We start from the raw sequence: 72,089 nt of genomic DNA on the forward strand, positions 1-72,089 counted from the left end.
AAAATCTAAGAAAATTGATAAAACATTTACAAATTCAAATAAAAAAATAATATTTTATAATTGTATTATAAAATCATGTCAAAACTTCAATAGATTTTCCAGAAATTTTTCGTCATTCGCGATTAGACCATGTCCATCAAAGAGATCATTTACTCCTCCTCTAAGAGATCCTAGTTCTAAAAGATAATATTCAAGAATTCAAGAATCATTCAGACTCGAAACCGAAGACTTTACCACATTTCTTTCCTTTCCAAACCAAACCTAAAACCCGAAAGAAATAGTTTCCGGGTCCTTCACCCTCACCGGCTACCTCCCCGAAAGCGAAAGTAGATGACACGGCTGGATACGGGCGGCAGATGGACAATAACCAATCATGTGCAATTAACCTGTGACACCATGACACCTAAATACTACGAGTACCTACATAGCGGTTATGTTCCCATTATGTGGCCGTATCGACATGTGTTCCGTGCCATGCCACGCCGGCGTGCGCTACGCCACGCTGGACGCCGCGCTATACCCCTTGCACACGGGCCGCGCATTGTCCGATATACCCGTTCACGGGATAGGAAGCATAGACGTGGCTGCATATGTACACCGGACATATTGATACACAGCACGATACACACCGATTACATAATAGGCCTATGTCGCGTGGATCGGCCCTCGAACTGGCCTTCCTACCCGACGTCGCTCGATCCGATCGAGATAACCCGGTTTAACACGGATGATTCCGGCCTTCAAATCGAACTTCCGCTCGATTGATCGCAAGTGGAGGGATTCCACGACGGAGAAAGGCTTCTCGGATCTGTTGATTCGAAAGTTCGTTTCTTCGACGTTTCTGCGATTGAGTATTTGAACGGCTCAAACCGGTTCGGGTTGGATCAGATTTAGAAATTGGGTTTTTAGAGATGGGCGTAGGATGGGATAAAATATTCTTTTTTGGATCGATTTAAGGATTTTCTCTGATTTGTGATGAATTTTGTTTTGTGTAAGTAATATTGTGAAAGAAGTGTTAAATTATAATGATAACGAAGGAAAATATAATTTATTCACACGATTCTCGATTAAAACGAAAGTTTGTAATGAAAAAGTAATTGAAAAAATTTAGGAACGATTTAAAATTAATTTAAACAAGGGGCGATTTTTCATAACAAAAATTTTTCAGCATCGATATTATTCAATATATATTGATACAGCTATCCTTTGCGAAAATATAAATCAACTTGATTTGAAAATTAAAACAACGACGTTGATTAAAATTACAAAGGGTAATTGTAATATATGTTAATGACAGGAAAAATGTAAATTATTGGTATGCAATATCCGGAAACGCAGATGGAGGGTTAATAGTAGGGGAAAGATACGATGAGAACGACTATTCGCGACTGGCCCACTATGCTCCAACGAGAATACAATCAAGGATATATTTTCTATTTTCCAAATGCGTGTATATGTATGTGTGTGTGTGTGTGCATGCGTGTTCCAATCACGTTCGCCGGTATTGTTACACAATTTATATTTATGTCTATTCTAACTATGTATTTTTTATTTGCTCACCGATTCTACGCGCAATTTAATAGTCCCAGAGTTCACAAATTGACGATCTATCAATTTAGAATTTCAACAAAAACTAATATTCGTTATGAGGCACGTGGCCAACCGTTGCGAATCGTTTCTAAACATGTTTGTTGGTCAACCATAAACATACACACGGTGTTAATTTATTCCATACTTTGTGTATCTGTTTTCATAATTGACAAATTTTTGTATAATTTATTAAACGGATTTCTTGTAGGAATGGGAACAAAATTCATCGAATTTATCATAGGATTTAAATTGTGAATTTCACTTTGGAAATATTATAATTATATTGGAATGAACGATTAATTACAATTGGATATAATTTTAAGAATTATTAAATAAATATTTTTGTTATTTTCATTTCATGATATTTCAAGAAAGTAATTTATTAAACAATTATTGATGAAATTATTGATGTGGTTAATTATGTTTATTCAAAAATTATTAGTTATCAGATATCAGAGTTATCAGATATCTTTTAAATACCATATTTGAATAATAATAATAATAAGATTATTGAAGAAAGATTTGCATTAATATCTCTTGCAATTTTAGAGACAGTTTGTAAAATTTTAGTATTCTAATATATTTATTCATTTTTATTAACTACATAAATATTGTTAAATATATAAAGCTATACAAATAATTATTATAATAATGATATATAAATGAAAAAATATATTTAAAATAATAATGAATTGAGAAAAAATAGACAATCAATAGACATTATTTATTACTGTTTATTAAACCTATAGAAAATATATTAAAAAATTTTATTATTGTAAAAATCATCTAATAAATTATTTTTACCATGAATTTTTACAATTAACCATCAACAACTAAAAATAATTTTTTAAATGCCACACAGTACCATATCTGCGTATAAAATATTCTAAAATATATTTTTCAGCAGCTTCTTAGTGAATATTTAAAAATCATCTCTCAAAATTATACGAGAATACCTGCATAAGGTCATAGGTGATACCTTTAGGGTCGAGACCTCGTACCCCATAGTCTCGTGAAGCAACCTGTTGTCCCTGTCTTCTCGTTGTTCCCTTCACAAACCTTTACGAACCAGTTTTTTGACCCTCGGTCGTTTTTTGATACAATTCTCGACGACATGACGATATTGCACGATACGTGTGCAATAACCAGTTCTTCGCTGGGGGTCCTCGTGGATCATCTTCGAGGAAAAATCACTCGAATCGTTGGAATGCCCAGCTTTATTCATTAGGACGATATTCTCACGAAAGGGTGATGTTACGAGATAGCTCGAGACTTTATTGTTCGAGTGATCGGGTTTAGAGTGTAGATCTTTGAACTTTTAGAATTCTGTGACAATAAGAATATTCCTCCATTTGTTAATAGGGCAATAAACTTTTTGCATACGAAATTATGAGATATACAATTGGTTTGAGAAGAACAGGAATTAAATTAATCGTTGCTTTATGCAGGAGTTATTAAATAAGAGATATTTTATGGGAATACAAAAAATCGTGGAGAAAGGAGTTTCGTGAGAATTTTCATGGTGTTATGTTGCAAACGTTTATCTCAAAAACATATTTATTTGCTTAATAGTTGAATATGAACGACAATTGATGATAAAGTTCTTTTTTACGTAATTTCTAAATCATCATTAAACTGGAACATTTTATATGGATTTTGTGAAAAGTTAATCTTAAATTTCAATGATAAAAGAGAAAAGATTTTTTCGGAAAATGAAGTCGAATAATTAGAGTTTTGAATAATTAAAATTAACAATATTAGTAAATTTATAAGCATTTTAGATTTCTCTTTTACAATTTTATAATTGAAATGGAATTGGATGATCAAATGATCGAGTTTGTAAAATTTCATTCGTTTTATTATCAAACTTGTTATCATTATACAAAAGAATAGGTATTAAAACTATATAACTTGTAAAATTTCACTAATAATATTAATTCAATTGCGCAAGAGAGCTCTTTAAACTTGTGAATTAATTATTTCCGGCATAAACTGGTACCGTGGTTTTATTATAAATTAATGACACGTAATGGTTGCCCATTTTGGGCGTGGTGTAGGGTAGTACAATGTCGGTGGAAATTTGTTAATTTCTATTTGCGCAAGTATTTTCCGCGAAATTCATTCCAGCCATTTTCCAACACGACCTGGAAGGACTGATATGAGGGGGAACTTTGTGCAAGTTGAAAGCATGGCATACTGAACCGCAAATAGTTCGAGGCGCAAGCACGAAAAGTTCTCACAGACGTATCATGAGACGTTCTGAAACGGAGCTTGATAACGTCGTTGTTTGTTTGAACGTGAAACAGAGGCGTGTTTCCTCAAGAACTTTTAGTTAACCGACATGGTTCGCAAGAAGCAGGAAAAAATAAAAAATATTTTATTAAAATAAATATATACTCACTTGGGAATAATTATTCAAATTTATTATCGAAGAAAGCATTTATTGAAGTCTATTCCATTAAATTTAATTCCATGATAGCTTAAGAATTAAAGAAATGATTTTACTTCGTATTTTTGAATAAATAAAATAAAGAAAGAAGATATTCGAATATTGGAATATTTTTAGAAAGTATCTTCATTAAAGAAATAATTAATTCTTTAAATGTTTACAAATTAAATATTTAATATTAAATAGATTATATTAAAGGGAAATTATATTTTATATACTTACATTTTCTGTCTTGATGATTGGAGAAAATTTTTTTGTAATGATTAGAGAATGATTAAAATATTTTAATATAGGAGAGAAAATTTTTAAGAGTAACAATAACAAATAATTATTGATCTTTATCTTACATACAATCATTCATAGAAATAATTTGTTTGGAAGAATTTTTAAATTAAAAAATTTTCCAAGCATATAAGTATTATTGTATATTTTTTGTATTATGAATAGATATTAAAATGTAGAACGAAGTTCTTGTTAATTTATTTTGTTTTTGCACGATTAAAATAGACAAAAATTATATATATTTTTAAAAAGAAGGAATATTAAATTGCAAATGAAAAAAAAATTTCACGGGATTACGTGGTTTCGAGATAAGTTTGTAGAAATAATATTAAAATGTATGTCATTATGAACGTCGTCGGAGATATTTATTTCAAGTTTAAAAAAATTTTAAGAGAGAAGAAAACATTAGCTTAAATTGCAATTAAGAAGAAACGGGCGCATAAATCGGCGTATAAGGCGCGTTATATTACGACTTATGTCTACTTCCATTTAATTCTTTTGCAGCTGCACTTTCTCTCGCGCGAAAGTCTTAATTACATCCCCTGCGATATTTCTTCCATATATTTAAGCCATTAAAAACTTACTTACATTCTCCTAAAGTACAACAAAACTTACTTCATCTAGGTACTTAAGTTTTTTCCTCGTTTTATTTATTTATTTATTTTTATTATTTTTTACATTTTTAACGAACTTTAGTTTCTTAACAAGCAGCACAAATTATGACGGAACAAAAGAATAGTAAAAGAATAGTATTTATATTAAACGGTAGTTATTCTTAATTGGAAAATTATTCTTTTTACGTTTATTATTACTATTTTGTCAAGTAAATTATATAAATTACTCTTTTTAATATTTATGAGGATATATATAGAGTATAATATCGCACAATTGGGACAGATTTTGAATTAGATAAAAAATAAAAGAATAGAAATATAAAAGGAAACGTAAAGTTGAATAGTATAATAATTTCTTTTTTCGATTTCACAAGTGCAAGGATGCATTAAAAAATTTAAAAAATGAAGATTTGTATATTACTTTTTTATTTAAATTATATGCTCATAATACTTGTATAAAAAAATAGCAAGGTTTAAAAAATCAATGTTTCATATTTTACGTTTCTGATAATTAAATATTTATTATATATATAGAATAAAAAAAAGGGGGAAAAGATTTATTGAATTATTCTTATTAATTATTAGGATTTTCAAAAAATAAATGATAAACATTCAATAGAATTACATTAAGGAAAATCATAAATTAATCAATAAACTTTGTAAATACAATTAATAGATTACATTCCCTTTTCCATTTATTTCTCTATCTTTGATCAATTTCGTATTTTAATTCATTAAAGAATTCTCTACGTAGAATCTCAATAACCCAATTGAATTTATATAATTAGCCTATCAATCATTTTAACGAAAAATCATAAATTATATACCTATAATAATTTCGTGAATCCTTTATCGATCTTATCTTTTTTAATTCACTTCTCTTTTCCAACAATCTCAAATTATCAACAAATTTAACAACAATCTGTTCTCTTATCAACTCTTTCAAAAAAAACAATTAACTATCTTTGTTAATAAATATTAATATTTATCTACAGATATTCAGACATCGATATTCTTCATTCGTTACATCTTTCATCCTTCCTTAATTTTATTTTATTTTTTTAATCCATTTCCTTTCCTCCACCGACCCCAAAGCGTCAACAGTTCCACCAAGTGGAGAACTCGCGAACTTCTGCAGGCCCCCTGCAGACGTCTGCAAGACTTGCAAGCGTAACACGGGGCACCGTGGAGGGGGTTGAGCTGCAGCTCCACTGGGGGTCCAACAATGGTCTGTCGCTCCACCATAAAAGATCGTACCCGTTCAACCGCGCCATGCCTCCCTTTCCAGCCCGATCTCGTTCCGGTTCTTCGCTAGCTCTATGCAAATCGTTCGGTGACGATGCTCCAGATCGAGGAACGCGCCGTGTCTCCCGATCAGTTGAAAATCGGCCGTCGAGAGTCTCGGTCCTCATAAACGGTGACGAGCTCGCGGAGATCTCATTGCTGCTCGAGAGGACGAAGCAGCCATGTCGTGGAAGAGGCAGTGTCGTCGGGCCGGTGAAGAAAAATGGCGGGAAAAATCAGAGCGTGCGTGGGCGCAGGATCGATGAAGAGCGCAAAATGGCGACGCGAGGAAGGAGACAGGGAGAATCGACGGAGAAGGGAGAGAGGCCGTCGAGGAAGGGGATGAAGGAGCAATCGAAGGGAGCGGGAGGATGGCTAGGAGAAAGGTGAGTATCGGAGGTACAAAAAAAGGAGGGAAAAAAAGAGGGAAAAAAAGAGAGAAAAGGGAAAGAAGGGAAGGAGGGAAAAAATTGAAGCTGCCGTTGGAATCGAATCGCTTTCTGGGTCAAGGATGCCGAGAGTGAAAATCAAAGAGCGCCTCGCTAGACGGTCGTGTTATAGTTCTCGTTTTTTCCCCTCTTTTTTCCTTTGTCCCACGAATGAAATTCCATTGTATTGAATTCTGTCCAGGTGTACATATATCCTTGGCCGACTATCGTTGATATCGTTATTGCGATATCAATTTATCGATAGAACCTCTTTGATTGTATAGAATGGAAATAAGTTTAAAAGTGATTCGATTCGTTATGCAAAATTGTTCTTTTTGTAAGAAACAAAAAAATGATAGATATATCGATGTTTGTCTGTGTATATACATATAAATATTTAGTGACTCGGACTGTTAATTTCTTTTCTTTTCTATTTGAAACTTGCAATTGGATTTTCGTGAACTATATTTTTTCGAAAGTTTTGGAATAGTTGAAGTTTAGAAAGTTTTTTTTAGTTGAATTCTCAAATTCCGAAGAAATACTTCAGATTCAGAAGATTATTTTCCAACTTCTAACTTTTGAAATTTTTTTAAAATATTTGGCCTAAAGTTTTAAAGGAAGAGTAATACCATTTTATGTTCAAATTTTGTCGATTAACTATTCCAAATATTCCGTCAATTTATTCCAAATTTAAATACAATCATCTAATCAATTTATATATATATAATGCAGAATTCTTAATAATTCACATCTTATGCAACAAAAAGTTTTTATTCCTCGTTTATGTAGAAATTTTTAAAACATAAATCTCGATATTTAACTTCAGCCAATTATCGTATATACAAAATTCAATTCCAAACCTCGATAAATAGAAAATTTATAGAAATTCTAACAATTATGATAACAATCAAGCTTTTTCCAAATATCCAAAATTTATCAAAAAATCAATCTTTCCGTATTCAGCCAACAGTAAAAATTCGAGGATGTTATCAATTGAAAAGGAAGGGACGAGGCAGACTCGGTTGGAAATCTTTTTACCGACTTATTCCTCTTCGGCTTGCTCCTTTATCTCTTGTAGAAAACGAGCAACCCTTGGCGCGCGCGCGTTTCCTTGGCTCGGCCGGATATCGGACCACCTTGTGTCCCGACGTGAGATTCATTAACTTACACGAATGGCCGGAGCCCGTTCAGCCAGCTCCAACTCCACGGAAAAGTGTAATCGACAAAGTTTATCGAATGGCAGGAGGGTCGTGGACGAAAAGGGTCGTGGACGTGGTTGGACGAGTAGCGGTGGCAGCGATTTTCCCTCGTTCCTCTGGAGAGTAGCCGCGCCGTTCGTGGTTGGTTACCGCTGCTCGTTTCCACGACAGCTCGTAAAATAGGAACGGTACGCCCACGAGACTAGGCGAGAACCATAGACTCCGAAGGCCTCGGTTAATTAGACACTGAATCGATTCTTCCTGCCGCGACGGGATATTTATTAAAAGGCGACGATGCCTCCGCCGTTGATGGTTAACGTTGATTATGACGGGCTTTGTCCCCGAGATCGAATTATCGTCGTATTATCTCGTTCGAAGTTATACGAACTGTATCATATCCCGTTGAATCAAAAAATGTTGAGGATTTAATATAGTTAAATGATCCGAGCGTGAAATATTGAATTATAAAAAATAGTTTTAGAAGAAACTACGTAAATTGAGATAAATTAAATTCTGGCGTGGAAATAATAATTCTTGAATAATTATATTATATTATATTACATTATAGAGGTTTCTTTTTCGATCGAAGAAATAGCGAATTAATTTTTTTTTAAATTAAAATGTTATAGATATTTCAGGCTGAATGAATATAATCGATAAATATGTATTCACGAAATATGATGACAGGAGAATTAATATTAATAAATCATCGATCTTAATTCTTCAAAATTCAAAATCAAATTTTTTAATAATCTTAATAATAAGACAATCATAAATTAACTGTTACATCTAATTTAACTTTTTATTAACGGATCATTTATTTGTAAACAGATTATTGTACATTTATTATAATTTTCGTATCCATAAAATTTTTCATAAAATTTAAATTTTTATATGCCAAAAAGTAGCTGCACTTTTCTTTAAATAATCAAAATTTATATTTATTTAAATAGTTAAAAGTAATATTTTTATTTATCCTACGATCAAATATATACCATTGATTAAAACTATCGATATAACGATCTTCAACTTCATGTTTTAATTAAACAGCTATTATATTTCCCAAATATATTAACACATACGTTTCTATTATATATATACATATCTACAAAAAAAAGTAAAAGAAGAGTCTCCATTCTTCTTTCGTTCCCTCTGGCACGAGTTCCGTTCACAGAATCGAAAGAAAAGAAGGAAAATTAAAAACGTGGACGCGCAAGAGAACAGAGGTGGCCGAGTCGAAGGTGGTCGCCGCTTAAATCATCGTGAATTCAATTACGATCGCGAGCGACGTTTCCCAAGGCTGTGCTTTTTAATAACTTTGATCATAGCGCATTGTGCCGTGCCGTGGGTGTCGCTCAATTACGTCCACCTATCTTATTTACACCTCTTTCTTCCGTTTGTCCCGTTTATCTCCCCTCTTCAAGAATGCTCGGCGAGATAATGACGACGTATTTCGCGAGAAAAAAAGAACAAAAAAAGGAAAAAACGCATACGGAAACGAGGAAACACCCGCGAGACTTTGCCTTAATTAGATATTGAATTAATACTCCTAGGAGATGGCAAGAGTTAGCTCGAATATCACGCCTTTCCGCCAATCCTCTTTCACCCTCTCAGCTACGGCCCTCACGCCCTTCTAGATCGGCCTCTTCTTCACGAGGATTTTAATTACCGGCGTATCCTTACTCTTAATTAATTATCGGCCCGTGCAACGCCTCTAAATAATTTTAATTAAAGTCGTTGAACGAGGCCCGAGCCGATTACGAAATTTAATTACCCGCTCGGTGTTAAGTGGTTCGATGCCTTCGCAGCCCCCGAGATAAGAACGCCAAACCAACCACCACCGGGGGTGTTTCAATCTCGATACTCCGTTTTCTGTTTGTTCTTGTATTTATTTCAATCTTTTTTTCGATGGCTTAAAAGATTTTCCTGTCGTGATTTTAAAATTTTAAAATCTTTCTGCACGATTCGTTGAAAACGGAAAAGTTAAGGAAAAACTTTTAAATTCTGAAGAATTTGTTAAATGTTTCATAAATTTTTTTTAGTAGCAAAATTTTAATTTTTATTTGTTGGTTAATTGTTTGGTATGATCTTATTTCTGATAGAATTACGTCATTTTTGGTAAATTTTTTTTTTAGTTAAAAGATTAAAGTTTCTTCTAGAGAACAAATCATTTGTTAATATTCTTAATTGTCTTCGAGTTATATCTAACCGAGTTATATATTGAAAACAGAGGAAAGTCTGTTAATAAAAAGTAACAATGTTGAACAAGAAATTACTGAAAGTTCATCCCACTTATGTATTATAATTCTGAGACGTAGATATTCGTCAATGATGGATCAGAAAATATATTTCGTTTATCAATTTCAAATAATAAAATCAATCAGAAAATTTTTCCCAATTCTAAATCGATCAATTTTTTCTGTTCATAAAACTAGTCAAGAAATATATCGCATGAAAAGATGTCCGACTCAACAGATCATTACACTTTTTATTGGACGGTTTAGAAAGATAATGGATGGAACGAAACCAATAATCCGTTATTTAGGAATCCTTGGTATTAAATTTTCTACTTTGCATTAAATTCACCTATCATCTCCAATTTGTTAAAAATCAGGTTATCCGATAAAACCGGTGAGCTGTTCGATAATTTCCACCCTTGCACACGTTCGAGCAGTGGAGCATCCATATTATCCAGTAACCTTCATACACGCCGCACTAACTTGCTTCATTTCTCACTGCAAATTACGGCCGCGCTCTTTCCAGTTAGTACGCATATTTTGTTAATTCAACTAAAAACCCCTGATCTCATTAACCCGTCCCACGTTACGTTCCGCGGCGCAGTTACCTTCAGAACAGTTCCAGCTTATTTTTTTTCCTCTCTCTCTCTCTCTCTCTTCCTCATCCCACCACCTTCCCACGACCTCAACTCTTTTTAATACCGAGTACCAATTAGGACAACGGCGGAGTAAGTTCTGGTGCCCCTCTTGAGCCGCCATAAAGCTGGATAGTTGGCGGCGGTGGGAGGGGAGGGCCCCTTTCTCCCGACTCCAGATGGAGGCTTCTCCCGAGGGTGGCGGCGGTGTTGAGCCAAAATGGTGGCTCTGTAGCGGGGTGACCTCCGTGCACGGCACTTCGTAATGGCGAAGTTTACTTTGGCCATTTGTATCGAGGAGAACGAGCGAGACGGATGAAGGCTGTCTAGAGGACGGAACGACACGAGGTTGGGAAAGGGAGAGAAATACTGAACGAGAGAAAGAGATGGAGTGCGGGGGAGGAAGACAATAAAACGAGGGAGAGAGAGAGAGAGAAAAGGAAGGAAAGGGGGATGAACGGAGCAGGTCGAATCCTCCTCGGCCTCCGAAAAGGAGCGAAGGAGGAGGGGGAAGGGAGGGGTTGAAGCCTGGCTGGCCATAATAATTCACGATATAAAGCTAAAGTACCTTGGCCGGAGGAAAGTTTCGGGGTGGCGTCCGACGTCGATAAATTAGCTTACACTTTTTACATAATGCGACGACGAAGGCCTAGGAGGAGGCCTTCGCACACAGTCAACGCCTTTCTCTCTCTCCTCTCTTCTCCTCCTCCTCCTCTCCTCCTCCTCTTTTCCTGTACAGGAGAAGCTGGAGGAGCCGGTGGTTGGATCAACGAACGGTAAGGGGGAGAATAGGGGTGGCTGACGGTCCTCATCCTCGCTCTCCTCGCATAGGTGTACCTAACTACCTCAAACTCGTCTGCCTCCTCGGGTCAAATTAATTCCGGTATTAAAATTTGGCTTGCAAATATTCCCGACCCGCGGCCATACGCCGTGTGCCAGGACACACGCACCGTCCGGTCGAGCGTGTGCACTCTTCGCCGTTCGACAGCGTGCGCATTCATCTACCGGTTCCGGTTTTCTCTGGCCACGCACACGACCGTTAACCCCCGCTCCATAGTCGCCACGCGTACCTATCCATGTACGCACGTAATTTACATCTGTTATTATGGAAGAGAGGCCTCGGTCTCTCGTTCCACTCGCTCGCTTGCTCGACCGCGTTTCGATGTTTCAACTGTCCTGCAGAAAGTGGTGGAAAACGCCCCCGGGCCTGGGAATTTCAGTCGACAATGAGCGGTACCTACGCGCCCCTCCCCCCTCTCCTTCTGTTCTACCCTCTTTGTCTCTTTTTCTAGTCCCTTTTTTCTTTTTTTTCTTCTTTTTCGCGAATAATTTCCTCTCTACGCAGTAAGTTTTCCACACGTAATGTTGAGCACGATGGGTTAATCGAGTTCGAATTCGTATCAATTTTCCGGGATTCTTTATCTTTTCGAACGTTTCGGGCAAGGGGAGGGATGGATTTGTGTTTCTGTTTCCGCGTGTTTCTCTCCGGCGTTGTTGCGTTAATAAACAAATACTTTTGTCTTTAGGCCGGACACTCATGCCCGGGGTTTGTTTCTGGGAGGGGGAAAAAGAAAAAAGAAAAAGAAGAAAAAGCCGGTATTTTTTTTTGTGGAAATATTCGTTCGTTTTCCCCCCCGTTTCCCCGCGCTTTTCGCGTATTTTGCGATAAGACAATGTCGTTCGTGGAATCGTGGAAATATTAAAAATTTCGGGTATTATAAAATCATAAAGCATTAATTCAGTGATGAGAAAAATTGTACATTATTATTTGAATTATTTTATTTTTAATGTGAAACAATGTATGAGGTTTTTTTTTAACAGATTTTAACTTTAAGATATAATAATTAAAATTCGTCAAATATCGTTAAAATCTAGTTAGAAATGCATAAAAGAGACGAGAATAATGTGAAAAACTCTGTTTGTTCGATTTTAACATAAAAATTGGATTAAAACTTTAACTTGGACAAATATACCCACATTTCTCCTTACTTTTTAAATTAATCATTCGCTAAATCATTCGTTAACAAATAAAACTTTTCGAAAAAATATATATATATATATATATATACTCGCCCGTTCAACGCGTCAAATTAAATCCAAATCTTCTAAATGTCCAAATCAAAAAAAAAAAAAAAAAATCTTCGATCGATCGATCATAATCATCTCTGCTCACATCTATCCCAAAAAAAATCTGCCGCACCAGCGATCGAAAGAATTCCAATCTGTGTCTATAAATATATCCGTCGATCATATAATTCCTGCGATACCTCCGATTCGAAAATGCGTGCCCCGATAATATACTCGAAACTCGTACACGCGTAAAACCGCGGCGTGCTCGCGATCGAATCGGCCGATCGATCGATGCGCGTTCCGATACGAGGCGTGCGTGCTAATATAATCGCGACATTGAGAACACCCGTCGCCGTGGATATACGGTGGGCGAATTCTCATGGAAATTTTCATATTCATGTATTCATTGTTTATTGGCGTGTCGGGCCACGTCGGCGGTCGTTCCGCGGATGGAGGAGAGGCAATGTAAGAACAACAGGGAACAGTTCCACAAGGGAACTACGCGTAGCGTAACGATGGCAGCATCAACACGCCCCATCTGCGATCGCTTGATCGACCGGAAATATCGATGCGCGATTGCAGTTCGCCCGTTCCCCTTTATCGTTGTGTATCTTGCTCGAGAATCTGGAAATTAGGGTCGCGTGTCTTATTTTCCACGTGTCCACGACGATCTATCGATCTGTTGAAGGAAGGGAGCATTGTTGTGTCGAGGGGGAAGGGGGAACATGGTTTTGTTGGGTCGTTTGATGGGACGATGGTTTTGAAGGGATGGCTTTTGCCTCCATTTTTTTTTTCCTTTTTTTTTGTGCTGTTTGGATGTAGATGTTACATGGATTTCGAGGATTTACCGTATATGGACTTTGTACAGTCGGACATTTGGATTTGTTCATGAAATGTCCGGTTTGTTAAAGCGTTGCATGATTTAGATCACTGCTGTTTCTTCGCGTTTTTTCCCCTCATTCTTCACATCGTCGTAATACGAAAAGGGAAAACTTTCGATTAATCTACTGTTTCTTTTAATTTTCCTGGTAATTTATCCGTTGAAATTGTTTCGATTATTTGATTGGAAATATTTTCGAATCGTTTCGTTAATGATAATCGTCATGATTTATATTTTTGTAATAAGATAAAGATTATTATCAAATATTCTAAAAGAAGAATTGTATCAATTATAATTTGTCATATAATAATATAACATGTAATATGTATGTATATTATATAATGATATAATATAACTACATACAATACAAATAATATCGAGTATATTATTGTATTATGTAATAATATAATGAATATGTATAATACGTGTAAATATTGTACATATTATTATATTACATATTTCATACATGCAATATTACATATGATTAATTCCAATAAAAATTTAATTCCAAAAAAAAAAAAAAATTGCTAATAGAGTCTAAACCCCAATATATATGTATTTCAAAATTTTTCAATCGAAAGTCGAGTATCGTATTTTAATACCTTTTTAAAGCAAGTGAAACAGCAGCGGCGCATGAGGAAATATTTCAAAGTGTCCCCCGAACACCGATAAAACAATTTATTCCCTCCCTCCCCCATCCTTCCCCTCCGCTAGATCGATAACGATAGAAAGCTGATTATTTGACACGCGGGTTCGATTAGACGGTCCTCTCTTTCGTTCGATCGTTTTCCAACGCACGCGTGAGAGAAAAAAAAAAGAAAAAAAAAGAGAAGGAGAAAAAAAAACTATCGATCCCGGGGATTGAAATTATTCGAAAAAAATATGTATTCGCGGGACGAATCCACGCCGCTTTGTCGTACATTTTAATACAGGAATTTTCATGCCGCTTAATGTAAGCCCCCGGCTTTAAGCCGAGCGCGATCTGCGCGTTCTTTCATCGGCCGGATATTTATTATTTTTGCACCGCCACAGCAAAAACCATTCCGTTTTTAAACCGCGTCACCGGTTGGAAATGCGGGTCCACCTTGAAATTCTTCCGGGGAATGGATCGTCACACCCACGTCACGCAAGATCAAACGAGAATTTCCGCTCTTCGAATAGCTTCGAATCGAATAGCTCCCGTTTCGTTTAAACAACCGCACACAGTGGTAATTTTGCGTACAAACATTTCGTGCCAAAACTATTTATTTCGCAATCTCTCTCGGCTCTCGGTTCTTATCGTTCCTACTTAATGCTTGTTTGGCCGCGGACGACAGTTTTCCGATGGTCCCCTTATCCACGCGACCAAGTCGTCGTCCTCGTCGTCGTCGTCGTCGTCGTCGTCGTCGTCGTCGTCGTCGTCGTCCTTCTGTCGCTTGGCACGTGACAGTACTTTGTTTCGAGGGATTACGAGGTATTCTCAGGATCCATTATGCCTCCAAGTCCTTTGACTCTTTTCTGCTGATAAACGCGTCAGTCTCCGTCCTCTGGCTCCGATCTCTCGCTCCTTTCACCGGAAATTTCTTTCAGAGACCACTTAGCGCATGAAACGATTACTCCTACCCCGCCCCCGCAGTTTTTATGATTGAATTCCCGCGACGTTATCGTGCCCTTTTGCATCGCCAACTTTATGCCCAGGCCACTTTATTGTCCCCGAGCAACGGGGATTTTCGTTGATATCCTCGGCTGCGGGGATTAATGTAACAAGCCCAAAACTTGCAGTGAAACGTTGCAGGATTAATGAAAATATTGTTTGGTAATATATATATTTGTAAAAAGGAAAGGATTAAATTTGAAGAATTTTCGCTATTGCAGGAATAAGAAAGATTTTATAACAATTGTTTCGACTCGAAAGTATTATGTTACGAAGCATAGAAATTATTTGGATATTTTGGACTTGATTCGTTAGAGCGAGATTTTCCACGAATATTTCTATTATTTCAAAATATCTCTTTTATTTTTGGATAACAAGTATTTCTCTTTATATCTGCAGTCGTTCTCCAATCCTTATCTTTTCTCAAAAATTATTTTTTCTCCTCTCCGTTATCAAAAGATTCGTTATCAAAAGAAGGACAAAATCCTAGAATTGTTGTTTACACGGATAAAAATAATTTCTTATTTTCGAATAAAATCTTGAACGAAATCGAGATAATAATTCGCGATGAATAATGTATACCGCTCGGAACGGTTATGAAGATGCGCAAAAATGTATCATCGCCTGTCCCCGAATTAAACACCGGGGAAACAACCGAAAAAAAGCGCCACTAAATCTCGTCAGTTTGCAAAAAAAAAAAAAGAACAAGACTCGATGAGCGAAATGCTTAGCGGGAGGAGGAGGAGGAGCGCGATGCAACAGATCTTTTTTCGCGGTTCTCAGTCATAAGACATATCTCACGGCGGCGACAAATGTAAAGGGTCGTTTGTAAACGTCGACTTACGTACTCACACGCGTGCGCCCTCGTGGATATCCCCTCCCTCCCTTCCCCCTCCCTCGCGCGCGTAGATTTCCTCTTGGCCATTTTTAACGAACTTTTTCCGAAACTTCAATCTATATAACTCATTCCGGCGCAGACGGCACATTCATTTTTCCACGGTAGTTGAGCGTTTACATCGCCCGCGTCTCTTCACCGCCCACTGGCCACCCTGCATAAGTAATTTTCTACCCTGCATAGGTAATTTTCATGACGACCCCGTAGTTGTCGGCGTTGTTCAAGCTAATGTCTAGCATCTGAATAAACGTGTTTATCCCGGAGGGAATTGCAGGAAATACACATGGTTACAGTGCACCACGGCGGGCGGAAACGCTTGGCCGCTTGGTTTTAGCAATCGATAAAAGGCGTTATTCTCCAAACCCCTCTCGCCCTACCACCTTCTTCCATATTATGTTTCCGGATGAAATTAACGGTGGAACATAATTTGAATTTCTGAGACGCGTAACAATGCCGCCACGTGATTGAATTTTATGTTTCCGCGATGGTATAAAACGAGAGAAACGAGATTTTCGTTCGACTTGGAGGAAACTTGGGGGGAGGTTTAAAACGTGAAACGTCTGGTGGAATGGATGGTGTATTAAGCGGTATTGACCGGGCGGGGGGAGGGAAGGGGCGAGGTGAAGCGTTAAAGGGGATACTTGTTGCTGATATAAATCGAATCGGTTTACGATTCATTCCGAGTTGATTGATTTTTCTTGATTATTCGCTTCGTCGTGTTTCTTCCATTCGAAGTTGTATGTCCAATTTGTCCAATCGCGAGGGAAGGAGATAAACATATTTTTGGAGGGAGAATTAAAAGAATTAGAATAATACGAATGAAACACGATTATGAAACCATGTTTATTGGTGGAAATTAAGGAGGAAATTCTGTTTGTAATAATCTGGTTATTAAAATGTTTCTCGAATTTTGATTATAGTTTTTAATAAAAGTGAAATCTGCGATAAGAAAAATCTAGGAGAAAAGAATACATTCATCTTTTTGAAAATAAAAACAAGTATTCCATTCTACGTTTATACCATTGTTAAGATTCTTGTGTACTTCATCGTATCTCGTTTTATTAAATATTTAATTGCGTATACTACTAATTATCTTCATGTTTTATGAAATAAATTATGAAATTACTCATATTTGTTTCTTACTTATATAAAGAATTTATTTATTTGAAATATGACACGATAAATTGTATATTGTACAAATGATTTAAAAAAGAAAGTAGTACAAGTTCAATTTTTCAACTTCAATTAGATACAAACACTTACAAGATCTATGCTACAAAATTATTTTCATTTTAATCGTCATCTAGAAAATCTGTTCATTAATTAATTTTGATATATTTATTTCTTCTTCTTTTATTTCTACAATCTACTCTCCAGCACCAATAAATTAACGATAAACATTGATTATTCAATCGCAACTGGGTATTAAATTTTCCATAAAATGCACAAAAGATTCCCAAACCAATACTCATACACACATTGCGTGTAAAAACAACTTCATCGTACGTATCTTACATATCAATTACGACATCTCGGTGCTCACCGAGTTGTCCACAGATCGTCAAAGACTGTCCTAAACGTAAAAATCCCACCGAAAAAAAAAAAAAAAGAACTCTTCGTTTGTTCCACGCTTTTAAAGCGCGCTTAAAGCATAACGCGGGGAAATTACAAAATGTCGAGCTGAGCTACAACTTCTCGAAAGCGTGTCGGGGAATTAGCCGTCTATCCGTGCCCCGCGCGACGAGAGATATCGGATACCCTTTCCAGAAACGCGGTATCCAACACAAAGGAACGATTCGAAACGTTTCACCGTTCCGCGCGCTTTTTTCCCCCCGCGTTGTATCGGCCGCGGCCGCGCGCTTCAACGATCAGAGCCGCCCTGTTTTAAAAGCGGCGGGACAGAAAGAGCGCGTGATAAACGCGTGGCGTTGAGAGGACATGGGTGAATAGAAGAGAAAAGACCCCGCTTGTCGCCGCCCGGGTGTCGCCGTATTTCCAATCGGTCGAGCCACCGATTGTTGAAACAAAATCGAGAACGGGGAGGAAGCACACGCTGCGCGATGCCATGGAGTCGATCGAAAGGTGGGAAAGAAAGAAGGAAGGAAGGAAGGAAGGAAGGAAGGAAGGAAGGTGGCAGGCGTGCACCCTCTTACGAGGGAGGGAAACGAATTTACCGCCGGGGATAACAGCCTCGTTCCCAATTGATCCAAGCCGCTCTTCTGGGTCGTGATCAAAACTCCGCCATGCCACCGAATTTGATCTGCTGAAAGCTTCTTGTAATTGGACGTAATGCCCCTCGTCCCGGTTCTCCGCCCGGGAGAGAGGACGAAGGGAGGGGAGGGAAGGGATTTCCAGTCGAATCGTAGGAAAAGCGCTCGAAGGAAAAGGGCCGAAGAACGGGGTTGAGACGGGTGGTCGCCGGGGGAATCGGGAGAAAATAAGAGCGGAGGGCTGTTGCGACGAGCCGTCCGAGACGGCTGTTACGAATTCGATTGTCCTCCGGCTGGACCATCTCTGCCCCTCGTGTCTCCTGCCATCTTCCACCCCGTTTTCCGTTTTTTCGCCGTGTCCCTATCCTCGCCTTCGAAATATCTCCCCTCCTACCCCCTGTCTTTCAACCCCTCGCGGGCACCAGGAGGAACTCGCTCTACTCGCTGGCCGCGCGAAACCTCTCCAAATAAAGTCGAGCAGAGAGCGGTTTGGGAGGATGGGTGGCATCAATTTTTCGCTCGTTGCACCTGCGGCTTTCGGGGACGACCCAGGTCGCGCGTGGGGAAAACCTGTTCGACGACCGATCACAGACCGGCCCGCTCGCTTTAAGGGCGATGCACCGTTATGCCGGCCGAATAAAGGAGATAGGTGACACGCGACCCCGACAACACGATCCGTGACACAATGCCGGATCGATACGTGGTTGTGAACGGACCGTTTGAACTTCGACCGGTTTAACACGTTTATTGTCCGTATCATCGTCGAGTTGACGGGTGCTTGCTTAATGCGATCGGTGTGAAATGACGATGTGCAAAAATTATGAAAAACTTTTACGCGGAATTATCTAGAATTATTTTATAACGCGGATATAATGCTTTTTTTCGAAATGTTGTAAATTAATCTTGGAAATTATATATGATTTGGGCTGAATGATGAAGCAATGATCGCGTTAAGTTCTCGTAATTCTAGTGAAATGTGTTTAAATATTGGAAATATCGATTATGCTTGATTTTGAAGCGTTGAAAAATAAATAAAAGGAAAAACGAGAAAAGTTAATTAAGTATCGATTGAGGATAAAAGGAATCATAGATAAATGATATTTAAATATATGTGTATTTATATTCATTTTCAATAATAATATTAAAAGAAATTTACAATGGAGCGGTATCGAAATTTTTTTATAGATAATTTAAAATTAATTAAAGAATAAAAATTGGAGAAATAAAGAATTTATCTTTATCTTGGTTGTTATTGCAAAAAATAAGGAAATGTTAATTGAAATTTTTATTTCTAAATTATATCCACGTGTAATTTGGATGAAAAAAAGAATTGATTTTCCTTTCAGTTGTTATCGATAAATATTTATCGATACATGAGCGTATGGAAAGAATATCGAAATCGAAAGTGACCTATCCTTGATGGAATTGGTAGACTTTATCGAATTATCTTATTTTTTGGACGATTTTTATCGGCAAAAATAGTATCGGAAAAAATTTGTGCCACGTGTAAAATATTTGATGTCGAAACTAAAAGCTTGCCATGTTTGAACGAGTTGATAGATTTGATTGAATCGATTGACCTTGCATTCAATATTCTAAGAGAAAAAACTATCTCAAAAGAAATTATGATCCGTAATCAAAATTACAACAATAAAATTTAATTTTCCGACCGACAAAACGATCTAAATCTCAAAATGAACTCGATATTTAACAATGTATACATCTTTCACTCGAAGTGGATATATTTGAATCGATGAAATTGAAAATAATTCAAAAATCCATAAAATCAATTACTCGAATGATAAAACTATTTGACGTATAATACCATAACAAAACTACTAATTACCCATATCCGCAAAATTCGTACTTCATAAATCTCTCCGAGAACGTTCACGATGCTCATGAATAACTGCTAACCAAATCCAATAAAAAAAAAAAAAAAATCAAATCAATCGTTCCATAAACCAATATTCTAATAAAACTGGCCCATCCTCCGACCGCAAAGGTGTAAAAAAGAGCAGAAAAGACAAAAAAAATCCCTCCCCTCAAAAAAAAAGTGTACATCGATTCGATTCCAATTCGAATTCGATTTCAAGATTAAAATCAATCGAACCCTCCGGTCCGGCGACCCTGCACGAGTGGAGGGGCGATCGGACGGGGACACATGATCGAAGGCACTGTGTGTCGGTCGACAACGGAGCGAGCGTCGTGAAAAATGGCACGGGACAAGCGCGAGCGGGACAACGCGAAAAGCAAAAACGCGCCACGTGTTGCGTGTACGAAATAAATAGCCGGGGCAACGGGGTAATAATGTAAACAGTATAACAATCATCGGCATTACGTAATTATATCGGGGCAGGCGGTATATCGCCGATAAAGCGGCCAATACCCGTAATTTGTCGGGGGTGTCAAAGTTTTCGGGGGAAAATATCGAAAAATCAGCAACGCGCGCCGCACGAGATATATCGGCCGCTCCGCTTCTCGCGTGGCTCGTTGGATTATTATCAGATGGAGTATTGCCAACAGGTGATTCCGAAAATAACAATAATTTAATTTCCCGGGGATATGTGGGTCACGGGGACTTTCGATTTCACGTGCGACGCGTTAATTAAGTATCGCGATTACGCGCTCTCGTTCCTCTCGTTCTAAACGTCTAAACGTTTCAGAAATCGGGTTACACTCGGTCGAATTATCGTGGAGGGGTCCCCGAGTTATGTTTCTGCAGTAGCGAGGGAGGGGACCGGGAGAGGTGAAGACGCGGGCACGCTCGTTACCAGAGACGGATAATATACGGTGTTTGATATACCTTTCGGTTGTTATTTCGGTAATCCGATAATCACCGTGAGGATCGATCGTTTTGGATACGGGTAATGATTGAACCGAGCTCTGTCCGTAATTTCTACCGCGGGGGAATATTTTTAAGTCGATTATGAAACAACGGGACGGTAAATTCGTGGTGCGGTTTAAAGGTAATTTCCAATAACCGAAAATGTTATCGATATATATATATATATATGAAACCAAACACATTCCTTCTTTCGAAATGAGCCAAACAAAAAAGAAAAAAGAGAAAAAAGAAAGAAAAGAGAGAGAGAGAAAGAAAATAAAGGAGAACAATTCTCGTTTAACCCTCCATCTAACCGAGATGCATCCTCCAGAAGACAATCAACCCCTGTGGAAAAGCCCGAGAGGCTCGTACGGTAGCCGGAGATCTCTCCCAAACACGAATGTATTTTTAAAGTAAAACGTTAGTGCCTAATGTTCGTCCACATTTTGCGCTTAATACAGGATCGTAGGGGGAATCAAGGGAATAAGAGCGGCTGAGAGACCTATGAATGTGTGTGTATGTGTGCCGTGCACGTCCCCCTCTCCCCTCCCCCTCCCCGTCGAGGGGGTTGACGTAGTTCCGTGAAGGGTAGAGAGAAACTCGAGGGAGAAAGAGTAAGGGCGTGAACGAAGGGGTGGCAGGGGTTGGAAGGATTGCGGGATCGGTGGCAGGAACCCCCTTCGCGCTATCTCGTGGTAGGGCTGTTTTTCGCGGCTCGCAAAATGGCCGCCACCCCCACCACCGCCTGCCTGCTCCGGTTAGGGGTGTAGAGGGCTCGAATTTTCTCCGTCCTGCTCTCTTTCTATCCGCCGCGCGTACGTTCGTTCGTTCGTTCGTTCGTTCGTTCGTTCGTTCGTTCGTTCGTTCGCCGTTCGTTCGTCGTTCGTTAGTGCACCCCCTCCCCACCGGCGGCGGAGCTTCTCTTTCAACCCTCTCCTATCGGTCCCCCGGCTACAATATTCCCCTCTACTTTCCACTACCACCACCATTCTTGCGAATCTCCCCACCCAGGCTCGGGCTTACTCGGCGCCACTGGCGGGAACTGGAAACAGGCCTCTCCTCGACCCTCTCTCTCTCTCTCTCACCCCCTTCGAGCCTCCTCGTCGCACGTCCGACTTCGCTCTTTCCGTCCTTCCGCCACCCTCTTTCTCCGTCTCCTTTTTTCGCAAACTCCGCTTTTCCACCACTTCGACCCCTTTCCACCACCATCCACTCTCCCTCTCTCTCTCTCCGTTCTATCTCTATCCACAGCTTCCTTTCTCGCTCCTCCACACCCCCTCCGTGCTTGCTCTCCGTCCCTTTTTCCTTTTCTCTCGACCCTCCCCTCCCCTCTTCCTTCCTCACGTGCACACATTGGTACACGATGTTCCAGGGACGGTCGCGCACGAATATTGTTACGTAGAACGCGAATGAAATTTATAACTAATTACGGGAAAAGTTTAGATGACCGTCGGGCCGTTCGGCGGCCGGGAAAGGGGGTGAACCCGATGGTCGGATGGAATATACAGAAGCTAGAGAGACGGTGCAAAGACGGAAGGAGTGATGGAGGAGGGGAGGAAGGGTGTAGGTGATACGGTGAGAAGAGAGAGTAGGAAATGGGCGGCGGGGGAGGGGGAGTATGGAACGGTTTCGGTCGGACAGTTGGGAGTTGTGTCGGTATAGAAACCAAATTACATTAATTAGGGTATTAAGCGTCCTCGGTCGCACGAGAAAAAAGGACGCGGCTTGGAGGAGGAGGGTCGTGGGGTGGCCGCTGTGAACGTGGCTTAAGACGGATTCCACGGTTTTCATGTGACAGAGAATTTAAAAGCAACCATCCCCCTTCTAATTAGCCTTTACCCCGCTACCTGGAATTTCGTGGCCGATGAAGAGAGTTGTAATGAACGAGCCTCTTGTATTGTAGATCGCTTATTGATCCCCGGCAAATCCCCGGTTGAAACTGTATTCCGGTATTTTGGATTTTCCAGCAGTATTATATCGCTTGTGCTTACGTTATTGGACGTAAGACGTGATAAAACGTTCCTTTTTTTTTCCTTTTTGTAATCATCGCTAAGGTAAAGTGCGATATTTGATCACGTTGAATCAAAGGCTTCAGCAGTGACGCGATCATTAATTTACAACTGTAGAAAAATTCTAATTCGAAACTTTAGTCTTGGGTGAGTTATCTCTTTGGGTCATTGTAGAGTAATAAAACATTTCCTTTTTTTTTTCTTTTTTGAAGCCTTTCTCGTTTCTATCGATAATACAATTTTTGCAAAGGAAAAGAAACAACGGATCAAGAAAGAATTATAGCAAATTATTTCCAATTATTCGAATTATACAAATTGTACAACGTCGTTCCATGTTTCCTTGTATACACTGAAGACTTTGATTCTTCGCCTTTTACTGCACGTTACCTTAGCAACCGATCTCCTGGATGATTCGATTTTTCCTCGACACGGCTCGACGTGTGTCGAGCACGAATTCATGATTGAATCACGAAAATCATGGTGCGCAGGGCGTTCACCCTGCTGCCGCTGTAGCTGGCTGATAAAAATTATTTGGAACGTTTTCTGAACGGTACTTTCGGTCGTGTACAGATCCCAGATTTTCCAATTTATGTAACGCGCATATTACTTTTCCCGGTTCAGCTTAATTGCAGATTTCATTGTTCCACCGGTTCATAGAACGATTCTCCCTTTCATGTACATCGTCCCGAAATTGCTGGAACATGTTCGACTGGCGGCGTTACCTTAACGAGATTCGCAAGCGCAAATTAGCGCAGCAAAGTGCGGTCCGCTATAGATTATTGTCTGCAACCATTCAAATTATACGCTGCCCTTTTTGTCACGTTGATTAGTTGCGTTCTTAATGATTGCTCCGCGTATCGTAAATCAATGTGTACATTTATACCCATATGTACATACGTACATATACATACACATAACTGGAAATATAACATTTTTTAATTCTGGATATTTGTACGGTTATTTCTGTAGAAATATTTTATTTACGTGTACATTTAAAGAAAAATATTAAAAATATTAATACCGGATATCTATATTGTAGGATTTTTTTAATCGTTAATCGTTAAAATTTTGATATTTCCAATTTCGATAAAAATTGTCTTCGATTAATATTCATAATTAATATTCCATTTTAAAAATAATAATAGTTAATCTATAATAAAAATCATGTAACAAAGAAACGTTCGATAAAACAGTTTAATTATGTATTGTATTTACAATCGAATAAGAGTATTAATAGTGCATTAACCCATAAATATAATCATTCGAAAAACGAATTGAAAAAAACATCTATACGAGTCACAAATTTCACCTATTATAACACCTTTCGATCAAAAAAAAAAATTCTCTCAAATCTCTCAATTCGCCAACTTTGATCACCCAACACCCAATTCAAAAAACATTTTTAAAAGCTCGTGAAAAAAAGAAAAAGAAAAAAACAGAATCGAAAGAAATTACCTAACACGACGCGTCAGAAAAATCATCTTCCCCGAAGCAGATCAAGGGAGACGGATCGATCCAATCGTTTCCAATCGAATCGTGAAATTCTAACACGATTTCCCGGCGGACAGTCAGGGGGAAACAGGGCAGAGAGCAACGTTTCACGTACGAAACCGCAAGCGGATGATCGGCGCGGTCGTCCAGGCACGGTATTTCGAAATTTTTCAATTTACGTGGCGAGCGCGCGCCCTCTCGCTCTCGCGCGCGATTTCCTGTCCGCGTTTAATTGCGGATCTCCCGCCGGATGTCCACCGGATCCGCGAATCATGGCCGCCACCTTCCAAGTTTCGCCCTACCGCGAGTATGACGCGATAACGAGATTCGTGGGAGCAATTTAGCGCGACTAAGTGCGCGGAGAACTCGGTGACAAGTTTTTATTTTTTGAAAACGATCGAACGGAAATGGATAATTAATTTTTCCTCGTAACTTCTGTCCGGAATTGAATGATTCCAGCGGTTAATGAATGCGGATATTTAAAAATTTTGAAATGACAATTGGTTCCAAAATGGGGTGGAAGTCTATTTTGTTCCTTGTTGCAAGGTGTCGAACGTGTGGAAAATTATTTGGGGAAACTGAAGATTTCGTGAAAATTTTGATTATCGAGATGATTTTGATAAGAATATTTTGATATTGGAAATTCTATAGTTTTTTTTTCTTATAAAATTTAAGAAGGAAATGATTAATCGTGCAGAATTTTGTATTTTGCAAGATAATGATCCGAAACACAAAAAAGAAATTTAATGAATTACATTAACAATTCACAATCTCACAGTTTCTTCGTTCGAATATCAATATTTAAAGAATGTGATTTACATAATTGAAAATTGAAAAAAAGTTTTCCCAAAATCTGAATTTAAACACCATTCGCAACACGATCAATATTAAATAACCATAAATATGAATGATTCAAATGCAAAGTTAATTCAGAAAAAAGAATAGAATTTTTTTCACATTTTCTCAGATTCATTCCATTCTTCATAAATGTCTTAACATTTCTGAGCAAGGATGTTTCCACCGTAAGGAAACCATTCCAGTTTTTCTCTCATCTTCTCTATTTTCCTCATACGTATACATACACGCGCACATTTCTTAGTCACCTTATCTCGCGCCCCCGTATCTCGCTTTTCACGTTTCCTTATCACACCTCGCCCTCTCTTCCCGGAACTCTAAATTACTTTGGACGAACCATAATGTTCAGAAGCACGTTTAAATTCTCACCCCATACGAAACGTTCTCTTAAAAAAAAAAAGAAAAAAAAAAGAAAAATGGTGGTTTTCTCTACCACGCTTCCGCCCAACAAAGCTGGAAAGATATCGGGATTAAAGTATCGCATTTGGCCCGAATAAAAAATTTTTCACAAGCCACGCGTTTTTCCAGGCGAAAAAAAAAAGAAAAATCTTTTCCGGCGTATCTCAATTCCTGGAAATTCGATAGCAACGAATATAACGGTTTTTAACTTGTTGTTGAAAACCGGGGGAACGGAAACGATTTATCCCAAGTTTCGAAAGAGAGGAGTCCCAAGTGTCTCTCTCCGGGCGGAAAAGGGCGGTGCGGCAAAAATGGTAGAAACTGTCATGACTCCGCGTATCCACGTAGGGCCGTTACGCAATCCGTTAGATGCACCCTCGCGTGCATTCGCCGGTTGCAGCGCGGCCCGATCGAACTTTCACCGTGGAAAGTTCGACGTGTTCCCGCCAAACCGATCAGTCAGTGTACCGTAACGTGTTTTCTCCTGACGCATCGCGCGTGCCAATAAATGGGAACAGAGCAATACTTCCAGCTAGCGTTTTAAATCTCTCTAAATTTCAGGGAGAGTGGGGTGGAAAGATAGCCACTTGCGCGTGTACGCGTCTACGTTTACTGCGGGTGTACGGTTATTTAAAAATAACAGAGGCGGATGAACGATTTCGTTTCGCCATCGATAATTAAAATGATTAATTATTTTTGCCAATCTTGCCGTTTTAATTTTTCTAATTTAATGTGTAATTATGAAACGATTGAAAAGATGCGAGCGAGATTCAATTGTCCGTTCGAGGATTGACTTAGTTTCGTTTAATTTAGAACAATACGGTGGCAAAATTGAACGTAAATTTTATCTTACAAACGATCAATAAAAAATAACGTAAATTAAAATTCTTAAAACGTAAGGAAATCAAAATCAAAATTTTCGATGTGTATCGATGCATAATTCTGAAAAACACTCCTCTGTGAGTTCTTTTAATTATTCCTCGCCTTTTTTTTTATTCACCCTCAATATCTCTCATAATTTAATATATTCAATAATACGGCGATAATAAATTCTTATTATTCTAATGGGATCTCGTGTTTTACGCGAAATTACAACACTCGAATCTGATCAGATACAGGGTTTATTTGTTCTATAACTTTTTCCACGACCAGTCGGTTCGGGGATTAAAGATGCGCGTCTGTCAGGTAACCTATAACTCCCGTGGCAAATTGATCGATCCGTAGCCATGCTATAACGTAGTTCTCCGTGACGCATCGCACGTGCCAATAAATTTGCGCGAAGCGCAGATACCTCCTGGAACACCCTATAAATTTCTCTGATCCTCCGTCGATGAGAGGGGGTGAGCCAGGGATTGTGCTGCTTCGATGGATTCACTTTTTCCCCGCCGTCTCCATTAATACATTAAAATATATCGTCAGTGTCTTTCGACCGTGGTACTCGATTAATCCCAAACGATATAATCTGTGCTTGAAAAGCTCGCAAGCTTCTTCCCCTGGTAGCTGCGTTTCAATCATTGTTGCACAAACCGCCTGGATCTTTGATCCCGTCCACGCGTCTAATTATTTTATATCTAATTATTTTATAAAATTCTGTGAAATACGGAACAGAACGGACCTCTCTCAACCGAGCAAGTTTAAAAGAAAAAGAAAAATCCAAAAAGAAAAATGCCTTTGATAACACCCTTTGGTCTTACATCGTTCCTCGACCCGATTGATCAGAGCTTTAATAACATCAAAGCCGCGCCAAGTGGCGCCTGTATCGGTCACCCCGTTAAGCGCACTTTTATCCTCCAACGTTCGATGGTTTCCCGCCAAACCGATCACCCCAGACCAAGTTATCCCCCGAGTGACGCATCGTGTGTATCAACCGTGACCAGAACGATGCCTCCTCTGGAACATCCTGTAAATTCCGCCCACGAAGACCAAAGCTTCCAGCTTCACATAGACTCGTGTCGTCCTCTCGATAAGTTCTGCCTCTTTCCTTCCTCTTCCTCTCCATCCCCACCAATTTTCAACGCTGACCTCTCCACCCGTCCATCCTTTTTTTCCTCTCCCACTTGAAAAATGATCCCCACGCTACACCGGTCGTGCGTCTTCCTTCCTTTAGGTTCTTACGCTCGACTCTCTCTTTCTCTCCCTCTCTCTCTCTCTCTCTCTTTTTCTCTCTCGTTATCACGGAAGACCGATCGGTCTCTCGGTCTCTCTCTCACCCCCGTTGAATTTTTATTTTCCCACAAGCGGCGTTTTAAAAATTACCCTCCGCTCTCCTTTCCCTCTCCCCCTCCGATGGGATCATGGATGGTGGTGGAAGAAAAGTAGAAGGGATGTTCGTGGCTGCGGGGGTGGAGTTGCTCTTGCTTCCCCCACCACGAGGCGAAATGCTTTGAAAAAAATGAGCGTGAAGATCGGGTAGGGAGAGGAGGAGGAGAAGGAGGGAGGGGGGCTTCGAGATCGAGAGAAGAGAGGAACGGGACGAAGAGGAGGCGAGAGGGGAGAGAAAAAAAGAGGCGAAATGGTAGGAGAATCGTTTATCCCCCTCTCGAAAGGTTCGACTCGTAGTTTTATTCCTTTTCCACTTCCCCTTCCGCGATACTTTTTTGCCTCTTTTTCACTCTTGTTCCCTCCGCCACCAGAAGAACGTGATGTATCGCTCGGCGTGTTTCCCCGTCATCGTGTTTGGATTCGTTTTTCCCGCCAAATTCCCTGCCCACAAGCTGCTGCCACCTTTCCGTTTGGAATTCAGCCTCGCACGTGTCCTCCTCTCCCCTCTATTCTCCTTTTTTCCCTTTTCTTTTTCTTTTTTTTCTTTTCCCCTCGACCATCATTCACCCCTCTCTCTTCAACGGTCCACGGTTCACGGTCGTACGGCTTTCTTAGCTTGATTAATTATCGCGTCGAGCTGAGTGTCGGAGGATCTGGAACTCCACCTTTCTCTCCTTTTCCCTTCTGTCTTCTTTTTTTTTTTTCCTCCTTCCTTTCGGTAGATCCACCCTATTTGCTCTCGTCCTTTCCCTCGGTCGAAACGCGCCCGATAGGAGGACATTACGGGGAATTATGAAAAGGCATCCGGCCGTGAACGATTTCCTGAATAAAATGACGCCTTCGGGAGAACGATTTAAAGATAAATTGAGCGCGACCGGAAAGCTTTCGATTATCGCGGGTTATTCACTTGGCGCAAGGGTAACCGCTGTGCAAATTATCACACGGGCGAAATTTTTGACTTTCAGATGATAAGGCCGCATTCATTGAACCTTCACCTCGTTTTAACGACGCGTCGGTGATGATATATAATAAAATAAGTGACTCGATGAATTTTCATGCGATTCGATCGTTTAATGGATCTTTTTGTTGCTTTCGAACTTGGAAATGGTTTCTATCTTTTTTTGTATTACGATGGATACGTATTCTTTATGTGATTATCAATTATCATTATGGAAAGGATATAAATCGATTTAAAAATTGTCAAACGTAATATTTAAAAGACTTTCTTTATAAGAATGAACTTTTCTAAATTTTTCCAAAATTTCAATTTTAACCAGCGTTTCTATAAAATTTTCTTTCAACTTGGGACAAAATTCCAAAAGTTCGCGCCTTCCTTCGACGAGAGGGACCGAAGCGGATAGAATTAATCGGAAAATATTTCTCGAACAATCCCAGAATCGTCGCGAGAAGGGAGAAAAGGGGCGGATGTTGTAGGAAGTCGAACTTTCCCAGGCGAATAATTTAGAGGATGAGATAATTAAAATGGGTCCACGGAAAGCCTGTCACCCGTGACGAGCAGATAGGTTGCGCGCGAGTCTCTAGAACGAAATTATTCTATGAATGCTGATCGCTACGTAACGCGTATTATGCAGCAGCGCGGCTGAAAGTGACAATTTTTGCGTTTCGAGGGCGGCTCGCCGCTCGTTCGTCGCGCTGGAACGAGAAATTTCCATTAGGCGACAAGGAGCCGTTCACCGGCCGCCTCCTCCCTCCCCCCTTTTTTTGTATTTTTTCCTCTATTTTGCCCCGCACTGCGCTTCGAAAGACGCCAGACACCTCCATCTCGATTACGTGTTTTTCGAAAATCCAACTCTTCGTATCAATTATCTCCAGAAAAAAATTAGAACAGATATATAGCATAGCATACGGATTAAAAATTACAATTCCTTTTACAAGATAATGTTAAAAAATAGAATTGAAAGAAATTCAAGTTGGATTATATATTTCATTTTCATTTTTGTGAAACGTTGACGTGTTTCTTGTCGATAAATTATACCTGACAAATAATATATCGAGTAGTACATGAAATAACAAACCGCATCAGTAAATGCGTGATATAATAATAAATGGTGAATTACAAAATATTTAATCTAACGTATTGAAACTTGAAACGAGAATAAAATTTGTATCGTTTTAATAAAATCGATTTCGAATAAAATTTATCATCTAATTGCATTCAAAGTTTCCATACTCGTTCACAGATGATTATTCGCGAATTATCGCCTAAGTGATAAGATTTTTAGTAATAAGGCTCCCGTTCAATTCGTATCATTCCTCGAATAATAAAATCGAGCTGTAAAAGTTTCTTAAAAAACATGGCCGGATCTTGGCCCCGGAGAACAACAATGGAGCAGTCGGAGTGGCCGTTTGTCAGCACGAATTCCGAATCGCGAAACAATACCGGTATCGTGTAAACGCGCAGTACCGTATGGAGCGTTCCACGGTGCCCGTTCCTGGTTTCACAGAAAATATTTTTCCCCCGTGGAAAGGTTCGAGGCGAGGGTGAACGATGAGGCTCGGCTCGAGGATGGTTTTCGGGGTGGCGAGGAAAGAGGAAACGACAGTCGAAAAGGTGCCCCACCCCAGGCTAATGGTCCAATCCGGACCGGCCGTACTTTTTGCCCACCTTTCCACCTCCACCGACGGAACAACCGTCCTCTACCTCCACCACCGCCGCTGCCGCCACTACGACACAGACATGGTCGGCCACCCTCGTCGGCAACCAGCGCACTTCGACGTGTATTTTTCCCCTCTGAGGTCGCGCGAGGGTGGCTTTCCCTGCTTTTCCTCCCCTCCCTTCGGCGAGCCGTTCGTGTCTCCTCGTCCTCCTCGTAGGGGAGGAAAAGGGGCTCGTAGAAGGGGCTTCCGTGAAACGGGTGTGCGCAGTACGCAAATTTTCCGCGGACGATGGCGCCGAGCTTGGGATCAATTTCAAAATAATCCGCCTTGGATTTTCAAGGCTCTCGAATCGATCCACGATTCCGCCCTTCCTCCGCCCCTCCACGGTCAATATTTTACCGCTATGTCGTATTTTATTGCGGCCGATTTTTGACCCCCTTTCGATATTCCGATTGCTGATCTATCTGAATTTTTTAAACGCGGTCGATCGGAAAGTTTCGTCCTGAAGGCCTTGCCCTCCTCGCGTGTTTCGCCACCTTCCGCCCGGCCACCCCTACCACTAACGATGCTCGGCTTCTCGGTCGCGGCGTGGACGCTGATCGATATACAGATGAGAAGGATTCGATGTATGGACGGACGAGTATGAATGATAGTGTCACGCGGTCGAGGGTGTCATATGGTCTTGGGTTTAAACTGTGTCAGGGTACGCCAGTAGACGAAGAGTGATTTGTTTCTAATCGATAACGAAGAGAATTTCCCAAATATTGAAAATATTTTCTATGTTACGCCGCTGATATGATTAGGGATTAGAGAATGATAATTATATCATAGCAGAATTTTTGACGCGTGGAAAATTTTAATTTTTCGGGGCAGAATTTTTCGTCGTTTTCACGACCTCGTCCCCGAACGTTTTTAAACCAAATAGGATTCTAAAAAAAAAACGTCGTCGCGGACCGTGTTGGTAGAAAGAACACGTTACGATTCCTGTTATATAGAAGGACGAAATTCGAATATTTTTCGAGCGCAAACGTTATCGGTCCACCCTTTTGTTAATGAAACAATAACACGTAAGTAATCGATCGCCGGATAAATAACTCGGGGCAAGGAACGTTTTTTACCGGCTATCATTTTCTCGCGAAAATTTCGATTCATATCTGATTCCGTGTATCTGTATTTCTTTCCTGTAGTTCCTTCCGCCAACATTTGTCGACGAATGATCATCCCCTGTGTATCGCTGAGGGGGTATAAAATTTTTTCCACCATCTCAATCGTGAAAATTACATCGCAATTCCATTCGAAGATATACAAAAATTTCAAGCGACAAACGTTGACATAAAATTTTGTAATTTATTTTCGAGAACGATGGAAAAAATTTTGAAATTTTCCACAACGTTTTATTTAACTATATACTTGAATAGTAACGGATAAACAAAAATGAATTATTGGAAGAAGAAAATTGTACAATTGTTTAAAAATTAACGATATCCACGAATGATACGCGAGCAATACAATATCTATAATTAATTTTCTTTATTTTCTAGTAAACTAATACGTTGCGTATATTTATGAAAATTTCACGCGTAAATCGTCATGGCTGGATGTTGTAACCCGTTGATACGCGCCAGCTTCAAAGCTTGTCGCATGCGCGGGGGCGTCTATTTTACGTCGAAAATTTGCCTCCGCGCCCTTCCGCGGATTCTAATCGCGAAATACATCTGGCATTAATTATGACGCCTGTCATTTCATAATGAACTAAAGTAAATATGTGCACAATACTCGCGACTGAACGATTCCAGACCAGGATTGTTTCCACCCATACTTTGTATTTAACCAGCATCGAAATTGACATTCACGGAATCGTAAATAATATCGCTGAAAACAATAAATTGCATTATCGGTAAAAGAAAAAAGAAAAAGAAAGTAATACAACTCGGTTAATAATCATTGATCCAACGATATATTTCTTCGAAAAAGAAAGGAAAGATAAGATAAAAAGAAAAAACGAAAGAAAGAAATTAAAGAGAAAGCGAATAAATTGCCGTTTCATAATATTTAGAAATAATATTTCTTCAAAACCGGTTTGCAATCCTGCGTTGAGAATAATTTCAGCAAGCGGAGTTACAATCACGTTGAATAGAAGGTGAATTCGTGAGAGGTTGAACGCGGCCGACAATGTCGGGCTGCTTGAAATCGTTAACGACGTAATTCGAAATTCGCGTGCAAAATCCCTGGCTGCAGACGACCGTAAATCGAGGGTCCTTTTATCAAAGACGAGGACACGGGAACGAGCATTCGTAGGACGTATACTTTGCCTCCATTTACATCAGTTTCTTGATGCCCCGAGCGAGTTGCTGCCGCAGCAGCGCGGCACCACCACCGCCGCCGCCGCCGCCGCCGGCAGACCACCCTTTTTCCACCCTTCCTCTGTCCCGACCCTCCCTTTCCTACTTTCCTCTCTCCTCTCGCCTACCTAGCTCTTCCTCTATCGCGGTGCTCTCTGCGTGCTCTCGCGAAAATCCTCGCGATAAATTATGCCGTGCGGGAGGGAAATAAATGACCCACCCCCTTCGGCCCTTCTCTTGCTCGTCCACCACCGCTCTCTCCCTCCTCTCCAGCCCCGTTCCGTCCCCGAACTTCAATCCCCAGCGTGTGCACAGACCCACCGACACCCTCGTTGCCTCGTCCACCCTTCTCGTCCTCTCCACCTCTTTTACCCTCTTCCTCTTTCCACTTCCTCCGTGCCACCCTCCCCCACTTCCTCCACCCTCTTTCTCGTCCTACCCGTTTCTACCCGTTCCTCCTCCTCTTTTTTACCCACTGCCAGAACTTTCCGCCACCTCCTCCTGCTGCGGTCCAACGACCAGGCGGCGAGGAAAGCCGGCTTTAAAATTATAATGGCACGCGCAATTTTGATAACCGTCGCCCGAACCACCACCCACCCGGCCACCACCGTGTACTCACCACCGCACACCCTCGCACACTAGCCAACAACTCTGTTGAGAATAGTAGGCTAGCTTCTCTGCATATAGGAGCTCCGAACCTGTTACGAGGCACAACGACATACGCGGACAGCGATTTCCAACCCCCTTCACCCCCCCTCTTTTTCTTCTTCTTTCCTCTCTTCTCGGGGAAGGGAGGAGAGGGGGAGGTGGGAAAGGTCTTTTGATATTTCAGCGCACGTAGATCGGCGGAGTTACTTTGCGTTACTACCTTTCTGGACAAGTAGCCAGGATAAGGATCGAGTATTTTTTCGGGTGAATTTTGTAGAAGCATCGATTCTTTTTTCTTCCTTTTCTTTCGTTTATTTTCCTTTGCACTTTTTCTCTTCTTTTTTTCCTTTCTTTTCTATCCGATTTGTTGTTTACGTTTCTGGCCGATGTTCATGAAACGTTGAACGTATATTGATTTATAGAATTGGACAGGTTTCTTTTTTTTTTCTTCTATCGAATTTTTCACTCGTAAGGATTTACACGAGATATCGTCGGATTAAAATTATGATACGATATGAAAGGAAATGTGACATGCACAGTGTGTAGATTGAAATTGTTTAGTTTACGATAAAATTGATCATTAACGAGAGTTAAGCATCCTTTGTAGGATAAATTTGTAAAGTACACGAAGAAAACTCTTTTTGCCACTTTTCACGAATTAAAGATAAATGGTTGTCAAGTGAGTCTGATTAATTATGTTCGTGAAATATTACAGAAATTGAAAAGTTAATTCACGTTTCTATAATAATTATTTTATCCAATTTGAATGCTTAGTACGTAGAAAGCACCAATTTGATTTCGGTATAAGTTATTGGAACGTTTCTATCAATCATGTTCGAACTTTTTCAATCCTGATAAAAATATACGTAATTCTGAAATACTAAATTATACAAATGGATAAATTTCGGATCCATTTTGTTCACAAATGGATTTTATTACAAAAAAAATATATAATGTTCTATTTCCTCTTTCTTTTGTTAATTAAGATAAAATTAAATATTTATAAGCTCTTATAAACAATTAAACTCATTCTATATTATTCTAAGTATTTCTCAAAATATGTTTACATCTCGAAATTAGATATAGAATGATATAATTAACATAATACGCAAATTTTTTAACTCAGCTTAAAGATCGAAATTATAATAAATTACATTTTTTTCAAAATCAAAAAAAAAGCACTCATTACATGCTAAATTAATAAACTTATCGATATTTTGCATAGTATGAATAAAAACTCAAGGGGTTCAAACCCCATTTTAGTAATCTGTTCCCCCCTCCCCACCAAAGAAAAAAATTCTCAAACGTTACGCGCGTTTCGTGTCGAGTAAAACCTTCATTTGCGGCCATTAAAAGAAACGTTGGGTCAAATATTTCACGAGCTCGTTTCCCGTCTCGGGTCTTCATCTTAATAGGACACGGCGCGGCGCACTATTTAAAGCGATATCGCGTCTGCGACGTATTAACGCGCCACCTCGTTCCACGCCCTCCACGCCACCATTCCACCCCCTCCCTCATCGCGGCCAGCAAGACCAAACAATGACGCGACGACGTCCACGACGAGAATGGCCCCGCTTTTGTACCCGGAAATTGTTTAAGCTTTTGTTATTTTGCGGCTTCTAAATCTCAGACGTCAGCCGGCTCCCTCTCCATGCACGGCTCCTCCATGCTCAACTCCATGCTCGAGAGCCGCATGCACGCCTCTGCATCCACCGGGTGGCCGGAACACTCGTGTTCCGTTTTGTAACCCGAACTTTCACGGAAGTGAAGGTCTCCTTCGCATCTGGTCGTTGCACCGATTCGATTTTCGACAATTTTTCGATCGTCTCTTTCTTTATTTCGACTCTTTCTTCTCATTTGCGAGCCTGATTTAATATCGCGATGCATTTGACGGGGGAGGAAAGCAGGTGCACGCAGAAAGTTTGACGCATAATAAAATCCAGGAATTCTTTCTCCTCTCTCTCTCTCTCTTTTTCTCTTTCTCTCTCTCCCACTTTCCATGTCTTCCTGTCCTCCTTCATTTTTTTCCTCTCTCTTTTTTCTTTACCACGCTCGTTTTTAATTAAACTTCGAAATGAATTTCTTTGTCCCGAATTTGCATATTTTAGGCACCTATATGAATTTCCAATTAACAGGCTCTTTATGGGTTAATAATAAAGACGTATTCCCGTGTCGAACCGCGTCGATCGTTGTTTCCCGTGATCACCGACAGATTACGTTGCACTCGGTGTTTACGGATTACGTTTTTTCCTTCGTTTCGTTTTCCCTCCATCTTCTTTTCTCTCTCTTTCTCTCTCTTTTTCCTCTCTTTTCCCCCTTTTACTTTTGGATCCATAACGATCCATTGATTAAACCGTTCCATGGCAACGTATCAATAATTACCATTTGCTTCTTACGCGCAACACGTTCCACGAACAACGCTCTCCGTCTCCATTTCCGCGGAATTTATTAGCTCCGGAGTACAAAGGACAGATCCGTTTTCGAAATGCACGGATAATGAAATTAACCATGCACAGCGTGCATCTCTTACCGTGAGAGATCAAATTCCCCGATTTTTCTACGAGCTCGAGAACCTTTCTCTCTTTCTCTCTCTGTCTCTCTCTCTCTCTTTCTCTCTCGGCACTCGTCTCTCTTCCCTCGCCCCTCTCTCGCCATCCGCGTCCTCCTCCGCGTCCACTCTCTGTTTCCGTCGAGTGCGTCGCGCGAGTGCAAATAAATTCGCGAAGAGGCGAAGACACGCGCTAGAGAGGCAACGCGCGATCAATATTTTCCTTTGAAAATTCGCCGGGAAACCACCGACAACCTATTCCCTACCATTTTTCCATACTTAATGAACGCGTGCAAGTACTCGTTACTGTGCTAATGCAATTAAAACGCTTACGGTGAATTATAAATATTTGCATGAATAAGTAAGTATCCAACCAAACGAGATTATCGTCGGTTATCGCCACTCTTACGTGTAACCACCCTCCAATAACCGCCCCCCTCCTCCCCTCGCCACCTGGTCGTTAACATTTATCGCCGGAGACGTTAAAAAACTCGCCCCCTCTGCCCCCGATATCGATCACCGTCTACGAAACCGCGCCTACGCAAAAGCTTTTCCGCGCTCTTTTTCCGCGAGTCACTCGAAAGGGGGGAAGAAGGGAGAAGGGGAGAATTTTAATCAAGATAATTTGTCTCGATTTTACTCAATTTTTAACCGTATTTTCTTAATATACTAAGCTTAATTCAATTTGAAGAAAAATAAAATTAATTGATCAGATTGTTTGGTTAATCGTTGTGCGATTCTAAATTATTTGGTTTCCGGAATGTTTCAAAATTATTTGAGTTACCGAACTATATTTGTTTGAATATGTATTATTAATTATTGTTGAAGTTATGGTAAAACATTTTATTAAAGAAAAAAGAAAATGTAAATATAATCTCAATCTTCCATCTCAAAAAATCAATGATATGATTAAATTTTGATGAATTATGAAATTATGATCATTGAGAGTAACAAACGTAGGAGTTCATATTACAAGGATCATCCTAATTCCTATAATTTTTATGATCAACAAAAGCGAGATGTTTATAAAAATTAAAAGCGAATTCTTAAATTCTTCGTTTTCAAATTCCATGAAAAACGAAACGATATTAACACTCTATTAATTTTAAAGTGTTCGATGTATAGCAGTAATCAGCCATTAAAAGAAATCATCGAAACATCCCCCCTCCTCCTTCGAAATTCCATCATCTTTATCCTCCTCCTAATTTCTCGCTCCGTAAGAAAGGCTCATCCTATCGATTACTCGTTTGAAAATAACTCAAAAGAATCTTCCTCCATCGTCCACCCCTCGTCTCGTCGCCACGGAACGCGTCTCGTCGACAAATGGTCGCGCGAGGGCGTACCGGCAACTAATATCAAGCGTTATTTCTTTTTTCATTAGTAACTAGCGAACTGTTTAACGTTCCACGGTAGATATTTATAAAGCGTCGTGCCCCCGCCCCGCCACTTCGTCCAAGGGGCACAAACGAGGAGGCCGGAGAGGGTGAGCCGTAGAGGATGAGGCAGCGGCGGAGGAGGAGGAGGAGGAAGGACGAGGAGGAACGAGGGAGAAGGGTGGCTGGTGGCGGTGTGCGCGGACTTTTGGGGTGGTCGGTGCCCACCTATCGACCCTCTCGGATCCTGCCACCCTTTCTTTTCCTCCCTCGCTCTTTGCCGCCCTCTCTCTCTTCCTCCCCCGCGTTTCTCTCCGCTCCTCGTCCTCGCGCCTGGCCGGCAACCGACCTTCGTGCGCGCACACGAGAAAAAACCACGCAGTCGAAAGGGGGTGGAAGCGAGAGCGACGTAAAAGAGAGACGTGACGCAGAAGCGGTGTGCGCGCGCGCGCGTGTGCGTGTGTGAGAAGGGCGAGAGAGGCGAAGAGAGACGGCCGAGAGAGCGCAAAAGCTTACTCTGCCGACACACACGAGGAACGGACGAGCGCGAGTAGAACGCTCGTGCACGTTCACGCGGCGGGACACACACACGCACACACTCACGGGCACATCCTAATTTTAGCAGGCATTCGGCGCAGCTGTGCCACCCACACGTATCGTGCGGGCTCGAAACTCCGAAATTTCGTGCAAATAGCACGGGAAGGAAGCCGTCCCTGATTAAACCGGTTATTTCCTAGGGAAAAAAGAAGCGGCCGGCCGGCGCGAAATTTACAGGAAATCGGGTTATTAGTCTCCGGATCGCGGGAGATTCTCGTCGATCGACGCCTGCCAGTGTCGTTACTCGTCCACGTTCTTTATTTTCATCCTGTCCGCCTGTTATTCGCGGTGTTATTTTAATCAGGGGCGAAAAATTGCCCTATCTCCCCTCTCTCCCTCAAAATATCCTCGATTCCGTTTTTATAATATTAATAATTACGCGACTTATTTCCCCTGATATAATCTTTCGTTCGACGAGTCTGAAATTCGAAGAGAAATAAAGAAACGAGGGGAAAAATAATAAGGGAGTTTTATTTTGGAAAATAACACCGTTTCTCCCGGGGTTTACCTTTGAAACTACGCCTTTGAAACTACTCCTCTTTTCGAGGAACGTGCTTACAGGGACCCCGATCAGCCGGGGGTATAGATCCCGCGTTACGCTCGATTCAATTAGTCGGTCGTGACAGATTTGCATACAAAATTAGAAACCGGTAACCGGTTGATACCTTGATCGCTCTCGTTGATAACGCGATTCTAACGGGCGACGGGTTGTTGGTATTGTCATTAATTCGATTGGCCGCGCTCTCGTCCGGGCTGATTATTTATGTTTCGTCAGGATTCTTCCGTGACAGTGCGGGGGCGGGGAGGGGTGCGTGTATATGTGCGCGTGTGCACGTACGGGGCTGGCTGTTTTTGTTACTCATTCATGACCGCCGCTTTGATGTGGAACGGATCAATCAGAATGATATAATTCTGCGTATACATCAATTAGCAATAATGGTAATTATCGCTAATGTTTGTAGATAGCTGATAGTGGTCGTGCACGGGGAATAGATGTATTTTTGGAAATTATGCGTACGCGTTACATCAGGCAACGATGGAAATGCTCGTTTAATGCCTATTCTGTTCGCGTGTCACTCTCTGCCGTCTCTCCATTAAGGGGTGGGGCGATATCTCTCTACGCGTTTTCAAAATTACTCGTAACTTCGAGATGGATGAGGTGGGAAAACGAATCTTGTAAATAGTACGGAGTTATCGTGGGTTTCGTGGAAAATTGATACGCAAGGTTCGAGGTAGAATGGTATTTTTGTTTACTTTCGTTACTATTATCGTATAATATTTCCTTGTGATTCTTTTATTGAATTTGATCGAAGAGAATTTTTAAAAGAGGTCCGAGACAGAAAAATATTTTATTCAATGTGGCGAAGGAGAGAGAAAGAGAGAGAGAAATCGATAAACGATATAGATATTTATTATCCGGATTTGAATCATTTTGAAAGTCGCTTTTCATTTCTAAAAATAGAGGAAGGAATTGGTTCAAATTTTGAAAATTGAGGCTTGTTCAAATGATATTAACGATAACACAATCTTGATAGAAAATATTTACTTATAAAATAATTTTTGCGACTATTTTTATAATATCAAAGAAATTTTTATATTTTTATAAATTCAGAGAAATAATTTATTTCGCATAATTACAATATAAAGTAACTTTAATAATTTCTTTATTTATTTATTTCTTTTCCCGATCTTCTCTTCCCCAGAAATTATCCTAAACACAAAAAGTTGTTACATACACGTCTATGTACACGTATATATATTACAATTCATCGAATCGATAACCATTACAATCTTCCACCGAAACCCTAGGTCAAATCAATCTCGCAACATCCCTACAAATTCACATCATACGACTCGTGACAATAAAATTTCCCCGATCGTTAATCGATTACTCTTTCCATCAACAACCGCGGCGAGAGCCATAAACGAAGATCGAAACCCTGTGGCCATTCTCACGGGCTAATTTTTCCCGCGCCCGCGTTCCTGGGGAAAAAAAGGGGGAGGGGAACGTAGTCATGGCACGGACCATCGCAGCGCACGACTGGGCGCGCATTAAAAAGGAGGGAAGAAAAAAAGAAACAGAAGAAGAAGAAGAAGAAAAATACCGGTGGAAATGACTGTCCCTTTTCCCGTTGAATTCGAAATCTCGAAAATTCAACTAATTATAACTCCAGACTACGGAGAATTACACAGCTTGCTGCGTCCATAATACGCGATCAGCGTTCCGGCGAATCGTAACGATTCCAAAAATGTGTTCTCGTATCACGGCCGTCTCCACGGCCGGTAAAAATTTCCTAGGGGAAAAAATTCTACCTAGTCTCGTTTGTCTGACTATCACCCTCTTTGCGTCTCTCTTTTTTCCTTTGCTTTCTTCTTTTTTTTCTTTCTTTCTTTTTTCGTTTGTTTTGTATACTTTTTTTTTCTTTTTCTGCTGCGTGTTGCTTTTTTTCCCTTTTTTTTTTTTGAAGTTATACACGCCCACTATCTCTGTGGCGTGTTCCCCTTTTTTTTGGGACGTTGCCTCGTTTCGCGTGCGTGGGCGCATACGTTTCAATTGTTTGCCTTTTAAATAGTATAACGGCCACGCGGCACGCTTCATTTGCGGAAACGCCACTGCCACGGAAATTGGGATGCGGCTATTAATCAACCTCCGCCGCGAACGCATCGCACGCTTATGGACGAGCATTAAGATCAGGTTCGTTCCTTCTTGCAGCAGCAGCAGAAATTGTGGAAATTTGAAATAATTATTTTCATCTTAAAATGAAATTCTTCTTTCGCGTTACGAATTCTTTTAACGCGCTTCCTGTTTCGATGATGGAAGGATGATGGACTTAATAAAATGGGATTACGTTTCCTTCGGGCAGATTGAATAATATTTTAAATATCGTTCTGACTATTGAAAATTCATTATATTATACACGTACGGATTGTAATTTCCAAATGACGGATTGTATTGTAATTTTATTAACATTTTTACTTATTTCCACCGGTGAAGTTTTCGAGATATAATTTGAAAGAAGATATCGATGGAATAATGTTAAGATTGGGTAGATTTCTTTTGACATAGAAATTATTTTAAAATCGTTTTGAATTTTCTACAAACTGTGAAACTGATAATTTGATAAATTAAGAGAAATTATTTATTCAATCGATCTTTTTTCATGTTTCTTTGTTCAGTAACAACGTGACTGAAATATTATGGATTTATTTATAATTAATAAATATTTAAAAAAGAAGTACATAATGTACAAACTTATATTAACATATAACTTGGAACGTATAGCTTCGGTTTCTTCATTAACGAATTTGGTATTCTAAACACGACGCTGCTTAAAATGGAAATGGATATTTAATAGAATTAATCGAACCCGTTCTCCTATTATATAGATAATATCCGTTAACCAATCTTTTTTAATTTCCATTCCTCTGTGTAACCAGCTTCGTTACGTATTTGACTAAACGACACGATTAATATACCCATTCCCTGTTAAATATTTACCCAAAATAAAGTCCATTGAGACAGAATGGACCTCATTTCCCATTATAAATATTCCCGAAGAATTTCCGCGACTTGCTAATTCACTCCATTATTTCAACCCGTCATTAAACCGTATAAAATCATTATTTTGTAATAATTAAACCCCTCAACGATATCACGTAACAATTACCCAAAAACCGATAATTCGAAGAACCTTCCCTAAATCATGTGATACATCCTCCAGCCAGAAAAAAAAGGAAAGGAAAAAAGAAAAAGAAAGAAGATGAACAAAAAAAGGAAACATTTTCTTCCAAATATGATTAATTAATTCCGTAATAGATCGTTCCACAACAAACAAACACACTTAAATATCCGTTTAAAACGAATACAGAAAAGATGTTCGTAGAGATGTTTCATGGCCGCGTCTGGACTCGACTCGAGGATTCCTCAGGAGATGGAGATTCTTGCGCGCGTTCGCGCGTCACGTGCAAGTTTTCTCACGTGGCAGTCGGTCAGGGCCGCGGAGAGTACGCGGTTGACAAAAAGGGGGATAGTGTCGATGGAAGAGCGATATCTGCCGGCCGATCGGTGCCCGTTACTGGACGTATGTAGGCGGGTGTAGAAACCGGAGGAGGGGAGGGGAGAGGGTGTCGATGGCCGGGTGGAGGGACACGGGAACCGATGATACAGAGGGGTGAGAGCAGAGTTTACCTATAACCCATAAATCGACCCCACTTTTCTATTAAGAGACGCACGATTGACTTGCGTTGTTCAGTTTCCTTCCCCCGATACCGTCGCCTCGCCTCTTCCTCTCCTTCTTTTTTGCCTCACCTACCCCTATCCCGCCGTTCCGCACCGATCGCTACACCGAACCTACACACCCCCACCCCGCCTCCTTCTCCGAATCGCTCGCCTTTTTCCCTCCATCCCCACCAACGCCGCGTATCCTGCGCAAAACCCTCGTTCAATCCCTACCAACCTGTTCGTCGTCGACCGTTCTTCTTCTCTTTTCGTTTCTTTTTTTCTTCCCTTTTTTCCCCCTTTCTCTCTCTCTCTCTCTCTCTCCTTTTCCCCCTGCCCGCCTTTCTCTCCTCCTTCTTCCTTTTTCTTCCCGAGAATCTCCCCCGAAAAACACGGCCAACCCTCCTCCCTCCCATCCCTCGTATCGATACGAGGGAGCGGGGGTGAAAATACTTGGCCATCTGTTTTCCACGAGTCGAACGTACGAAACGCCGTTCCCGCCGTTCCCATTGACTTCGATGCGACCGATCGTGCCACCCTCCGATCGATCTCACGCCTCACGGAGGTGAACGCTTTCGTTGAGTCGCGTCGAGGTCGCGAGCCACCGTGTACACCCTTCGCCTTCGTAACCTTTCTACGCACAGCCTCGTTGCGCCTCGACGATAATTTTCCACGCTCCTCCCACCCGGTATGGATTTAAACAATTTCGAGGATTTCGACGGAAGCTTCATTAAACAACGCGCCATATCTTTCTCTCTCTCTCTCTCTCTCTCTCTTTTTCTCGTCGTCGCAATTACGGTATTACGCGTGAAGTGCTCGAATCCATCGTCCGTGCACGATACACCAGGTGCTCGACAAGGTTGAGCAACCCGGGCTCGTTGTACCAGAGTTAATGCCGGCAAATTTCCTTGATTTAAACTTTGGAAGCGATATTGTTCTCCGACGATTTACCAGGCCCCGGTAAATGGACGATAGGAAAGATAGGATATTACAGAGCGAGGGGAGGGATAAAGGCAAAGGGGGAGGATGCCACGTTATCATAAAACTGTTCGCGTTTCGTAACCGGGGCTTCTGACCCCTTCCCTGACTCCCTCCCCTCGCCACGCTCCAAGTACCAGTTTTCTATTAAATCCGCAAACTATTGCAATTAACGACTTCGAAACTAAAACGACGCCAATACAAACTTCCCTTCCGTGTAACGCGTCCGCCCGCGTAAACGTGTCTCCCGCCCCCGCGCCCCGTTTCACCGATATTCCACCCGGTGTTCACCCGATCAAAACGTCCGGACGGTGAAATGAGCAAACGAAATGGAAGAGTAACTTCCGGCACGAAGGAGAGAGCATTGGGAAACGAGCCGAGCTGAAAAAATGAGGGGTGGAGGGAAAAAAAAGAAAGAGAGAGAAAAGAAAAACGAGGAGGTGGAAGGAAGATCCGGTTGGAAATGGTTCCGTCCGCTTTCGTGTCATTAAACCGGTTATCGGGAGACTGACACGTTTCGTTGCATTTGGAAAATTCGCGATTATATAATTTCTTGACGTTTCGACGAGGCGCGCGCGCACGAGCGAGAACGCATCACCATTGAGCGTACCGATCCGAAATCCAGGGATAATTACACGCGGCTGTGGCATAATTATCGAAGCTCACAAACCAGCCCTTTAAATTTCGTTAAATTTTACACGCGCCCGTGCACTACAGTTTGCAGCTACGTGAATAGAGAGAGAGAGAGAGAGAGAGAGGAGGGGACTAGCGTTAGAGAGAAGTTCGTGGCTGTTCATACGTGCGTAATATGGCGAGTTATGAACGTTTGTACAGATCGGACCGCTCTTGATAAATCTCGTTAATTTTCCTCGTTGCTGATATAAACATAATCAAAGCGCAATCTTCTTGCTGAGAAAGACTCAGTACGCATGCTCGATTGATCGAGTCGTTTAATTATTATTTCTTAAGGTAGAATCATTTGTCATTTGTCATTTGGGATCGAATTAAAATTAACAATTTACATTAAATGGATCGTAGGATACGTGCATGAGAGCGCGACACCGTTGTTTCATAAGCATTAAATCATTGTATCGCACGGTAGATTTATATTCTGATTACCTTCTATAATTAGAATAAGATATTTCGCGAAATAGCCGGGATTTGCATTTATCAGCAGAAATATTTCAGCCTCATTTTCTCTTTCTTTTCCTGGAAAAATGTTAATTACACGGAAGATTTGCGAGTCGAACAAACGTTTTTCCATTGGAATAATTTTATCTTTGCTTCCTTGTTGTTATTCCCCGCGTATTTTACCATCCAAATTTCTTTCGTTCGATTTATTTTCTTTTTTCCTTTTTTTTTTTTTTTAATCAATATTCCAATTCGCGATTTTCACGATTTTCACGGTCTCAAGAATTTCGAAATTTGAAATAATATTTGTTCTAGAATCCTAGAATGGGTGGAACATTTTTAAATGTCCAAGTTCGAAAAGAAAAGAAAAAGAATATGTAAAAATCGTTTCGATCTTGTACGTATTTTCAACGAGCCACGAATTCCCCTGTTTTAATTATTATTTCGCTAATAAAGCGGGAATAGGGCGGATACGTACTAATATTAGCCTCAGCATTCAGAATAAAATTCAGTTGGCAGGCTGCGTGACAAAATTCATAGACAAATTTCAACTGACGCGTCGATGGCTGTTCGCGATATTCCACCGAATTTGATGTTAATCATTCGTTCATTTACAAACGCACCATGATGAGAAACGAACTGCTTGGGCTCATTACAACTGTTAAAACTGTATTCCATGTTTTCCATGATGGCGACTCGTGTTCATTTCAACGGAAATGAAAAGTTCATTGTCTTCTTAATTTGACCTTTCCCAATAGCATCGCGTCCCGAAATCGACGAATCAACCGGTATATCGGAGGGGAAAGGGGTGGCGATAAACCAACCGTGGCAACAATTGATAGGCGTTCGATCAGCATCGAGCGGGAATTATCGACCCAAACAAGCTTCAAGAAGCTTGCACGTGCTGGGTACACATTTCTCCTAGTCGACCAATATTGACTCCTTTGAGTACACATTGATTGAAGGCTCATCTTTTTCCCCCTTTTCATTGAATCGAGTTTAATTAGGGGAAATTAATTAGATTAAAATTCCAATCGAACAATGTTTGATGATGTGTACGCATTTATAAAAAAAAAAATATTCAAAATATATTCAAAAAATTCTCTCCCTAGTGCTTTTCCTTCGAATTCTAATCCGTTTCGTGAAACGAATCGATCAGTGCTGTAGTAGCGATCGCAATGTTTTCAGGGCCGTGCGTATAAATATGAAATAACGTTGTGCACATTATCAGTAATCACAGCGCGTCGAGTGCGGATTATATCTCAAATTCTAATCCGCAGATACCGACTCTTAAATCCTGTAAATCTATCGTTTATAACATCCATGAGCTTTGCTAATCGTTCAGCATAATCGGCTGTTAAATCGAGTCCTCGCTTCATCCCCTTCCCCCCTACCTCATGGGCAAGCGTTATTTTATAACATGATCAGGTTTATCGATTTCGCCGATAACCAGGTACGCGACGATCGTACGACTCTAAATTCGAATCTGTCTGGAACAAGACGAGCAATTCTAACCAATTCCAAATTCACCGTCCATTAAAATTTACTTTTTCGATCTTTTTCGACCGGTGCTCGCTCGATCCGTGTTGCGCTCTCGATTCAGGCGACCGAGATCGATTCGATTCTTCGGGGGTAAACGATTCAACGAGTGCTGCCGCGATCGTTCCGCCGTTTCTTCCCTCGCGCCGATTCCGACCAGCTTCCTCATAAATCGATCGGAAACATCAATAGCATTGAGCGCGACTCATTAACCATAGGGAAGGGGGGATGAGGGGAGAGGGCAATCGATTCCTGGGGAGTTCGTATAAACACTCGATCAAAGACGTACGTACACATTACACGGGCCAAGTACAATGCACACAGACAGTCGGCGTCGTAGCCACGGGCCTGTTCGAGGGACCTCTTAAAACACACCCCTGCAGATCTGACGGCGGCGAGAGAAGGAAAGCTGGTCGGCTGGAGCTGTTGCTGGCCTAGTCGTCGTCGTCGTGGTCGTTGTCTTCGTCGCTCCCTTCCGTACATTGAACGAAGAGCGAAAGGGAGGGAAGGGGTGGAGAGATAGAGAGAGAGAAAGAGAGAGAGAGCGAGAGGGCAGAGAATCCGTGAGACGGATAGCGAGGGGTGGTAGTAGTTGCCGAGGGGGAAAAAAAACCGGAGTAAAAATTAGAAAAATTTGGGGTGGGGGTGGTGAGGGATGGAAAAAGGACGAACGAGGGGAGAGCCAGGTTTGAAGCGGGATGGAAAAAGATCGCGGGGTAGCAGGGAAAAGGGTGCCGCCCCCGCGAGAAATTTCGGTCCCGCGGCCATTGCAGCGGGAGGGCGTGGCCGCGCAGACGCTGGCAAAGAAAAATCGTCGGTCACGAGCAGGAAAAGCAGCGCGCGCCGTGGCGGAAACGCGCGACGCGTTGCGCGAGAGAAAAAAAATTGGGGCGGCGAGGGGGTGAGCGGGTCCCGGTGGTTAAGAGGGCAGAGGAAGAGGGAGGCAAATGCGCACGAGCGGTCGAAGAGGGCGCCCTTTCGCTACGCGCACCACTCTCCGCCGGAAGTACACCTCTTTCTTCCTCTTTTCTCTCCACCGAGTTCTCTCTCTCCACCTCTCGCTCCTCTCCGCCACCCTTCCTCACCATCGTTCTTCGCATCAGACCGTACATCCACGCTCGAGAACATCTATCGTATATACAGCCACGGCGCTTTTTCGCCTCCTCTTTCTTCGCTGGCTCGACTGGATCAACCCTTCTCTCTCTCTCTCTCTCTCTCTCTTTCCCTCTTCGCCTCTTTACTCTCTTCTTTCCGCTTGCTGCGCCCCTCTCGAGTCGACTCTGTCCGTTCAACGTTAGTCGACGAGGAGGAGGAGGAGGAAAAGGTAGGAAAGGAAGAAGAGGGTGAACAGTGGGATTAGCGGCCCGAGGGGGTTAGGGAAGGAGGGGAAAGCGCGGGTACAAGTAGAGAGCGAGCATCAAAATTATTTTCCACCGGGCACCACCACCGGCGCGGTACCAGCCCGAAATTTCAGCCCTTTAATTTCAGATGGTATGATAATTCGTGGCGATATTTCACACGAGTCTGGAACCTGGCTCAACGTGGATTTTATTGCGGCCGGCCAGCGCAGCCGGGAACCGAGGGGGAGGGGGCGGGGCGAAAATTTCCACGGAATTACGGAAAGGGGTCCGCGAGAAGGGACGGTATACGAAGTTGTTAATTAATCTAGGCGCCTAGATGCTCTTTCTGCTCTCACCACCTCGATTTGGCTCGCGAGATGCACCGGATGCATCATCAATTCACGCTCGAGGCAAAGTCGAGGGAGTCGCGCAAAGTTGGGTTATTGGGAGGAGGGAGGTGGATGAACGGCAGAAGGCGACCTTTTTCCGATTCCGGCGCGATTGGGATACGCATCGATGACGTTCACGTGTGAAAATGTTTTTTCAGGGAGAAAATATCTCCTATACTCACATCGCTGACGCTGTTCTTTATATTTATAGGTGGCCTTGGATCGATCTTGAAGAGACGAGGATGGATGATGGGACTCGAATTATCTGGAAGAAGAAAGATATGATGATAATTGATCATTCTTGTGATTGATTGATCGTATGGCATTGATGAAGAATTGATTGAAAGATTATTTGTTGTTAAGAATTAAACACGTATAATATATTATATTCTGGATGAAAAATATATTGAATTGGATTATGTATAGAACGGAGATATATATTTTATATTGTTAATCTAGCAAGTATATATATATTTTTAATTACGTTATTTATTTCTACATAAATTATATAAATTTGTTTTCCTGAATAGATTTGTGTGCACAGATGTAGATATTCGAATGTATATGTTGCGATTAAAACCAGAATTCTGTCAACACTAGTTGAATCCAATCTCTTTTGTCAATACTAATTTTGGGCAGTTAATTACAAAATTAATTGTATGTTGTTTGTTAAAACTAGTTAAATACATTTGGTCATTTCTAGAATTAACCAGTTAATAGTAGAATTAACGAAAAGCCTGTGATAAAATTAGTTTTGGTTAGTTAGGTCGAATATCAGTGGATTTTGAAATTTAATCATAAGATATTACATAGGAATTAAAAATGTTAATAATCGTAAACGAAGTAAATAATAAGTAAACAAGCATACGTATTTTGCTGCTTGAAATTTAATCTCAATAAAGACTAGAGAGAAGAGCTAAAAGATAACAAGAGATGACAAAATGTCAGAAGAAACGAATTTTAATGAGATAATAATGAACTTCGATGCATTATATCCCAACTGATAAAAGAGGAAGGTGTAAAATTTGAAAAATGAATATTGATGAAAGTAGAGAATTAAAATCTTTTCAATTTAAAATTACGCTAACATAGCTTACCATATACAATTTTTAATATCTAAAAATCCACATATAATAATCTATTCAAACGTTTAAACGTCCTACAATTCTTTGTTTTAACCCCTCCATTAATCACATGCGTACATCTAATCTGCTATATTAAATTTTTTGCTATGTTCAATTAACAAATAATTAATATCAACAAATAGTGAACAAATAGTAAGCAAACATTAACGTTTAATTAATACTGATATTAAAAATCATTGATTTCAAAACTTATTTATCACTAATATAAACAATCATCATCTCGTCAAAAGGTAGAGACTCTAATGATACCCTCGTCCACGCTTGTCATCCCCAAACAATTTTCCCCGAAATTCCAACGACATATTCCTGCCATTTCGTGACTTCTAATCCCAACCTGTTCGTATGGACAGCCTGGAAATGGGCTAACCCCCTCGCATTTCCAGAAGGTTCGTAAAGGGTTGATTCTTGGTCGTGGCAAGGGTGTTTCCACGGAACGAGAGGAGAAGTCTGTCGAGAAGTTGGCTCTAAACGGTGCAAAGCGGCGCAATTTCGTTCCACGGTGAGAAGGGTGTCGAGGTGATGCGTAGGGGTGGCGTGAACGGTTGAACGAGCCGGATAGGGAGGAACAAGAGGAGGAACTCGCTCGAGGGGTGAAGAGCAGATCGTCTGGGGAGAGGTGGCAATTTTTTAAAATTAAGGCTGTTAAACCTAATCTCCAGGTGTGCAGGCGCACGCGCGTGGAAGTCGTAAAAATTCGAAGCCTCTCTATATATGTATATATATATATATATATATATACACGGATCCGAGGCCGCTACTTTTCCATACTATCCGTCTCGTTTCCACTCATTTTCTTTCGACTTTCTACATATACACACCTCTCCTCCGCTTATATAGAGCTGTTCAGCCTGGCTCACCAGCAACGCCGGCTGCGCCGCCCTCGGCGTCCCTGCTAGGTGGTTAAATTGCCGCACGAAACGTTCTTAATGTCCAACGGCCTCTCTCTCTCTTTCTCTCTCTCTTTTCGCCACATCAACTCTCCTCTTCCCCACCTACCTACCCCTCTCTCTCTCTCTCTCTTCCTGCCCCCTTTCTTCATCCCGATAACCACTTTCCACACCCGTCCTTGTCCCATTCCTTCCTCCACACCCCTGTTTATCTCCCTCTATCTACGCTCCTTCGTTGATACCCGCGTCCTTCCTTCCGCGAATATCGCTGTCTCGCTCGAATTCTGCCATTCCACACCCTCCCCATCCCACCCCCGCACTCGTCCCTCCATCCTTCTTTTTTCCCTCTATCTATCCATCTCCTGGTATCGCGGCGGTGTTTTCGAAGGGTCGCCTCACTCTTTTGTTTTCCGCGGGGCTCTCCACGCGGCGTAAACGACCGCGTTGGTCGTCGCGGCGCCATCGCGCGCTGCTGCGTCGAATGCCGGATTACGAGCGGCCGCGGCGCGATAAACGCGCGAATTATGTTTAATATCGCCCGGTTATCTGGCCTCGCCACGTAGACTCACGGCGGACTCCGCGTTCCCGCGGATCCCCTCTCTCTCTCTGTCTCTCTCTCTGTCTTTTTTTTGTTTTTGTTTTCGAAACTCCGGTTTTTCTCTCGCGCGATCCCATCTTCATGCATGGCGAAGGTATGCATGCGGCTGAAAATGGGGTGAAACTCGACTGGTGAGGATCGCGAACGCTTGCTCCAGTTGGTTTAACGGCCGCCAATACGACGTAATGTCGCGGAAAACGCAATATCACGGTATAATCACGGTAGCGCGACTTGCCGGCGACAAGGTTCAGTACGAGGTTGGCTAGAACGTTTCGTGACTCGAGATCTTGCCAATTGTCGTGGCTCGAGATATTGCTCGGCTGGCGTCTAGATAGATCGTGTTTGAAAGGAATTCGTGTATTTTTGAAATACTGTGTATGAAATATCTTATTTCAGATTATGAATTGTAAATTGTAAAGTATTATTAATTATTTTGTATTACTTTCTATAAAAATTTTTCATTTATAAATTATTCTTGATGGAATCTTTCACGTTCACTCATTCCTTTATGGATCATTTTATTCGCGTTGTATTATACTTCAAAATAGATATAGCTTTAGGCATTTTTAATATGCATTTGCTCGATGCAGAAATGTATTTCGAGTATACAGTAGTTACAATTTTTTTTACCCCAATTTTTTTTTAACAAACGTGATTTTAATTGGTAATAATGGCGGAAACTTTATTTCAATATCATTTCATTTGCAGAAATTTATTCTTTTTTCATATGTTTCATGAATTATTCGAAATCGTGTTGTGTACATAGATAATAAATATTACGTTATGTATCTTAAAAATGTAACGTGTAGAATAATCCTTATATTTTCGAAATATATAACAAACATAGGATCAATAAAATGTTTGTATATTTCAGAAAATTTGTATAAATGTTTCTGGTAGAAGTTTTGAATTTTACTCTTCTCCGAAAGATATTTATATTCTATTCTGCACAACGAAAAAAAAATACCATATGTCCATTTTTTTCACAGTTTTCAGGGTCACTATCGATTTCCTTCGTAAAGTTACTTACCGAGCGTTACAATGCACTCTGCAAATATAGCAAAATATGGAAAAATATATCTGCATGTAAACATTCAAATTTTAATAGATGTATCGACAAATAGAGCTAGTTCTTTTGTTTTTCGTTGTTTTAAAATATGCATTTCATCATATATTATTTTTCAATGTAAAGATTATAAATGCGTATATAATTATTGTATGACATCTTCTGAATTAATCAAATAAAAAGTTATAATATATAACGAAAGGTTGAAAAATAATTTTTATTTGTTCAAAAAAAAAAATCGTAATAATTTGAATAAAATATTTTTTAATCGTTAGGCTCTGCTTTTATTTAAATGTTTCTGGTATTAAATAAAAGAATATTAAATTAAAAATGAGGAGGGGGGGGACGATTTAAAACAATTTAATACATTTTATTATGATATTACCAGCCTTTTATTTATGTGTAATTAAAAATTAATGGAAATGAAAAATAACGGATCGTCAGTATTTTCACTTGGACATGACTACCGATATTGAAAATTAAATATTTATTAATTATTGCACACTAATTTTCGGTCAAAAAACGCAGCTTATACTTTAATCCTAATTTTTGTAAATTCAAATGTAAATTGTAAATTTTTATCCAATTTTCTGTAATTAATACATTTATAAAATAAATCTGTTAGTCAAAAAAGAAAATCATAAATTGAAAATCATAGTTCAGTTCAGCATTATTCATTATTTAATTAGTATTCGTTAGTAATATTAATCCTAATAGACATATTTTTATATTATATAATTTGCAATTAATATTTACAATATAATACGTACTTAATATATTTAATGCATGTGATGATATTTTATATACATAATGAGATACTTTATACGTAAAAAAAAGTCTGAAACAAAGTAATTATTCTTAAAATTTTTAATAATTTTCCAATCCAAGTTTATCAGATTTCTGATATTTCTTGATTTCGTGATATTTTTTAGATGTATTACGTGTGTTTCACTTTTGAAATCAGCAATCCAGAGATCCATTTACGCTTGACCAAGCTGAATCAGAGCGAACGCAATCGAATGAAAAGATGTATCGTTTTTTAATTCCGATTGTGATAGCACGGAAACGAGAAGCTAGCATTTTTTCTATAAATTATGATTATTAAATCAATATTGTAATACATTATATAAAAAAGATTCAAATGACAAAATGATTAATTTAAAAAAAGAAAAGAAAATCACACATAATACAGAGATGTATCATTTTTACAAATAAATAATTATAATCTAATAATATCAATACATCTTCTCATTCATATTCTCCCATATTCCCATATCTCTAAACCCAAACGTTTTCTCGCAAATCTGAAAAATTCCAATAACACGATTCCTTCTTGCAAAAAATAAAAAAATATAAAAATACAGAAAAAAAACTGGAAAGAATCGATCCGATTCTTAATTAATTACATGGAATCAGAAATGAGAAAGCTCGAAATCACGGTAACAAATCCGATGTCACGATTCGAAATTCGATTCCCCTATCGAATCCCCCTCCCCCCCGTTTCAATCCCGTTCCAAGCTCGCTTTTCCTAACACGAAAAAGAATTCGAACGAGGCGGTCTGCGATCTTATTACTCTAATGTACCGCTGGGATGGGATTCTGAAGCGTGTTGCCCCGTGTTCTAGCAATTATCAGTCGATTATCAGACGTGCGCGTTACGCAAACGGTGTCGACCGGTGTGCAAAGCGCGCAAACGTGTACGCGCCCGATTCTCCCGGCCGCGAGGCGAGGTGGATCGGTGCGAGGGAATTGCGAAAACCGCGAATACCCGGGAAGCTCGAGTTGCTTCCGGTCGACTCGCCGCGGTAATGCGAGTAGCGATTTTCAAAATGGTGGAGGACAGAGAAACGACCGTTTCGGAAATGATAAATAGGAGTATTCGTTGTTTCCCAACGTGGTTTACCGTTCCGGGAAACGCCGCCTCTTTCACTGCAAATCGTTCCCGTTATTTCGCGATGATATTCGCGGAACGAGCTTTTCACGCGTTGCCCTGAATCGTGTTAATTCGTCGTAAACGATTTGCGGTCGGCCGTGCTCGTCTCGGATTTTTAAGCTTCCGGCAAATATTTTAGGGGACTAAGGAATTTTATTCGGCAAATGTACGTGGATAGTAGGAAGAAATAAAAAATGTACGATTCTATATATAATAATTTGCCAATAGAACTCGGATAAAAGATGAATAAAGTTTTTGGATATATCAAATTTAGTATATCTATTAATATAATTAATAAAAATTATGTCTGTATTATTTGTTATTTTCTGGTCGTTAATATGTGTTACGTTTTGTAATTATAAAACATTTATTAAAATTATTTTAATCGTAATTTAAACTTGTAATTCCTTCACTCGTATTTATAAAAATACAACTAATACGAATTTATATAATGATCCATTCGCATAATAAACGCATACTGTTTGCCCATCGAGGTTTCCCCAAATATTCTTATTTTTACATACTATTCTTTCATTCTTTGTTATCCAAAGTTTTCCAATCATACCAACCTCCAAATCGTTAGGCTGGACACGAGGACACACGACATGGAAGCTTCGGCGGTTGTCGATATCATTTATTCTACGTTTCAGATCTGTAACGGCGCGCTTGAAAAAAACTCGTCCCACGTGGAACGTTGTTGAAAGAGCAATACAAATAGAGGTCGCAGTTTTCAGCACGCACATCCCTTTGAAGCAGAAATTGCAATGTCGAATGATGGAATTATGTGGCAGGAAAGTGTAGATCGCGGAGTGAACGAAAAAAAAAGTGTACGTAGGTATGTATATACATACATATATATATATATATATATATATATATATATATATACATTCATACACGTATACATGTATACGCACACGATCATATATCGTCACTGTCAGCGAAACCTATAATATGACTCCCAAGTAAATGTATTTGCAATTGAATGCATTCGCCAGGAGCTATAGTACTATGTGTATATATAAATCAACCGGAATTCTCTCTTTCTCTCTTTCTCTCTCTCTCTCTTTCTCCCGAGTAATCTTTTCTGTCGCGCAGTAACGTTATAATTGGAGGTCGTTTGGATATGGAAACGATTTCGTCCATTTATTGAGAACAGGATATAGAATAAGATAAGCGTTTTATTTCGTGTTCAAAAGTTGCATTTAGAAAACAACGATAGGATTGTTAATGAAAAGATATATTACATGAAATATATTTGGAAATGGAAAATCTATTTCTGGTAAATTGTAATACAAATTTAATTTATGTAAAGTAAATAATTCGTCGAGAAAAAGTATGTACAATTACAATATATTTTAAATAAATGTATACTAATTAAGATAATGGAAATTGTTAAATAGAAAATATAAAATTTTCATGTATGACTTTTTTCTAATTTCATTTAAAAAACAGAGATCTACTTCTTATCTCTTTTCTTTTTTCTTTTTTAATATTATAATATTTTTTATACAAAATACATATGATAATAAATAATTATTTTATTGCTAAATTTAAATTATTAATGCTATCCTCTAAAACGTAAATGTTTTTATCGTTTGAAATTAATCTAATCAGCATTAATTATTTTAGTATATCTTAATTAATACAATTAAATATCAATTGCCTCGATATTCCATTACGGTTGAATCTATCACATAAGTAATTCTTCTTAAGATTTCCTATATTTGATTATTCGCAAATTCATAGCGAATAAATATTTTATAAACTTTATCGATTAATACATAAGAAAAGGAAACAAAAAATATCGTATAATGAATCGTCTGACGTAAAAGAAAAAGTTACTTAATCCAACGTCTGATTTGTCCACGTCCATTCATTAAAAGACATTTTAAAAGCATTTCGATGCAAGTCAAAATAATACACGAGACAAGAATACAGTCTGTTATTGTTTTCTTTCCTTTTTTTTTATTTCTATTTTTTTTTTTTTTTTGACAAGAAATATAAATTCTTTGAAGAAAAGAATTGTAAAAATTTCCTTTAATGACTTAGCATAAAATGACAAATACGAAAGCGTACCGCAAAAATGAGACGTTTCGTAAAAAAAAGGGGAGAGTAAAAAATATTTCAACAGAGTCACGTGTCAGATGCACATTAAATAATTTGAACGCGCCGTTTTCAGGATTTCGTGTGTCAATCAAGACGTCCTGAAACTTATTGTTGCAAGAAAAATGTTACGTTTTTCAATTATTAAAATATCGTGGGCAAGGGAGAAGAAGGGGATAACTCATTAGAATTAAAATTTTTCATAAAAAGAAAATAATATCGTTGTAAATGTTCATATTCATCCTCTAGAATGTAGAAAGTTTTCGAAGATAGCGTGTATTTAATAATTAACATAATCATACACATATGTATATGAAATTGTTGTTTAAAACTATTTAGATAATTTACACCAAACATAATTAATTTGAAAACTTTCCTCGATCTATTGTTATCCATTTTAATACACCTTCGTCGTGTTTAATAGCAAAGAAAATTTGTATTATCTCCAAACAAAAACGATTCGAAGAATCAATTCGCGAAAACTCATCGAGACTTCTTATTCTAATCTCGAAGTCGTCCTTCTGCCAGTATCGAAGTCTCCCGGGGTGGGATTCGAAAAGGGGTAGTGACACGCGAGCGAGCGTAGCGCCGCGTCACGGCCGCGTTTTCCCGGATGATTTCTTCTCCGGCCGGCAAAGTAGAGAGTGCATCGCGGCGGCACGGAACCACTTCGAGGGGACCAGTTACCGACGTCGTGCGCGCGAGAGAACGGTCGGCCATCTTGGAAAAACGAAAGCGACGCGGCGACGTACGAAAAACAAAATGAAGGCGCTTGCGCCGCCGCTTCGGTATTGAGCGAGGCCCCCGGCGCCTTTTTGCATTTTCACCCTTTACTCCACCTCACCCGGCCTGACCGTGGCTGCCCACCCCTCGCCGGGACCCCTGCGTGCCCCCCAGCCACCCCCTGACATCCCTCTTCGCCAGCAGCCTCGCTCGTTCTCGTGTTCGTCGACCTTTCTCCACTCGGCCCTCCTCCTCTTCCACCTCCTCTCTCGCTCCTTCTCTTCCTCCTCCGCCGCTTCCTCCGGCGAGATTCCGGTGTTTCCAACCATCCCTCGCGTCCCACCGTCGCGCGACCCTCCGCCTCGCAACCTGCCGCTCGCTTTTTTGCATTTTAACACGTTTTTAAATGGATGGAAAAATAAATAGCGCTGCTTGATTCGATTATAGCCCCCGGGTAATCGGTACCCTGCGACTCCTCGCGGACGCCGCCGCTGATTGCCTCCATACCTTCCCCCGGTCGCTTCCTTCTTTTTCTTCGCCCCGTTCCTCCTTCGGCCTCTCCTTCGTTGCTTCCTCCTTCGAATCCAAGGATCGAAAAATTTCATTCCTAGGTTCAAAGGGTTGGCTGAACGATTTCCTCCAATTCGGCGTGCAAGGCGAAGAATGTTAATTCGGGGTGTCCTACGTACGCGAGGCACGGTTACGTGGCGCCCTCTTTTCACGAGGGATGCTGGAAATATCGAGCGAAAGGGAGAATCTAATCGCACGGACCCCTTTAGTAATTGAATCGTGCGTTAGAAGTAGTGCGATTCGAAGAGGTTACGTTTATTGTGACGGGTAAAGAAGTTGTGGAGATGAGATTTTTTTTTAGAAAGTGAGACATTTTTTGAGAGATGGAGAGAAATACTTGATTTTGGAGTAATTACGTTTGGTAATATATTGCATTAAGAAGAAATGTGTAGATTATTATTTAATATTTCTCTTTCTTTTCTTAATAATTTATTCTTATGATATATCTTTTTATATCTCTTAGAGTTTGATAATGATATTTTCATTATAGACAAGTTTTTGCATACAGCGAACCAAGCAATTCAGTTATTTTCAAAAGTATTTGAGAAATATATTTGCTTTAGACGTAGGAGCTTCCATTATTAATTTCCTCCCGTCTTTGAACATTTTTTGAATTTCAATTAATATTCCGCGTTCTAAATTCACCACGTTCCACCATAATTACCATTAATTACAAAATTCAAATATTAATTATTACAATTCCACCAATAACGTCATTATAGTTTTTCCAATTATTCGCTCAGAAACGCAAAACGGTTCTAAATAAATTTCACAATTTGCTCACTTCCATGTCATTAGTCGCGTAAAATTATAATACGCCATCCTCCACATCCACACATTTGAAAATTACAATTCCAGCTACCGTTAATTCTACCCACCATCATCCAGATCTCCATTACCACCGGTGCTCTCTCATTTACCATAAAAAGTGCTCTCAACTTTCCTTCCTTACCTCGTGTACCCTTAAAGTTTGCCGAGCGGCCATGCCACGGAGTATTTTTCTCCCTGTGAAAAACACTCTCGTGAGGTTTTCCTTGGCCGCTGCGAACGAACTTGAGCCGGGCAGGAGGGATGCTCGTTGAAACTTTAAGAAGCGCTCGCCTAGTGTAATCGTGTCTCTCGAGTAGGGCCAACAAAAGAACAGGAAAAAGAACAGGAGGAGGATATAAAAGAAGGAAATATGTGGTTTATAATGCGGGGACGTATCCGACGAAAGAGTAAAAAGTGGAGAAATGTTTTCGTAGGCGTGTAGTACCCGCGGGGGCGGCGGCCCCTCTTAATAATCTCACATTCTTAAGCACGTCGACTTAATTTACATTTTAACCGCTTCGCGAGAGAAAAAAAAAAGGAAAAAGAAAAAAAGGAAGAAGAATTACGTTTCTTTCCAGAGACGTGGCCGACCGTGCGACCGTCACCCTTGACCACTCTTCTCACCTTTTTCTCTCTTTCTTTTAAACCCTTAGCAATCCTCGGATGATGTTTCTCTGGAGAGAATAAATTTTTATTTCTCGTGACATCGAATACGAATTAAAGGCAGAAGAAAGGGATCGGATTAAATTAATAGATAGAGCCCGACAGGGAATAAAATCGTCGATTTATAAGGAGAGTGAGCATCGTTTTCCATTTGATTGAACGGTGAATTGATTCCTTCGATGCGATCTCGAAGAAATTAACTTGTCATTCGTAAGGAATCTCTTATTAAATATTGGAAAAATGTGATTAGTTTTAAGTATTATGATTATCTAAAATGATATTTTAATTGTAATTTAACGTTTCTTTTATAGCGATGTAAATGTTTCTCTTTTTCGAAGTCGGTATTTCTTTTAATTAAATGAAGAATGCTTAGAAAGAGATCGAATTAATTACACGATATGCGTTCAAAATGCATATATATAATATCAAATAGAAATTTTATAGAATTGTACGAACTTAATAAGTTATCAATAAAAAAAACTTTTAAATTTAAACTTTTCATAGAAAATTTTATATCTTAAGAAATATTTAAGATATATATCGAACACTTTATTGTTACTAATTAAAAATTACTTTACTACAAAAAATATAAAATGGAAGAATAATTCGCTAAAAATTTATACTTTGAAATATTTAAGCTATAAGCTCGCAAAATAATTCATCGAGGCAAGATATTCTAATCTACATCCCCTTTTCAAAAATTAAAGATCGAAAAATGTTCGCAAAAAGAGGAAGATTACCGGAGGAGGATCCCAAAAGATCGCGATTGCTACGTCATATAAAAAGTTCGTAAAATTGTAGGTTAATTCCATAAGACAGCTTCGCGACAATCTTTCTTAATGCTCTTTCACGAGCTGCTGCGCCCTCTTCGAGTGCGCATTTATTAAGGGTTGTTACCCCCTCCACCTCGATCCATACACGCTTATTCGCTCGCAGCTGCGTGTGTGCAACTTTCCCCACCAGCCTCGAGCGAGCCCCACTCCAACTCCTTTCCTGGCCCTTTCATAGAAAATAGTGGTGGGGTGGCGCGATTAGATGCATAGGGGAGGTTAGATGAAAGTTTAGATAAAATGCAGGGTGCGTCATCTCGGCTCTCCGCTGAAACTGCTTGCCTTGAATCTAAACGTGCACGAATGGCGTCCAAGGGCTACTACGTGCCCTTTCGATTCTGTCAGACTGACGAATATATTTTATTCTTGCGTTTCAATTATCGTTCCTTTTTCCTCGTGATAAATATATTATTACACGTTATCGTTATTGCGCGTAGATGATCATTTTAGAAATTATATTTTGCCTATATCATATATTTTTGAGTTATATATTCGCATTTTCCAAAAAAATTCTCTGTTCATCATCAAAATGTGATTATTCCATTTGTGCGTTAATTTTTTTTACAAAAATTTTGAACTAAATACGTTTCTATAAAGATAAAAACGAAATAAAGAAATAAACAGAATATCGATAGCTAGAATTTTTTTTCTTTTACTGATAATTGTATGGAATTGGCAGTATTAATACATTTTATTAAATCGTTAATAATCAAGCGTAATCGGTTCAACGTGATCGTATATAAAATATTCTGTGTATAATATCGGAAATCTTTAGATAGCGGAAGGACCTTGGTTAAGAGAGAACGTTGAGAAGCCACTTAATTAATACCGAGAAAATTAATAAATGTATCCATAATGGTTGTTGGAATGTGAAACAATCCGTGGAATATACTTGATATCAGTACGTTTTTAATATTTAATTTTTCAATAACGTTTAATGTGAGAAACGATACATTTCAATCGTAACAAAATTTCGTTTGTGCGATTAAAACTAACTTTGGCCATGAGATTGAAACTGTTTCGAAAAAAAAATGTTAACTCTTCGACGAATGAACAGATTGGATAATAACGTGCTAGATAAAAGTTATCTAGTCATTGCTTTTTCTTTTTTCAAGATTTTTTTTTTATTTATTGTTTTATTTAATTTTTGCAACTTAATTGCAATTAATATTTCGAATATTCGTATTGCGAATATTATGGTAAAAATAATTGTCTTAAAAAAATGTGTTTTTTTTCAATAAATTAAAGATTTAATCGTTGTATTATTTTATATTCAATAAAAGTTTGCTGTGAATACATTTAATTGGGTACATTACTTTAATTGTATTTAATTCTATTATGATTATTATATTGTTATTACAATTTTATTATAATTAATTAATAATTAGAATGTTCATGCAAATTTACATTTTTATTAATGAATAATTACAGAAATCGAGTGTGAATAGAAATTTGTTTTACATTATAAATATTACAACAAGCATATATTTTATTTAAAAAAATTTCATTTTATTTTTGCAAATATAAATTAAACATTCAAAATTATCTTATTTTTAGAATTAATTCATCTACGTTTCCTCTTTCTCTGCTGTATTAATTCTACCATTCTAGCTGTATAATTCTACTTTGGCCAGCGAATCCAACCAAACACAAACACCTCGTGACTAAACGAAACTCATCTCTAAAATGGTTCTACCTCAAGTCTACTACAGACTCTCCATACAAATAGTCTTGTTCTGAAACAGATTAACAACCTTGCTGTAATAAAACATACAATAACCAACTCTGAAAATCTATTTACCAATCCACTCGATTAAATTCTCTTTTGCCAAACAATACTCGTCTCGTTGATTTAATTTTTATCCATCTTTTTATATATATTTATCATATAACTATTCACTATTCACCCAAATTCGCTCGAATCCATTCAAATGTACCATTTTTCCCCTTCTTCAATTTTCTATCACGCTATTCGAAACCTAACTACAATTATATCATATCTATATACATATATATAGATTCCAGTTCTGAATCTCATCAGAAACTCGCGACCATCCCCAGCAACAAGCAAACCGATTTTCCTCGAGCGACCTCACGATTTATTCGCGTACGTAGTGCATAGGGCCAGGTGGACGTGCGATGACGTTGAATTTCCAGGAAAAGGGGGATCGCCGTGCATATCCAGGAGGCTCCACGCAGCACCGACGTTGCATCGCGCATTATTTAATGGACGGTTTTTCGCTTTGTTCGGTCGACTCATTAACCACGGGGGTTCCCGATTGTACTTTGCGCCGGTTTTCCGGTGCAACAGAGAACCCGGCCTCCCCGTTGTACCAGGAGGGGGATACAGTCGCGTCGTTGCATAATGAACAGGACGCCGCCACCCCCCTAGAGCTCGTGCTCCGTGCGCCTCGCCAACCCCCCTGTTTCCCCGTGGCCGCCTCTCGCCGCCTGCCTGCGTGGCCGCTGCCTCCTCCTCCTCCTCCTCCGCCCCTACTCCCGCCCCCTCCTCCTCCTCTCCTCCCCCCATCGTGTAACCACGTTCATCCCCCTCATCAACCTATTATTTCTCCGTATTACGTTACGTCGCGTTGCGTTACGTGCCTCGCCACGCCGCGACGCTGTTCGAAATGCCTGGTCGGAAACAGCAAAAATGATGGGGAAGGGAAAAGAGCGCGATCGCGTGTTCCTCGGACTCGCGGGATGAACTCCAAGGATCAAGATATAGTGCGAGGAAGGGTTGTGAATGGGTGGTGGAGGGATGGATGGGGGCCAATGCCTCGTCGTCGAACTTTGACATGTCTTGGTTCGATTGGGAGAGGGGTAAGAGCAAGGGTAGATTCGATTTAGATTTGTTGGTGGTATCGTGTATGGGCATTGGATGTGTGCGTGTTGGAATTTGATAGGGGGGAGGGATTGAGTATTTGATTTGAGACATGGTTTCGCGAGGGATAGATTTGATGAAAAGTTGGAAGTTGTTTGGACGGATAGTTTTTAGTTAGTTATGAATATTATTGGTGGATCAATTGTTCTATTTTTGACACGAGAATAGGTAGGGAATAACGGAAGTGGAAATGAGAAGATATCGATCTTCGAGGCGATCTAGATTTATTTTCACGCGGAGAGGGATTTTATTTTAATTTGTCCCTCTTATCGATATTGGACCGGCGGGAAATAATAGGAGATTTAGAAATGGAGAAAAATTAGAAATACATTTGAATTTATAGGGATGAATCATGCATATGTAGATTTGGAATTTCCCACGGTATCGAATATTCGAGTTTTATTAAGAAAGATATATATATATATATGTATATACATATCTAAGAAAAGATTCCTTTGATTTTATCCCTATATATGAATGTGTATACGTTTCTATGATTGTACTCGTTCTATCAAAAATAACTTTCCATCGAGAGAAAGAATTTCTACTGAGAATTCGATTGATTTTACTTTCAATTACATCTCTTTTCTCACCTTTAGAGACCCATTTTCGATAAATTATTTAAAAAGTTCGATGTTTATGATCGAATAATTCTTTAATTAATCACCAATTGAAAATTTCTCTTTAACGATATTCCCAACACACGAGCCAGTTCCCGAAATCGCGATTATAATTCTCCCTAATAGATTATTTTGTATTATATCGTTACGTAGAGAGGGAAGAATGGCGCGTCGAACGAGCGGAATTCGAAATATATACGAGAGTACTTTGTGAGATTAAAGCACGTTCGCCTTATCCCCCATCTCTTTTAGCCGATCCCGATAATCCGGTTCCAGGCACGAGCCGCCTCATTGCCGATTCGATGTTAACGTTCGATTCTTCGATCGAATGAAGCGGACGCCACGCCATCGACCATTTTTCACTGACTTTTTTTTTCTTTTTTTTTCCAATCGCGCGCGTCCACCGCTGATAAGAAGCAAAGAAATCCATGGGAAACGGCGATAACTGATAACGAACGTCTGTTTGCCATCCGAGGACGGGGAAATATGCTATACCTGTTTTTTTACTACGACTCAGAGGGTAAATTACAACAAGCGTTTTTTACGACTCTTCTCTCAGACCTCTATATATACGTACATTTCTTCATTTTGTTTCGTTCTCGACGATCGTTTCCTCCCCCCGATTCGATTAATTGATTTGTCGTATAATTTCGCGAGATGTTGGATCGGTTTTCTTTTTTTTCTTCTTTTTTTGGTAGTTAATTAAACATTTTTTAATTAAACATTCAATCTGATGACAGTCGTTGATGTTAGAATTTGACGAGCGTACAAATAAAGTTGAATTATCGTCTTATAATATCGACGATAAATAAGAAAAAATTGAATTACATTATCAATCAAATTGAAGAAACCAATTTAATATCGTTCAATTTTTTAATTTTGTTTCTCTCGTTTTCTATCGTTCCTCCGTTGAAAATGGCGAGGTGAAATGATCGAAATCTCATCGTTGGAGAGGAAAAATTTGCAAGCATGGGTACAATGATAATGAAAGTCTGAGAAACGAAAGCACGACCGGTACGTGTTCCAAACATCGATGTAACGTATAAAAGAGATACATAAACTTTGACAAGTTTACTTTGTACATCGTACGATTAAAACCGATTCTCCCAGTAGTGGGGCAAAAAATCTCGATATCTACACGATTGCGCCGATAACTCTTTGTTGATCAATGGTTCATTACAATTATTCGAATAAAAGTAAAAATATTTTCCTATTAAGTTTCCCATTATTTCGAAAAAAGTGTATTTTATTCTCAACTTACCACGATTCAATCGTGATTCGAATTTTAATTTCATCTTTTCCCGTTGCAGTTTTCCATTATATATAGAATTATTTTCATATTTATTTCATAAAAGTAACAATAATGATAAATATAACGAACATTGTTGCACAATTTTACTTATAACGGATTTCCTATAGCAACTATATAAATAACTTTCGTTCTATTTATTAAAAGAATTAACTGTAAACAATATCCAACCAATGCCAATCTCCTTAAAACAAATTCTAACATCTGGATTACATCCCCTATTATCGAAAAGATTTCGTCGATATCTTAGACGAAAATTCGATTCTCCGAGTCAAACAGTCGAAACATAATTGATTTCCTCGACGAGCCTTTCATCTTCCCGCGTGACAGTGAGAAAACGCATTAAATCAAGCTCCGTTCAAACAAGAGAGCCCTCGTTTCAAAGCCATATCCCTCCCCCTCTTCCAATAGAACTCACCCTTCGCCCGGCACACGGAAACAATCTGTCGAATCAATCTTTTAATCGGGCAAAGAAACGAAACAACTTGGCGTAAAGGATAATTACATCAAAATTCTTCCACCCTTTATATTTATCTTATGGCTGCGAATTCCGAAACGCAGCCGGTCTCGTTCGCCTCTGAATTTTTCCTCTATGTTTTTCAGATATCACACGCGAAACTCTTTAATTACGAGATAGAACGGCAACGAGGAGGCGGAAATGGAGGGACAACCGGTTCCAACCTCTCTTTTTTTTCCACCACCTTTTCCGTCCCTCGTCTCGGCGTGTTTATCCGCTACCTTTCTTTCGCCTCATTCAAATGTCGGCCAGACGTTCGCGAATTAATGCAACGCGGTATGCGAGAAACCACTCTAATGATCCGTGAATTTTCATCGCGCCACGACCGACCACCCCCTTCGTTCTTTTTCCAACGCGCGCCCGCGCATATGCGTGTGTGTGTGTGTGTGTGGCCTCTCCGCAATGCGTCCTAACGTACAACTATGCGACACATTGAGGCAACGTTTGCCACCCCTGATGCTAACGTTTGTAAATAGAGTTTTCTTTGTGCAATGGATACGCGTGTTTAGCGCGTATTTTGACGTGATGCCGCGCTTGTGAAAGATATAATATACCGTATAACGATATACGTATACCGAATGATGACGAGGGTGGATTTTTGGAGGATCGAGAGAAAAACGTATGATGTGACGTAGGATTTAGAAGCTGCAAAACGAGGAACAGAGTTTATAATTGATTACAATTTGAAATCATTTTCTCGCCAGGTGGATTCTCTTGGAAAGAGAAGTGGTTGCGTTAAGAAAATCGAAAAATCGAAAGACGACGTGTTGATCGATTTAAAAAATATTTTCGATTAGGAATATCTTCTCGATATCTTTTCGAATAATAATCAGAACTCGCGAGCGAGAACAACAGGGTGAGACAAAGCGGTTGAAATGATCGCGTATGTTTCCAGTCGGTGCAAATGACGAAGAGCCACTAGAAATTTGGTAACGAGGACAATCAGGTTCCAAGAGACTTTTCCTTCCACTTGCGGCGAGGATGGGGATTGTCAGCGGGATGGTCAGAGGGATCGGTGTGTGAAACTATGCAAAAAGTTTTCAACGACGAGCCGGAAACCACACCGATTTCGCTCCCTCCCCCTCCTCCTTCCCTACTCTCCCCACCCTGGCCCTTTTCGCCCGTTGTTCCGGTCGAATTTGGAAAGAGGACTGTACGATGAAAATGGAACGCAACTTTACAACACGGACAGACACGTACAGGCGTGACAGGGTGGTGCCCTCTGCGGGCTAAAATTAGAGGGTGCTGTCCGAACTTCTCCACTACACGTTTGCATTTCCTATGCACTATTTCCCAGGTGTGGGTGCGTACAGTCAGCGGTGAAATCGGTCGCGAGCTAGCTGATGCAAGTTGGCCAAATTTGTCGGCTTATAGGCGAGCACGATTCGTGGTATGGAGCAAGGAGCGACGAATAAAAAGCTGACAACACTCGAATTCGAAAGAGCGAGAAAGTTGGGGCGAAGGGGATAGGGAGGGGGGAGTAAAAATGAATGAAACTCACGAATGAAATTGCTTTCGTTTTTTTTTCCACGGATGCTCGACCCATGCTGTTTGTCTCTCTCTCTCTCTTCGTTTACGTTCTGGTCCTCTTTTTCCAAGTCCTTTTTTTTTATTTTCTTCCTTTTTTCTTTTTTTTTTAACGCATCCATAATATTTTATAAAATCGATTTATTAACACGTGTCCAAAACGGTGCCGCATTTTTCTCGCGTTTTTTTTCCCAACGATTTCAAAACGATTTGGAACTTAAATTAGACATAAATGGTTTCAGATGTACGAGTAATTCGATCAGATATTCAATTTTTATTCAATTATTCGATAATTAGAAATTTCTTTAAATATGATCTCTTTAAAATCGATCAATCTGAGAAAAAGATCTCGTAAAAATAAGAAAGAATTTACTTTCTACGATGAAGTACAAGGTCCACCGCAATACTCAGGCTCCAGCTGAGGCACGCTTACCCCCTGTTGCTTCCTGCTCCCGTAACGGAGTATTCTTTTCGCCCCTCTGTGCAACCCTCTGACCTTTTTACCCCGGCTCGCGTGACCTCGACTTTTGCCACGGACTGTACACACATGTACACGCGTACCACCTCTCCAGAGGCATTAGACGCAGTGTATCGGCGGCCGTGCTCGTGCGCGAGTATTAGACACCATGCCCACAGCTCATTTGCCAACTCCGGCAAATTTACCAAATTTAAATGCAAAATCGGCCGGTGCTACGTCGCTTCGCGTAAGCGCGAGCGAGCTGGAGATACATATATATATATAGAGAGAGAGAGAAAGAGCGATTCGTGGCGGAAAGAGAGAGAGGAAAACGGGGGTCGAAACGAGATAGATCGAGCGAACGAACGTTGGGCGATATACAAAAGGGGGAGGGGAGGAGGAGGGAGAAGAGGTTGAAAGAGGACGGTGGAAGAGCGAGAGAAAATGGAATATAGATAGATAGAGGAACGATAGTATCCTAGTGGGCGCGACGAGGAGGAAAGAGGGAAAGAGCCGGTGAAAGCTGGATGGAACGAGCGGCCAGAGAGAAAGGGAAAGAGGGCGAACGTTGTAGTGTAGGAAACTCAAATGGTCGCTACGGTGCAGTATAGTAGTCGGCCGGTTGTCAGGCGCAGCATGCGATTGGTTCACCGACCGTGTGTTGTCTCTCTTCTCCTCACTGCTCTTCCTCCACCCTGTGTCCGTCCTTATTTTCCGCCGTTTCCACTGTGTTTCGACTAGCGGCCCCCCTTTCGTTTCTATCGAGCACCACTATTCCTACCCCTCGGCTCCTTCGCCTTGCCTTGCCTTGCCTTTGCTTTTGCGCGTCGGGAACCGATAGGGGATGATAGTTCGGGCGAGTGAAAGGAAGAGAAATTTGAGGGGGTGCGGCGTGAGAGAGGAGGGAAGGGGGAGATGGGATTTTGTCTTTTTGTTTCGGGAGGATTCGGGAGAGATGATGCATCGTTTTGAGGATGAGGGTTGAGGTTTTCAAGGTTGGAGTTGCGACGATGACGAGGAGATGGCAATGTAAATGATAGAGGTATTTTCCGTAGGATAGTAATGTTATATTAGATATTTTATATTTTATCTAGATAGAATCTAGAAATAGCAATCGTGCGATTTGTTATTAACAAATGTTTTATTCAGAGGAGTAATTAGATTTCGTTGTTACATTGTTCTTTTGTTTCTTGTGTGTTTCTATCTTCAATAATAGATGATAAATTCAAATATCATTTCTAAAATGATGTATTAATTACGAGTTTTAATAGCATTTAATAAAATATTTCTATTAAATCGTGTAATTATTTTATCAATAATTGTTTAATCTAGATTTCTAAAAAAAAAAATAATGGATTTCAATGAGAAAAATTGTGATTCCATCTTCCTATCGCGTTTCAAAATTCAATATTTATATTTATTCATTAATAAGAAGAAGGAAATGTATTTTAAACGAATAAAGAAAAAAAAAGAAGAAAAAACCTATACGTTCAAAGCGAATCGAGTTATCACTGCGAGCAGTGGGTTAAATGCCACACGACCACAGGGGATGATTACTGACCGCGTTAATTCTTTCGCTTCGGGTGATCTTTTCCTCGACTCAACAAACGCGGAATGGACACCCTCGAAACACGGCCATTTACCATAAACCGAGAGAACCTCTCACGACTCGGCCGTGGCCGGCTTATCCCCTAAAAGAAGCAAAAAGAACTGGCGGGATATTCCTCGATACCGGTATATCATTCAATCTCAATCCACGATGAAACATAATAAAAATATTTCCCGATAATCGAATACATCCAGAGTTCGGATTTGAGGAGGATCGTGCAATCTTTACTCGACAATTGGATAAAAACTGTTATCTTAATCCACATAATGTTCCCTTATACGTGATCGTATTTTTAAAAAAACTCTACAGATACGTTATTTCGAATACGATCAAAGAATCATCGTATCGAATTTTTCGATATGGAATATATTTCATATATTCTCTGATGACAAGAAATTTCGTTTAGGAACAATATTCGTGAAATGAATATCTTTATCCAAATAGAATAAATAATTCCAAGATTGCCAAGAACGAGATGTCTCGATCCAGATCAAGAAGATGAACGTCAGGATCGAGTGAATCGTTCAATCTGTCTCGAAAGACCTTTCCTTCCCCGCCCTCCTCGACCAACCCTTCTTCCGGTTCGGTCGATCGAATTGTTGCCAATTATTATTTGCGGTATACTTCGCGCCGTTTTGTTGTTCATCGACAGTGGCGTTTATTATTCATCGTTCATCATATTGCGGTGGCCGTTACAGCGTGCAGTTACAGCGGAACGGTCCGGAGCAGGCTGCACTGGCGCGTGACGTTACAGCTTTACATCGACGGTTACACAGCTAAACGGAAAAGAGAGAACCGCGAGCGCGAGAGTACGCGCGTGCACGCCCGCCCGTTTCCGCTCGTGTGTGCGTCGAAATGCAAAATGGACACGGCACGCCGCAGGGAGAGGTTTATCGCGAGGCTCTCCTACTTTTTTCTTCCTCTCCTTTTTTTCTTTTTTTTTATTTATTGGGGAAGGGGAGGGGGTTCTGTTAGACGATAGTTTCAACTTTCTTGGACCTTCTCTTTATTTTTCCTCTCTGTTCGTCGACCGTGTTTTTCTTTTTTCTTGGTTTTGAGTGAAAAAGCAAAAGCGGAGGATAAGGAGAACAGTGTGAGGATCTTTTTTTTTTTTACTTTGATCTATTGCTGGAGAGACATCTCGCTTCCTCTTTGCCTGATCACTTGGTGATTCGTGATTAAGATTTTTCTTGAAGCGTGGACATTCTCAAATATTGAACGAAAATGTTCGATCAATCTGTTGCTTGAATGTAATCAGAGAAAGATCGGATGAGACGAAGAGGATGTGATTTTTAGAGTTCATAGACAATGGATGTAAGTTTGTTGAATATTTTTGTTATTATTTTTTAAGAAAGAGTTGTAAAACCATAGAGATTTTTGTATTGTAACGAATAATCGTTCGATGCTTGGCATTATAAATAATGCTTCCATACATATGTTTCAGAAATTGATATATTTGACAAATACATTGAAATTTTCTTTTTGTAGATACTTAACGTCAATCGAACGATGCTGCAATACTTAAATACATGTCACAGAGACAGCTCTTAAAATTCGACATGATATGATTTTTAAAAATTCTACACCTTTTGAAACATCAGATGCAAATGAACTATTTAAAAAATTGCTCTCTACTACTTCTGTTACAAATAGAGAATATAACAGAAACGGTTTTTTTCTCTCAACTGTCTGACGCGCGTCAAAACTTCACAGCATCGATTCGTGCATTATATTTGTAATTCGTGCAGGGGAGAAGGAGGGGGGTAGGGGGGCTCCCATTTTCTTTTATTTCACCGCCAGGAATGGAAGCGATAAATTGTCGCGGCGCATTTCGCTGGATCCTGAGAGAGCAATAAAAATGTTGAGTCTATTTATTTATCCTTCTTTTTTTTTTCTTTTTTTCCATTCCGTTTTGTTCTGTTTTGTTTTGTTTTGTTTTGTTTCGTTTTTTTTTTCTATTTCTCCCGCTCGCTTAGCATATCGAACCTTCGAACGAATCGATTTTCCTTCGCGGCCAAAAACGATATTACGAGTTATTACGCGTTTGAAGGGTTTATCGATGAAAGAGGTTTATCAAAATGTAAATATATTAGCGGATTGTGTGTATGCAATGATTACGCGTGTCTATTTGCACGGAATATCTGCGGAAATAAAGCGGCCGTTACATTTGGTTAATACAAATCGTTAATCCGCGATTGGCCTGCTACGCGTCCGACATGAATTTCCATTAAAACCGAAAAATATAAATATTTGTCGTTGCACATCTTTACACGTGCACCGCGTAACGCATTGTTGGCTCGGTTTCAAACACGCCCCACTCCTCTCCCCGATCCACGTTGTAAACGTTTTCGAAAACCGCTTCGTAATTATACATTAATTTTCACTTTTTACATCTACCACTTATCGTAGGCGTATGGCTGATCGGGCGCATGCGGCCAACGAAGAATTTGTTTTTACGAATATATATATATAAAATGTGTATATATATGTATGTATACACACATATACATGTACACAACCGGGTGTATACGGGGTGTGATCGCCAACCCGTGTTAATTATTAAAGACATTTACCTGTTGAATTGATTTATTTCACCGTCAGAATATTTCGGCCCAATACGAAAATTACAACGGGCAAATTATCTTTTTAATTAATCGCGGAATAAAATATAAATTGACCGCGATGCCACCGATTAAATTAATACGCCGCTTACGTCGTGAACAGCTGTTAAATAAATTATACAAAGAATTTCATTCGAGAGATCAACAACTTTCCTCTATAATTTGATTTCGATATCGAAGAGAAACGATACGTTTGAAAATACGAGCTTGCGGAAGAAGTATTGTCTTTAAGAGGAGGAGAAGAAGGAATGATTTGAGAGGAGAAATAAGAATGTTCGATATTAATAGGGAATGGAATACCTTCGTCCAACGCGGAAGATATATCTCTCTTTTCCTTCTTACTCTTTCGTTCGATGTAATTTTCAATTCCCGTTAAATTTATAAAATCGTTTCCCACTTTAACCTCACCTTTACTTTCCCGTAAAAAGATAAGAATAATGACCATCGATACCTAAAATTATCTATTTTTATTTTATTTTTCCTCTCGTAGTTCGATTATTTTTAAATCAATCAGAACTCGATTTTAATTTTATAAAAATAATTCTTTTTTTCAGAATATTTAAATATTCGTATACGCTCTTCACTTTTTTCATACGATTTATTATTATTGTGCAAGATATTATAAATAATTACAATAATGGATTGCATTATGACAAATATGTGGATAATTATTCTATTATAGAAAAGTATGATGAAATTTGAAACAATAAATTGTATTACTCTCGCTCGCAACGTGAAAATTGTGAGAATTTTGTTTCTGATTTCTATTTTTCTTGACACAATTTCTAACTGTGCGTATCATTCAATTTGGTTCGATCTTTGAAAAAAAAAGATCCACGTTTGCGTGGACAACAAAGTAATTTAACACGAATTAACATAAATCACTCGAGTTTCACGAGATTATTCACTCGGCCGACGCTGCAGCAACCCCCGGGTGCCACTCTGGAAACCACCCTCGCCTGATCCCAGTCAGTGGCCGATTACAACGTTCCGTCAGAAGTTTTTCATTTTCAAACTTTTCATTCCCAGCGCAGTCCAAGACACGCCCCAAATTGATTTCACATTGCCGAGCTTTTCCACTTTTGAACAGGTTGGCTACGCGTTTCAATAATTTTCGGTATGAATACTGGATGTGTTTTAATTATTTGAATATTTTTCTTTAACATTTTTATATGGAAATGTAAAAATGCCCATTGTTATGTTACGTGGTTGACAGGGAATTTATTAATCTTTAATTATAAT

At 39.8% G+C, this 72,089-nt stretch overlaps 1 protein-coding gene across 1 annotated transcript; it reads left to right on the top strand.

Moving 5' to 3' along the window:
- Window positions 1-5,881: 5,881 nt before the first annotated feature.
- LOC108001286 (uncharacterized) lies at window positions 5,882-48,568 on the top strand. Its single transcript, XM_017062226.3, has 2 exons — window positions 5,882-6,605; window positions 48,184-48,568. Exons 1-2 carry the CDS (start codon window positions 6,208-6,210, stop codon window positions 48,281-48,283), a joined length of 498 nt encoding a protein of 165 aa, XP_016917715.2. The 5' UTR covers window positions 5,882-6,207; the 3' UTR covers window positions 48,284-48,568.
- The last annotated feature ends 23,521 nt before the right edge of the window (window positions 48,569-72,089 follow it).

Source organism: Apis cerana, linkage group LG5 (assembly GCF_029169275.1).
Source record: "Apis cerana isolate GH-2021 linkage group LG5, AcerK_1.0, whole genome shotgun sequence".
Classification (NCBI taxonomy): Eukaryota; Metazoa; Arthropoda; class Insecta; order Hymenoptera; family Apidae; genus Apis; species Apis cerana.

Coding starts and splice junctions, on each gene's coding strand:
- LOC108001286 (XM_017062226.3), top strand. CDS start 6,208: ATGCCTCCCTTTCCAGCCCGATCTCGTTCCGGTTCTTCGCTAGCTCTA. Junction 6,606..48,183: donor GGAGGATGGCTAGGAGAAAG/GTGAGTATCGGA, acceptor TTATATTTATAG/GTGGCCTTGGATCGATCTTG.